Source organism: Notamacropus eugenii, chromosome 2 (genome assembly GCF_028372415.1).
Source record: "Notamacropus eugenii isolate mMacEug1 chromosome 2, mMacEug1.pri_v2, whole genome shotgun sequence".
Lineage (NCBI taxonomy): Eukaryota > Metazoa > Chordata > Mammalia > Diprotodontia > Macropodidae > Notamacropus > Notamacropus eugenii.
The window spans coordinates 261,159,328-261,231,416 of record NC_092873.1 but is presented as its reverse complement, the minus strand read 5'-3'; the positions used below and the strand labels follow the sequence as shown (position 1 = coordinate 261,231,416).

Below are 72,089 nucleotides of genomic sequence, written 5' to 3'. Positions count from 1 at the left end.
CAACATTTATGGATTTCTTGTTTAACTTTTGTAATATTTCTTTTGCTTGAAATGTCAAGTTTTGTGTTATCCTCTCTTTTTACCCTCTCCCCTCTCTACTTTGGCCTATGAAATATTGGGTCCAACTTTCTAGATTGATAAAAAACACGAGCAAAAACATCAGGGTGAGTTGAAAAATGATACTTTGTCATTTCAGTGTATGTGAACAAAAAAGTAACAAAATGAAAATAGTCTTGTGTGTGTATTACATTTGAATAAAAACATTTACGAAGCACATACTGTATGCCAATCATTGTGCTGAATTGTCTAAATTGTGCTAAATTGAGACATTGTTGTCTCATTTCAAATGGTTTTTGGAGGGTAGAATCAAGATGGCAGAAAGTCAGGGTTATTCTCTTTTGCAACAGCCCAGAAAACATTCCAGACTGAATTCAGATCAGGAAAACTAATAAAAAGTCACAAGAGAGTCATTTTTCTAGCTCAGAGAATTTTAGGAAGAGAGACAGAAAGGTCTTTAGATACTGGGTTGGGGCTGTCCAGGAGCATCGTGGTGGTGACAATAGCAGACAATAACCAATGGAGAGAGGGATACTAGGGGACCCTTGATTTAGCAGAAACAGGTGCTGTCTGGCAAATCTGTCACCCATTAACTAGTTAAAGGTCATAGATCTTGGGCAGAGAAGAACAGTAGTGATTGAGCAGATCCTAGCTGAGGACAGGGCCCAAAACACCTTCTGTAAACTTCACTCTGTGATTCCCCAGGAGGCGAGCAGCGACTCATTTCTAACCTGTGGCCCAGCACATAAGCCCCCAGTGGAAAAACGAGGGCCCAGACCAAAGGAGAGCCATCAGTTCAGTTGCTCCAAACCTGTAGAACTTCCCAGTGTGCTGACATTGCTGGAGTCCAGCAAAAGTCTACTGAAACTTAACTACACAAAAGCCAGTAGATCTAAACCTGAGTCAGGAACTCAGAGCTCGTACCATGAAGCCAGTAAACAGACTTTCCCCTAGGTCATACCACTTTGGAAGCATTGAAAAATTGTAGAGCCCCACCCCAGACTCTGAACTGTGAAAGCAGTAGAAGTTCAGGCTAGATATCCCCTGGAAATGAGCAGAGCTTAACACTAACATGAAGTCCAAAGCCAAGAAATAGGCAGGAAAAATGAGCAAACAAACAAACAAAAAAGAACCCAATTATAAAGAGCTTCTGTGGAGAATGGGGAAGCTGAAAACAGTAACTTGATAGCACCTACAAGCAAAGTCTCAAAAAAAAATGCAAATGGGACACAAGCCCAACAAGAATTTTTAGAAGAAAATAAAGAGACTTTTTAAAAAGAGCCAAAAAGAAAAGAAAAACCAAATGAGTATCAGAAGAAAAAATGGGAAAAAGAAATGAGAGCTGTGCAAGAAAGTTATGAAAAGAGAATTTAACAACATTACTGAAGAAAATAACTCCTTAAAAATTAAAACTGGCTAAATGATCAAAGAAGCACAAAATCTTTTAAAAAACATTTCTTTGTTGTTAAAAATATAATTAATTTATTTTTAGTTTTCAGTATTCACTTCCTCCTCCTGCCTCTCCTCCCCCTTCCCCACGCAGGCAATTTGATATAGGCTCTACTTATACATTCATATTAAACATATTTTTACTTTAGTCATGATATAAAGAAGAATTAGAACTCATGGGAGGAACCACAAGGAAGAAGAAACCAAACAAAACAACAACAAAAAAAGGAGAAGAAATAGTCTGCTGCCATCTGCCTTCAGACTCCAAAGTTCTTTCTCTGTATGTGGAGAGCATTTTCCATCATGAGTCTTTTGGAGTTGTCTTAGATCCTTACATTGCTGAGAAGAGCTAAGTCTATCAAAATCAGCCCTCACACACCCTGGCTGTTACTGTGTACAATGTTCTCCTCGTTCTTCTCTTTCACTCAGCATTAGTTCATGTAAGTCTTTCCAGGTTTTTCTGAAATTTAATTATTCATCATTTCTTATAGCACAATAGTATTACTTTATATACATATACCACAGTTTGTTCAGCCATTCCCCAATTGATGGGCATTCCCTCAATTTCTGATTCTTTGCCACCACAAAAAGAGCTGCTGTAGATGTTTTTGTACATTTGGGTCCTTATCTCTAGTTCTTATGATCCCTTTGGGATACAGACCTAGAAGTGGCATTTCTGGATCAAAAGATATGCACATTTTTATAACCCTTTGGGCATAGTTCCAAATTGCCCTCCAGAATGTTTGGATCAGTTTACACTTCCACCAACAATGCATAAGTGTACCAATTTTCCCACATCTTCTCCAACATTTATCATTTTCATGCTGTGTCATGTTAGCCAATCTGGTAGGTATGATGTGGTATCTCAGAGTTGTTTTTATTTGCATTTCTCTAATCAGTAGTGATTTAGAGCATTTTTATATGACTAGAACAAAATCTTTTAAAAATAAAATATACATAGAAAGTATTTTTTCCAATGACATGTAAGGGCAATTTTCAGCGTTCATTTTTTAAATGATTTTGAGTTCCAAATTTTTCTCCCACCATCCTCTCCCCAGTCCCCAAGGTGGCGAGCAATTTGATATAGGTTATACATGTACAATTCATGTAAAATACATTTCCATATTAGTCACATTGTGAAAGAAGAAACAGAACAAAAGGAAAAACCATGAAAAAAACAAAGTGAAAATAGAAGTACAAAATATTGTTGAAAAAAATTTCTTAAAAATGATTATTGGACATAATGATTCCAGGAGTTACTATTACCCTTTTTTAATGTTTAAATGTTCATTTATTTAATTCTGGATTAAGTCTTTTTATTGTACAGCATATATTTTTTTATTTTAAAAGCAATAACTGATGTTAGCTTTGATGAATTATTGATTTGACTGTATACAGATTTAGAAATAATGGCCACATCAATGATAAATTTTTAATGTCTGTCAAAATGTCTATTTAATTCTTTATGCTTTATGTGGGATTCACCATGTTCAGCAAATACTACTTTTTTTGAATTCGTGATATAGAGGCATTAGGATACAAAGAAAATGGAACAGTACCAGCCCCTCAAAGAACTTGCATTCTATTAAGAGAATATTTTTTTTTGGAATGGGGAGGCAGTTTTTGTTAGGTGGCTTGCCTAGGGTCACACAGCTAGTAAGTGTTGTGTTTGAGGCCACATTTGAACTCAGGTCTTCCTGACTCCAGGGCCCATGTTCCATCCCCTGGGCCATCTAGCTGCCCCATTAGAATTTTTAATAGAAATGATATACCCTTTTATCTCTGAAGAAATCTTCTAAGTGTACTAGTTAAACTGCCTTAAGAAACTTCTTTGGTAATGGACATTTTTGTATGTATAACTCATAACCTATGGGTTAGTAACTGACCTTGGAACTCTTAGTATTTTAGATATAGGAAATCCCCTCAAGGCCTGATTAAGTCAGTAACCTTATGGTTTTATTTCTAGTACCTTTTTTTTTAAAGGGCTTCTGTAACCCTGAGGTGGTATGGGGTTTTTTTTAGAAGTGAAGTAGAATACCCATATTTCTCAGTACTATGGAAGTGTGCATTTTAAAAATAGTAACTGTAGTATAGATAGGAAGAAGGCAAAGGGTGTGTGCATTGGAAAGAGGCTGTGCAAGGCAGTCTGCTCTTTTTCACATAGAAGCACCAATTTATACAAGACAGACTACAAGTAGTCTCCCCACAGAAGTGATATTATAGAGGGTACTTGGCTTTCCAGGCTTGCCTGCAGGTGACGCCAGTCAGTAATTGAAATATTTTGAACTATAACTACTATTTCATAAAGTTAGAGAAGGCTTTAGTAGTTCCTATGAATGGTTGTGGTTTAAAGGAGAACTCTGGATTTCCTGTGAATTTTTAGAGTAAGTGTAGGATTTGCCTTTTGCTATACAAAATGATTTCACTAATGGTAGGTATGATTGTATGGGGTGTTCAGGAAGGACTAGCACATGTGATGTGAGGACTTACTGAGTCCTTTTGAGGGATTCTTATCCACCTTTGGTGTCCAGCTTTCTACTAACTCTCACCTGGAGCGCCTAGAAATTGTAGTGGCCACACTGTGGTGAAACCATCTGGGCAGGTGGTCTAAACTAGGTTGAAGGTAATGGACAGACCTCAAACTCAGTGAGTTGGGGGATGTCTAGCCCAAGCATCTGAAGACTTCCTCTGGTGAAACAGGCAGATGAAAATAGTTTGTTCCAGTTGCCATGAAAGTAGTTAAAACAGGCATTGTGGAGTGCTTAGAGATCGATCAGTTCTCAAAGACACCATCATCCATTGCATCCCTGCCCACCACCAGTCCCCCTGACTTTGTGCAGCTCTTCCTCACTTAAATCCAATTCACTCATGACTCAGGATATCACCCCATGATGTCACTGGTCCTCTTCTAAACGAAGAACGAACAACTTTTGATTTATATTGACTAAACTTGTGGATGAAAGTACAGTCATTATCAGTGTAATTTTTTGTGTCCATTTCCCATTTTCAGTTGTTTGGAAAATATTATCCCTGCTCTTAAAGGTGATTACTTTCTAATGAGAGTGGCACTGTGGTCTGAAAATTCCTAGGATGGTGAATTGGGTTTTCGGGGAATAGATTAACAACCCCCATCAGGGAATTCTAGCCAGTTTGTTTTGACATTGGCTTGTGGGTTCAGAACTGGAAAGTAGAAGGAGGGGGAAAAAGGAGAGGGTATGCTATGGCAGGTATTTTAAGTGAATTAGAATTACCAGAGGAAGTGGCTAGTGAAGAAGGTATGAAAAGAGGAGATGATCGGAGAGCAAGGGAAGAAATAATGCATGATTGAGACTTTTCTGAAATACTATGCTTGGAGAGGCAGTCAGCTAATCTGGAGAATTGGTTCCCAAAGTGAAAGTTCCTCTACAGCATGGACTTACGGTGGTAAGGAGAATGGGGAGGCCATGGCCAAAGAGAATTTGTTGATTCACAGATTTACGGTGGCTACTTTCTTCTCAAATCTGTCATTACTATTATTGTATTCATGTAAAAAACCTTTCATATGAAATCAGCACTTATAAGGTAGATGAAAAATTAAAACAAAGTGAGCAGATATTTTATGCTATATTAAAAATTAATCTTGACTGGTTAATTGACAAAAATCTTTATTTAGTTATTCTTATCTACTTTTCATGCTACCTAAGGATTCGTGATGGATTTGATCAGGTAAGGAACACAACCATAGGATTTTTAGCTGGAGAATACTTTTTAAAGAAGTTCTAATTTTATTTCATTATTCCTAAAACATGCAATCTTACTTTGAAATGCACTTAATATGTTACACGTTCACACTTTAGAGAGGAAGTTATTCCTAATTCTACATGTTTAATTTCTTCAATTAGCTGTTAACAGATCTGTTCCAACTTTGGTGGTAAACCAGAATTAATTGTGGTATTTAGTAGTTGAGTGTGGTAACCTAGTACTGTATAAGAAACATTAATTCACATAATTTGATAAGGATTTACCTAATATGTAGGAGTTTGCTCATAAATTGTCAATTGAAAACATTTTAAATTTAATGTGTTTTGGTTCTTGTAATGACCTTGAACCTCTTTTAAAAATAGAATCTTTAGGTACTTAAATCATATGACCATATGTGAAATTAAGATATCTCTAAGAGATTTAAGCCATTGCCTCAATTTATCATGGAAAAAAATGTAAGGACTGGAGTGGCAATTTAAACATAGTTTTTAAATCTTTTTTTCTTCCTCCTCTTTAAGGTCCTGGATGCCTCAACACTTTCTTGGAATACTAGATTGAAGTGGTTTGCCATATGTTTCATAAGTGGCATTTTATGTTCTCTTATCGTAAGTCAGAATCTTATTTTTAAAAATAATTTGTATAAATAAGATTAATAACCAAAAATATTTACAACCATACCAGATGTAAGTACTTAAAGTTCATAGGTATTGTAGTTTTCTTAGGTTTGAAGTTATCACTTGAAATATGAGATTGAGCCCAGGAATGTAACTTCCCTTTGGTGTACTTTTTTTTAACTCTTTAAATCTATTTTGTATAAAACCTGAATTCAGCCCCTGATCCAATCTTTTAGTATTAGGCAATTCTATGATGTGCTTTTGGTGAGTGAAAATGCCACAATGCTGTGCAGATATATTAAAATCTGCTGGATTTTAGCTCTTAAAAACAATTCCTGAATCTACTGAATCTCTTGTTTCCTGGATTCCAAAAATTCTGCTTTTCAAATGCAGTGCATGGTAGTGAAACTAACATTCTGTGTAACAGTTGAGAAAAGAACATACACAAATAAGAGACAAAAAAGAGTGAGAAAAATAAATTACATCTTTATTTAAGTTAAGATATAAAAGCAATAAAATATACTGAAATATGATAATTTTCCTATATGTGTATATATATATATATATGTATATATATACATATGTGTATATATATATACACATATGTATATATATATTTCCCAAATAGTTTATTTTTGGGATATGGTCTGTATTTTTTGGTAACAAATATTAGAACAATACTAGATTTGAATGAGATTTTTTTAAAACATTTATTCTTTTTTTCTAAGAAAAACAATCACCAAGTTATCCAGGAGCAGTTTGTGTGTGGAGAAAGCTCCAGTAATTTAGATTTGTTGTTATTTTCTTAACCTGTCATTGAAAAAGAGTATTTCATAGAAATAAGAATTGGAAGGAAGTTTAGAGTTTATTTAATTCAGCCACTTCATTTTGTCATCTTGGCTCAGAGAAGTAGAGCTTTTTTGCTCAAGGTTCTACAGCTCATTAGTAGGAAAGGAATGACCAAAATTTGAGTCTCCTAATCCCTGATCCATTGAGCTCTATTTAAACAGCAAATGTCACAAAGAAATCTATTTAGTGCTAGTTGTTACTTGGAACTAGGTCTGAAAAAAATATTGTTTGTTTATAGATTCTTCGCTATAAATGAGCTATGTAACATCTTTAGTATTGACTTAGATTTTAAAATTATATTTAGTAGTAGGTGATCAGTCTTTTTTGGTTTAAAGGCATATTGAATTAACTCTAAAATATTATACAGGGAACAGCATTGCTATGGCTTCCAGGAGGGATAAAACTTTTTGCAGTTTTCTATACTTTGGGAAACTTTTCTGCATTAGCCAGGTATGTGTGTGTTAAATATTTTCCTTTTTATGTTGCTGCTTTTAAAATCATGTTAACTAGAAACATTTGGTTGCTTTTTTCTAAAAATATTCATCTTATTGACTTACATCGTACAAATCATAACTGCATAGTTTTTGCTGATATCCAAAGCATGAATTCTTAAACTTCATTTTTTTACAACCATTTTCTAAAGTTTCAATAGTAATGATAATAATTCAGATCTTAGTATCACTTTATATACATGTGGTCCTTTATAGTTTTCAAAATTCTTCATCTCAGTCCTCATAGCTAATAGCCTTGTGGTGTAGATAGAGAAAGTGTTAGCCCAATTTTACGGAAGAAGAAACTAAAGCTGAAAGGTTAATGGTATGTCTAAATGAAAGTTCAGGTAAATATATGTGGCACCTATTGCTTCTTGATACATAACATGCAAGACTTATCAAATACTCAAAGTTATAATTGACTAAGCACTTAGAGTCAAGGAATAGCTGGATCATGTGCTCCATGAAGGCAGTTCCTTGTCGTTATTTATCTTTGTATGTTCTGTAGTGCCTTACACAAAGTAGACATTGAGTGTCTTAAAATTAAATTAATATTGAATTACTAGTAGAAATGGAATCTACTATTTGCAAACTGTTTCTGATACTTATAAAGGCAAAAAAAAATTAGCAAATTCATAAACTTAGGAGTTTGCCGTTATCATGGTTCATAGAAATTATATGTTTTTAAGTAAGATTTTTTCTCTGGCTGAAGCTTTCCTATCCCTGTGAATCACTATTATGTTTGAATTGCTATCAGAGTGTTAGGTGTTTCCTACACCTTAGATTTTGCAGTAGGGAACTCTTGTTTAGTCAGTGACCCAGTGTGTGGACACCTGTGATTACAGTGTAGGGTGAATTTCAATTTCACAGATGGTTATCCTTTACAACAGAGACAGGCAGTGTATTTATAAGTTTGTTACTCATTTACTTCAGCTAAATTGTATTTTTAGTCTTTTTAGTCATAGAATTTTCATTATCAAATGCAGTAAACATAAGGATAGGTAAATAGTCAAATTAGGTACTACCTAAATGGGAAAAAAAATACCTTAGAAATGCAAGATAAATTGTCAGCCCGGTAGGTTAGCAATATAACTAATTTTGTTAATCAGAATATCGTGTCTCTGGTAACTGAAGTGTTTACATTTACTTTTTAGAATTTGAGATGTGAGAAATTTATTTAAGAGATGTCTCCATTTACACATAAAGTGACAGTATATGCAAAAACATAAACTGCATGTATGCATCTAAATATGATATGAATTTTATTCAAACTAGTTACCTATCTGATTTTTATTAACAACTTATTCCAGTTTTTAATTAGCAAAGATTTGATTGAATATGGCTAAATTCTTTTTTCTTTTGACCTTTTTCAAATAGTACTTGCTTCTTAATGGGACCTGTGAAACAACTGAAGAAGATGTTTGAATCAACAAGGTTGTTTGCTACAGTTATCATGTTGGTAAATAACATTTTATTATTTTTGAAGCATATTTTGCACAGTGGTTTAAATTGTATATATTATAACGAAAATACTTGTGTTATTCTGTTTTCCTTGAACAGTTTTAAAATCAGTTTAAAAATCTTCTCGAAGAATGTAGAGCATATGGTACCTACATTAAACTTTCTTGTGAGGGAAAAAATGTGCATCCTATTTAGATGTACCAAATTCAATTAAATTCAGTTTTTATAAGATTACTTAATCTAGATCTCTTGTAACTTGGACTATGCCTACTAAAAGTTTATGTTCACTTAGGAATTCAATTCAGCAAATAATTCTATTTATCATTATACTTAAGGTGTTTTTCTGTCAGACTTTTCAGTAGTTTAAATGAGCAGATGAAAGGACTAAAAAAACTTCAGAAATGTTGTATACTGGACAAAAAAGCTACACCAGTAATAGACTTGAAATTTATATCATAGACACTTAAAATGTTACTTAATTGCTTAAAATATGCAGAGGCAGAGTTGAAATAAAACTAATTAGATTCTGTGTCTGTCTTTTAATTTAGGTTCCTTTTAATTTTTCCTGTGCCATTAACCTTTCAAGTGTTCCAAAAGTAAATTGTCACCTTGTAGAATCATTTTCTCATACCGTTCACATTCATCTTTGGTTTATCAAAGATGATAATCATTTTTTCCATGTATAAGGGAACTATTGCTTTAAGCTCAGCATGTATATGAATAAAATCTGTTCTTATGTATGAATAAAATATGTTCTGTAAACACAAATTTTTAACATAAAGTTTTCAGTCTTAAACTTGTAAGTTCAGTATCATCAATTTCTAGTCAATCAACAGATGTTTGTGCAAAGCAATATTGCAAATAACATTGTGGGCAAGGCAGTATTAAACATGTTTTAAGAAGGTAATTAAGAAAACAGAATGTCAATAGAATGTTTGGTCTTGCAGAGGCATTTGTGCCTATTTTTAGAGATGATTTTTCAGTATGTTAATAAGAAAATATTTTCAAGGTCATTTGCTAACTTTTGAATAATACTCATTTATAAATAATGCATATTTTTAAACAATTTAACTCATGTCACATTATTACCTGTGAATAAATGCTGTCTTTCTTTTTTACTTAGCTTTGTTTGGTATTAACTCTATGTGCTGCTCTTTGGGTAAGTGTTAACAACTGTCTAGTTTTCTTTTAAATACTTTTAATTATATCATTACTGAGCTCAACAAACTGGAGCAGTGTTTGGGATAAAATTCAGGGAACTGACGAGTAACTTTGCTTTATGTTCCCCTTGAGTTCACCAAGAGAATAAAAGATGGTTATAAAATTGAGTATAATAATGCCACTGAGTATCTGCCGGTCATATTAGCACAACCTAGAATTTGGAAATGAGTGAGGGAAAATAACTCAATCGTGTTAAATTTAAAGCCCCTTCTATTTTGTGGAAAGTTCATTCCCCAGCCTACAACTTTTAATTTGACATAGAATCCTAATTTGTCTTGTCATACTTTGTAGCAAGGAAAGAGAATATAAGAGGAAAAGCATACGAACAGCAACAAAAAATGACAGCTAAAACCTGATGGGAGTTAGAAAAATCTACAAAAAGCTCCCCAATCCTCACTAGTCTAGGTCAAGACTACACACATTTCAGTAGCTTCCGGGCACTATCATTTAGAGAAGAGCAATTCATAATTAGTAAAAATATATTAATGAATTGAAATCATTAAGAAAATGTTAACTTATTCTTAAGAAAACAAAACATTGCATAATGCATTTTAGTTTCAGATAAGACTTCCCTGGAAATTGGTTATATTATTTTAAATAGTATCCAAAAAATATAAGTTTCTATTATTCAGGAAATTTACTTATGAGTTAATTGCATAAGAATGAGGGGTTACTATCCCATTGTCTTTAAATACACACATTTGTAATTCCAGAACAACCTGTGTTTCTGTCTGTTTCTCTCTCTCTCAGTGGCTGAGAAACAATTAAAAAAAATGTTGTGGCACCATGACATTCCCAAACAAACCTCTCCCTAAAAGTACATTAGACTGTTGTGGAAAACAGTGCAAAATAGCTTGATTGTGATGAAAGATTTGTCACTTTCCACGTTTTATGGTTTGTGAGGTATTAATAAAAAGGAATGATAGGATATATGCTTTAATTTTGAAATGTGGTACCAACATTGTCTTTAAATTTGACCTGGTTTTTGTTACCTCTTACTTTTTATGATTCAAAGTGTGTGTGTATGTGAGTAGTTATTTTGGCTTTGCATTTTTATTGATATCAATCTTCTCATGTTTCTCTTCTTCATTTTCACTATTCTTTATTCCACTGACACTCGTATACCAAAATTCATTCAACCATTCTTCAGTTTTGGTCATATATTTAGTTTATAGCTTTATGTTACAACCAGTAATGCTGCTGTGAATATTTTTTGCATATATAGGTCTTTTCTTGCTGTCTGTAACCTCCTTGGGACATAATCCTAGTTGTGGAATTGTTAGGTCAAAGGATATAAATAGTTAACTTTTCTTGCATAATTCCTTATTTTCCACATAATTGAACCAATTCACTGCCTCACTCTTCCTGCAGTTTTCCTAATAATGAGTTTTCTGGTTTTTGCTAATTTGAGGATGAGGTGATACCTCTGGATTGAGAAAAAAAAATAGCTTAAATTTCAAAGATTGAACTCAGAGTGTAAAGATTGATCATTTAAAATAATGTTTAAAAGATCAAGATAAAATGAAGACTTCCTCTTAAAAATACACCCAGCAAACCCAGAAAAACACAAGAGTTGCAAATGGAAGGAAGTGAAACTTATAGACTTTGGGACTCTTCTAACAACCATTGAAAGCTTATCTGCTAAAATTGACAACCGTGATTGAATTACTAAAGTATGAAGTTTTGGCAACTGAGATTTTAGTGTCAGATATGGGGGGAAAGTACAATTGTCCTGAAAAGTTTAACATATTGAAGAGTTTGTGTTCTTGCCCTTAAAGCAATGATTTAGAAGCTTTTTAAAAAAAACTATTGCATATTGAAGAGAAATAGTTAATAGATAAGTGAAGCCTAGGATGTGGAAAACACTTTATAAACAAGTAAGTTCCACATCTAATAAAAATGGAGGCAAGGTGACTGCTCTAGGTGTTTAAAAGTGGCCACAGTTGTGAATTGGACGTTGTGGACATTGGACAATATATTGTAAAATGTTCTTACTAATAGTATTTTTTGTTTTTCTGTTAGTGGCATAAAATAGGATTGGCTCTCCTGTTCTGCATATTGCAGTTTTTGGCAATGAGTTGGTAAGTTCTTCTTATGTTGATTTTAAAGCATATTATCACCTAGGAGCTGCTAATCACTTCCTCGTGAATTTATGAAGTATTTAAATGATAACATCCCAACACTTGATGAAAGCAGGGTAAATTTTAAAACAGCAAACTTTCTACTGTCCTATCTTAAACAGAACTGTGTAGTTCATCTTTAGAGAGGGGATTTCTGAGCTCATAACATGAGTGAGTATCTCTAGTGTATGTTGTGACTGGATATATTTTTTTAAGCCACTGACATTTTAAACAGTTGGAGTGTATTTTCACAATAAACAGTTTAGATATTGTATTGGTGAATACATTTACCTTACGAATTTTAAAGTTGAGAGGGATTTCAGTGGCCATGTAGCTTAGCCCATGAATGACAATGACCAGCAGTCATTTACCCTGTTGCTTAAAGACTGACTTGTTCATTGTAATTTTGAGATACCATTCATAGTAGGTCAGCATTCACATCCACCACTTCTTTTAGTATAAGAAGATAGAGTTTATTTGGCCTGGAGAATTAAACTCATCAGAGGCAGCTAGCTTTTTCTCATTATCTCCTTATTTACCTTAGATGTTAACTATTATTCGCATTTATTTTGTCTTCTGTGGTCCATGGTCATCTTTGGCAGAAAAAAGCAAAGTAAAAATTGAGCTACTTTACCTTCTCTCATTAATTTTTATCTGTGGCTGTCTCTTCTTTGATGCTCTTCCCAGTAGAGCTACCAAAAGTACATTGAGGAAAAAAGCCCTCCTTGTTGTTTGTATCTTTCCTTATCTGTTCTTACTTATTCTTGCAGTACCATATCACACTTTCATATTTTTCCTTTGCTTCTGACCCTTTTATCTTTTATATATCTTTTCAAAATTGAGGTTGGTTTTTGAGTTCCTTCTTGTGTTGAGAGCAGCATCCTAATCTTTTGTCTTCATGTAAGCTAGTTTTTGCTTAATTAGATATTGCATCTGTCCTTGAGGTTTGATTGGCTTAGGGGACCAAACTGGAGTGGGGTGGTTGACATTACTTCTTAGTTGCCTGAGGATAAGACAGTCACATAGAGCTTTAGCCTCTTTCTGAGATTTTACTGGCAGATCACAAATGATAATTCAAAGTAAGGAGAGTTTCAGTCAGGTGAATGAACTTGCAATATCCTTGATGAGTATCCTGGGTGAGTTATCCTTCCTCTGGTCTTACTGAGTATGCTTTTACCGAGGAGGGAACTGATCTGAGTCACATCTAGCCCAGAGCAGTTATTGTAGTAGACAGGAATACAACAAAAGAGAAAACGTCATGGGGGATGGGCCGTTCAAAGAAAGGTGAGCCCAGATTGAGGACATTAGAAATGGTGATAGCTTCACTTTACTGTGAAGTAGCCTCAACCCTGGGAATTAGAGAGCTCACTTTGTGATTATTCAGCAAGGAGATACTGACATGAACATGCTCTGTATCATTAAGAATGATATCCTGAAGATGACTGTATCAAACTATTGGTGGTTGAACTTAGACAACTTCTTGTACTTGGGGAGGATATTGGTCTTTAGGCCCACCAACTGTGTAGGCCTGGGCCCAGCTCAACTGTAATTTTGGGACAGTGGAAAACTGCTGAAGGAACTGCTTGTGACATTTTTATAGGGCATGTGAGAGGCCATTGGGACCAGTGCCACATGGACTTTGTTGAAAGGCATATAAGAAGAAATTGTAGTGAGTCTCCTCAGGAACCTAGAGACTTTTCTGGAACTGAGGATATAGACAAATGTGCCAGTCACAACCCCAGTTTATTTGCTAAGGTCTGTTGATGCAGTACCAGTTTCAGAGGTTTAAAAGGAGACAACTTCAACTTTCACTCCTGAATGCTAGAAGGAGACACCTGTAGGTCATTTAGTGGTTAATAAAAGGGGATGTATTTGGCCATAGTGGAGGAAAGTTGTGCTCAGAGGACACCATAAGATGATTGAGTGACAACTGTCCCTGTCTCTGTTTGCTCATTGTGGTCCGGCAGTCATATAAAGGGGTTGGAGCCCCTCAGGGCTGTTTTGTACTCCTATCGCCAGGAAGTGACATCAACCATCCAAACCTTGTAATCCTCTGAGCTAATCAAATCTCAAAGTATCTTCAAGGAAAACTAGCCTAGCCTGAATGGGGCACAGGGGTTAGGATACTGCTTTCACCATACCTCTGTAACTAAATATGTCTCTTCTCTTCTTTTCTTCCTCATCAGAATTGTTTGCTATTGCCATATCTCAACAGCTGATCTCCCCTGTAGAATTTTAGTCCATGACATCCCACATGTTCTGCCTTTGAGGTCTTTGAAATCGGTTCTTCCAAAATCTAGAGTTAATGTCAGATGTTGGCTTGCTTTCGTCTTCTCTTTTACAGACTCTAAGAGGAAGTGAGTATTTCCCTAGTAAGCAGTTCTTGTTGGTGACAATCTGATCTGGAAATGAATTGGTTCCTCCACCCTTTCAGAGATAAAATTACCATTAAAGCTAGTTAAGAAATAATGAGCTGTTTTTGGCAGAGACGGAGCTCCAGCTTATGCCCATTTCTAGCCCAGTGAATAGAGTCCCAGCCTTGGAGTCAGGAGGACTGATCTTTATTTATTCAAATCTGTCCTGAGACACTAACTGTGTTACCCTGGGCCTAACTTAGCCTAACTTTTAAAAAATTATTTTATTTGTTTTCAGTGTTCTACAATGACTTCCATGTATCTTAGATTTTTCCCCCTCCCTCTCCCTCCTTTCCCCATTCCCTCCCCACTCCTTTCCCAAGGTGGTGTACAATCTTATATAGGTTCTACACATACGTTCCAATTAAACACATTTTCACCTTAGTCAGTTGAATAGAAGAATTAAAATAAATGGGAGAAACCATAAAACAAAACAAAATATAATACAAAAGAAAATGATTTGCTTCATTCTGCAATCCAGTTCCATAGTTTTTTCTCTGGATGTGAAAGGCATTTTGCCTCAGAGTCCATTGGGAATTTTTTAGGTCCTTGCACTGCTATGAAGGACTAAGTCTGCCAGAAAAATTCCTCCCACACTGTGGTTGTTGCTGGGTACAAAGTTCTCCTGGTTCTGCTCCTTTCACTCAGCATCAGTTCATGTAAGTCCTTCCAGGCCTCTCTGAAGTCTTCCTGTTCATCATTTCTTATAGCACAATAGTATTCCATTACATTCATATACCGCAACTTGTTCAGCTATTCCCTAGTTGATGAGCATCCCCTTGATTTCCAGTTCTTGGCCACCACAGAAAGAGCTGCTATAAATATTTTTGTACATGTGGGACCGTTTCCCATTTTTATGCCCTCTCTGGGATATAGTCCTGGAAGCAATATTGCTGGGTCAAAGGGTATGCACATTTTTCAAAATTGCTCTCCAAAATGGTTGTGTCAGCTCACAGCTCCACCAACAATGAATCAGTGTTCCAACTCTCCCATTTTATCTCCAGCATTTATCATCTTCCTATTTTGTCATGTTAGCCAATCTGACAGGTGTGATGTGGTACCTCAGAGGTGTTTTGATTTGCATCTCTCTAATCAATAGTGATTTAGAGCATTTTTTCATGACTATAGATAGCTTTAATTTCTTCCTCTGAAAACTGCCTGTTCATATCCTTTGACCATTTATCATCTGGGGAAACTTAACCTTAACTTAACCCTGTTTGCCTCACTTTTGTTATCTGTAAAATGAGCTGGGGAAGAGAATGACAAGCCACTCCATTATCTTTGTCAAGAAAATTAAATGGGCTCATGAAAGAGTTGGGACAGACTTCAACAACTGAACTTTATTATCATCACTACTATAGTATACCTCTATTTTAGGCTTGCAATCTGTTTTCCAAATTTCTTGTTGTGCTTTTTTGGGCAAGGGGTTTCTGGGTAGACTGCAGAGGGGAGAGGTCTAGGTAGGCTGTATTTACATGACAAAATTGCTTCTGTTTCTACCTGCATTGGTCTTCACTCATTTTGCCCCACCCTACCCCTCACTCCTCCTGGCTCCCACCTATCTGTCTTTATCTTCTTAATACATAAACGCTAACTTCTTCCCCCTTTTACCTACCTTGTTTCTTTTGAATAAGACATATGTATCTAAAGCTTTATGCTAGTTTTAAATCCCATACTTGCCTTCTTGTGTTAGGGTCTTTAATCCACTGTGCTTGTTGACTATTCTTTCTGCACTTGTGTATAGACATCAGAATTTTACTACTCACTAATGTCTTGGATTTTTCGTTCTGTGAAGTTTTTATATATCAACTATTATCCTTCTTCATCCTTTATATTCTCTGTGGTATATGGGTTGGTGGCTGCTTTTCCCTCTTTGTTTCTTTTTAGTTTAAAGGAAGAAAGGAAACAAGCATTTATTAAGCACTGACTGTGTGTCAGGCACTGTGCTAAGCACGTTACAAACACTCTTTCATTTGGTTCTCATAACCATGGAAAGAAGATCCTGTTGCCATTGTCCTCATTTTACAGATGAGGAAGCTGAAGCAAACAGCAGTTGAGTGACTTGCTCAGAATTACACAGCCCTCTTTGCCTCCAAGATGCTTCTAAAAACTCTTTTGATTAGACTTTCCAGAATCTAGGCCAATAAGAAGGAAGGAAACAAGCATTTACTGGATTGTCTGCTATGTTCCAGGCCCTGTGTTAAGGGCTTTACCAGTATTGTCTCTTTTGGTCCTTAAAACAATCTTGGGAGTTAAGTGCTATTATTATCCACATTTTACAGTTGAGGAGACAGGAGTTCCATGGCTTGTCCAGGGTCATACAGAGAGTAAATACTTGAGGTCCAGTTTGACTCACGTTTTCCTCACTCCAGGCCCTGTATTCTATCCACTGCCTGAAAGTACTTTTTCCCCAAGTTCTTGTTAGATGTAGTTCATACCTCACCATTACTGTATTTTAAGCTGTAGTCTCGAAACCCAAATCCTACCCTTATGTACCATCTTCTTAACCAGCTATTTACTTCCCAAATCCATTCGTTATATCTGTGTCCCTTGCCTTCTTTGAGTGGTGGAAACAATTCCTGTTCACCTAATGTCTTTGATTTCTTGCCCAAGACTTTGTAAACTTTGACAGTGTTTCTCCTAGTTTCCTTTTATCATTATAACTTGTGCCTATGTGAATCACCTGAAATGAATAGTAGTTATGCATTCTGACAAGCCTTAGGAGAATCTTTACTATTTTGTTTTGTATACGTTCTTCAGCTGAAAAACGTTGTTTGAGTAATTAGAATATTTTCCTTTATTTTCTTCAAGTCTTATGATATCCTTAATAATTATGGCTCGTTTTCTCTACTTCTTCTTATCAGTCTCCTGTGTTTTTAAAAGATTTAATTCAAGGGCTATATTACTATCAACCTGGAAGGGAACAAAAGCATTCCTATTGTTTGAAGTTTGGGAGGAAATGTTTTTTCTGACTTGACGAATGATAAGTTCAACCAAGTCTTTTTTATTATTTTAATAATTATTTACTAAAATGAAATTGCTTAATAGTCTGAGTGTTAAATAGAAGACCAACTGTTGCATTACTTTTTTCCAAATTAAAGTAATGTTTGTATTAATTGGAAATGTGCAGCTAAGATATACTTCATAATGATTTTTTAATTACAGAATTTCTGATGTGAACCAGTGTTAACAATTTCTGTATAATTACAGAAAAATGATAAAGCTTTTCCTTGGATTACTAATAGTGGAAGTTCTAATAGATGAAATCCATAGTTAATTTTTTTCCCAATCCTTAGATGAAAGATACCAGAGTTGTCACTTTTATGTTCAAAAACGCTTTGTAATTGCTGTTTTACAGTAAAGGTGATAGGAAACCTTAATGAATATAATAATAGAGATAAATAAATTTGTTATCTTCCAAAATTAGATGGGATTACATAGTTTAAGACAGGCCATGGGATTATATAATTGACCCCCCCTCATTAAATAGTCAATAAAATTGAGCTCCATAGTAACTGAGGAACTTGCCTGAAGTTGCAGAGCTTAATTAGTGGCAGAGCTGGAACAAGAATCCAAATGTCTAGACTCCAAGGTCTCTGTTCTTTGCACTACACCATCCAGTTCGATTTTGTATAACCCTACTTGAAAGGCACTTGATTTGTCAGAAATAGCAAATGGTATATTTTCCATTTAATTATGGAAGCTAAAAGTGAACTTTCTGAATTTGGCACTTTAAAAATTTCATTTATTTTGTGTCTGAGTGGGAATTTTGAATGTCTTTTCCTTGAGAGACCTCTGCTTAATTTGAAAGTAGTATAATTAAACCAAGTCAACAAAACATTGAGTGCCAACATTTTAAAGGTTCTGTGGGCCTTTCTCAGGAAACCACTGATGGCCAGTCGAAGGCAGTTGAGCAAGCAAGCCTCATCTCAGGACAAAAGCTAGGAAGACTGCCATAAACAATTAAACTTTCCTCAGTAGCTCCCTGCAAGCATAACAGGCAGTTGACTGTACAAGGGCTTTGGACACTACAGCTGCCAAAAAAGAAGACCTGAAACAGTTTCTTCTCACAAGTACAAAGGACAAGGAGAAGTTCGTAGTATCTCACATAAAGTACATAGTGTTTGTCTTTCTGTCACAGACAAGCAGCTAAGCTCAGAATGTTACCTAAATTCTGTCCCAGAAGAGAAGGTAATAGAGTTTGAGAAATGCCTCTTCACTCTCCTAGTGAGCAGGAAGCATGAAGAGCTGCCTTTTATTTGTAATGGAAAAAAGAGCCTGACTTCCTTCCTTCCTTCCTTCCTTCCTTCCTTCCTTCCTTCCTTCCTTCCTTCCTTCCTTCCTTCCTTCCTTCCTTCCTTCCTTCCTTCCTTCCTTCCTTCCTTCTTTTTCCTTTCTTGAGTTTATTGCTGGATAGGAAGATATTGTTTAAGAACGGGATTTGAATTTCTGGATTATAGCTCAAAATATGAGAATGATGGGCTTTTTACCAGGGATAGAGCCCACCTAACAGGGATAGAGAAAATGTTTTTTGAGAAAAGGAAAGAGAAATTATTTCCGCGTGAAGAGGACAACAGTAGAGAAGTTCATTAATTTTCAGAAGACAACACTGAAGAAAGGAAAGAGGAGCAAAACTCCTGATCTCAGATGTATATATTTAAGGAGCAGAAAAAGTTTGGAGGAAGAATAGGATGACTTCTAAGGGTGGAAGGGTGATGACAACATGATGGGAGTAAAGCTGAGCGGCTCAACTTTGCTGATGGCTTTGATACTAGAAAAGACACAGCAAAAGAAGCTAATAATAGAGTTAGGGAATAAGATAAGAGAGCAGCCAGGTGCCTGCAGTGCAAGGCATCAAACCCAAATGAACTGCATCTCAGGAGAGTTGCAGACATGTTATTGCTAAACTACTGTCTTTCAAATTCAAGTTTCAATTTCAAAGGACTCTTTAAAAGATCATGGTGAATGTGAAAAGTGAAGGGCAGATATCCCCATTTTCAGAAAAGGGAAGTGTACAAACTACAGGTTGATGAATTGGACCTTACTTTCTGGCAAAATTGTAGTATATAATCATAGCTTTTATGTATTCTAGGACCTATGGTAAGCATTTTACAAATATGACATCTGATTCTCACAACAACCCTGGGAGGTGGGTTCTACTATTAACCCTTTTTACAGCTGAAGAAACTGAGGCAAAAGAGGCTAGTGATTTGCCCAGGGTTGCATCAGAGTTAGTATCAGACGTTGGACTTGAATTCAGGTCCCTCTGCCTCTAGGCCCATCATGGCAAAGTAACTTTATTTCCTTCTTTGAGAAAATAACTGGACTGAAATCAGGAAATACTTAGGTATTTGTAGTCCATTTAGCTATAGTTTACCTAGGTTTTCACATGCCCTTAACAAAATCTCATACCTATTCTTGTAGGAAAATTGGAAATATGTGCTCTAGAGGAGGTAACCTAATTAGGTAGATTCAGAACTCTTTGAGTGACTAGACTTACAATAGTACTTTAAAGGAAATTTAAATTTCCTTGAAAGGTAGTCTTCAGTGGACTGCACCAGCATCAGTGCTTGAACTTGTGATGTTTAATAAGATTATTACTGTAAAGAAGTTAAGTTGCACCTCTTGAGAATTGAAATTGGTATCTCATATCTTTATATTTTTCCTTGGCCAGTATTTGTGTTTAATGGGTAACAAATTCTTTAATCACTGAGAATATCTTAGCAGTATATTTAGTTCTTGCAGAGCTCTTTTATTTTTTAAGAGTATGTAACACAAGAGGGTGATCTTACTTTTTATAAAAAATCAGCTGCTTTTCTGGTTTTGGAATAGTAAAAATTGGTATCTTTAAAAAATCTGTATACTTGGAAATCTCAATCATTTTGTCTTTCTCTTACAGGTATAGTTTATCATATATCCCGTATGCAAGGTAAGTTTATTTTAATCTCTTTCTCCTTTTACTGCATAGTTACAGGAAGTGAATTAGTTTAAAAAAAAGAGATGTGACAAGTATCATATGTTACACGTTTTGACATAGAATTGGGTGGTGAGAGTGAATTATATGTATTTCACCTACACATCTTTGTAGTTACAAAGTTTTGAGTAATCTTGTTTTATTTGTGTCGTACTTATGCTTTCATTATTAGATGTAAAAGTCAGAGAAGGCCTACCCAGTGGAAGAGGGTGGGAGAAACACTTTGCAATAAGAGTGCAAGCTTCTGGAACATATATCTTACTTAAAAGTGAAAGTTAGTGGGGATGTAGAGAATGGAGTCTGTTGGCATTTTATTTTAAAGCCAATGTTGCTGGAATATCTTTATTCCATATGGCAAAGAGATTTATGCAGTTTAACTTCAGAGAAAAAATGGGATTCATTCCTCTTTTCCAACTTTTGAAATGTAACATATGCAAGGAACCAGGAAAAAAAAATCATGCTTTTTATTGCAGAAAATTGTTCAGTCTTTTATTCCATCATAAATGGGATATAAAATTTAAAGGAGAGATTTATGAGTCATTCACAGATGCAAAAGGAAACGTTCTACCAGTATATTGGAATCTACCAGTATATCCTGAAGCCTTGGTAGATCTCTATTTCCATTTCCATTTCCATTCTACTCTGTCCCCCCAGCTTCAACTCCCAACTTTTTACAAGGTTTTTGGTAGAGAGAACTGGTAGTAATCTCCTATGGACTTTGCTATTAGAACATCTCTTGCCCCACCTTTTTGTCCAGTCACCTCCAGTGATCTTATGGCTTCCTGGAAATAACAGGTACCTTTACAAAACCTTTACCTGTATAGAACAGCGTTCAAGATTTCTCTGTAATAAAGCATCATTAGTGACTTGATTCTAATACTATGCCAGAAATTTTTAACTTGTTTGAATTTTAATATGAAATGATAATCCAAAATAGAAATAATTATCTGCCAAAAATGTATTCAGTGTGACAAGTTAATATAGGTTTCATTCATTTTTTTTTTTAAATTGTAGCTTGTCTCCAAATTTTGAAAAGTAATTGGAGCTCTCATTCGTTATCCCTTATTGGTGTCACTTTTTTTGATAGCTAAATTATTTTGCTCAGGTAAGATCGCTTATATATAGCAATTATTGGAATAATTGCCATTTCAAAAAGATTCCCAAGATCTAGTAATGTCATACATATTTCAGGCACTATTAAGCTTGTATTATGTCAAAATATTACATGTAAGATACTTTAATGGTATTTGACTTTTAGTATCTATACAGGACTTCTTGGTAAGAAAAGTTTCTGGTAGGCATGTTTATGAGAAGGTTGTTATATTCTGACCATTTTCTCCCTCCTTCCTTCTCCCTAGGGATGCAGTGAAGAAATGCTGTTCCTCCCTAATAAGTTAAAACTAAGAAACTTTTTGAAGAGGAAATTTTTATATTGATGTCCAGTTTTCTTGGTGATGCATACTTCTTCATAATTAATTTTCACTCCAAAAACATGTTGTGGTAATTTAACATTTTTTGTATACTGAGTAAAAATCTTTTATGTTTAATTAAACTGTTAAATATTTTTGTCTTAAATTCACAATGTGCCATTATTGTGCCATTATAATGTGCCATTATTTTCCAAAGAACAGGAAATTTTAATCATAGAGCTTAGATTATTTTATAAATCACTTATTATAGCTTCCTTTAGACTGCTTTGAGATTTGTACTTGTTTGGAGAGAGCTTATTGTAAATCTACAACAAGATACATACAATTTTCTGGCTCTTTATAATTTTTCTAAGACATCATTGCTTTTATTTGAAATGTGAAGTCGTTTTTCTTTAGATTGAGTCACATATTATGTATAGCAGACAAATTAATATATAAATCATTATAATTTTGAAATAAAACAAAAATTTGAAAAAAGACTTTCTGTATTCACCTTATTAGAGGGAAGATGAGAGGTGGTGGACACTACTACAGCAAGTCAGGCCCCACCTACACTCCTCCATTTATGTCCCCTTCCCCCCAAAAAGGTGTTTTGGTTATGTAAGCAGTTTTGCCTTCCCTGTGATCTCATAACTTTTTCTACAGATTTGAGGAAAGAAATTGAAAAGAGGTTATTTAGAAAGTACAATATCAGAGAAAGCTGGTTGAAGTGTTTCTGTTCACATCTTCCTATGACTTTCTGGAGACTGCCTCCCAGCTCCTAAACACTCCTGGCTCTTTAGTTTTCTTTCTTTGAGAGAGACACTTTGTCTGCATCTGAATAAGATACCATTCATTACTATTAAAAAGCATTATTATATTTCATGAATCACCAGATTTCAGAGTACCAAGAGATGGCAGAGTCTATCTAGTCCAATGTGAAAAATAATGCTATTTGGTCTGCATACCTGACAAGTGGTCATTCAGAAGGGAACCAGCATTCCTTGCAAAGCAGGCCATTCAATTTTGTGATTACTCTAATTGTTAGGGAAGTTGTTCCTTCCCCCAAGCCTAAATTTGCAACTCTTCACCAACGGCTCCCTTCTGTTCTCTAGCACCAAGCAAAACAAGTCTCTTTCATAGAACAACTCCTATCAATACTTGAAGAAATCTAGCATGTCTTTTCCATTCCCCAAGTCTTTTCCAGGCTAAAAGCCTTCAGTTCTTTCAAATGGCATGAATTTGAGACCCTTCACTAAAATGATTTTCTTCCTCCAGACCTTTTCCTATAATGGGGTGCTTGGAAACAGAACACAATACTGCAGAGGTTTTTTTGACCAACACAAAATACAGCAGGACCATCACTTCCTCATTACCAAAAGTTATGCCCCTCTTAATGTGGCATTAGCTTTCCAGACTGCCACAACATCCTTTTGATTCATATTGAATGTGCATTCCACTAAAGGATCTCCAAATCTTTTCTTAGACAAACTCTTATCTATTCCTTCTGTATCATGCACTTGTGAAATTCAAATTTTTTAAAACCAAAATAAGATTTTACACTTATCTTTATTAAGTTTCATTTTATTAGTTTGGGCCCAACATAGTAGCTTGTTAAAATCTTTTTGAATCCTGACTTTGTCATCCACTACATTAGCTATCTCATCTAGCATTGTGTTGTCTGCAAATTTGGTGAGCATGTCATCTATTCTTTTACACAGATCCTTGATAAAAATATTGGCAAAAGACACATTGCAAAGCCCTAGGGTGCTCTATTATAGAGCTGCTGTGTAGCTGATTTCAGTGATGGTGATGATTGACCATCTTAAGAGTTAGCACAATGTTGTGGAGAGAATTCTGGGCTTGAAGAAAGAAAACTAAGTTTGAAACTGGCCTCAGATGCTTACTGTTTGAGTAGGCAAGTCACAATCTCTCGGCCTCAATGTCTATAAATAAGGGAATTAGGCTGAGACCTCTAAGGGCTCTATATCTATGAACCTCTGATCCTGAAATACCTGAGAATGCTAAAAATCAGTTTTAATACTATATAGAAACACTGGTATTCTAAATTTGAAATTTATCCACCAACAAGCGAGTTGATTGGAGGAACTGAGTTTGTCGGTATTGACATTCTTATTATAAATGAAACAAGAAAACAAAAGCTGCAGTTAAGTGAAAGAATAACTCATAAGTTTTACCCAGAGATTCAAATAAAGAAGTTGGTGGAGTTAATTTTGTCATGTATATGATACAAATGCAACAAGAACAATTTCATGGAATTCTTGGTTATCTCAACTTGTAGTACTCCTAATGAAAATAAGCCAAAAGACCATTCTGTAAATACATACAGCTTCTGTGCCAACATCTGTTTCAGAGGAAGAGTAGGCACAGAAATTTGTTGAGCTTAGTAAGACCCGCTAAATTAAATCAACATATATTTAATGGTTGATGACATCAATGCAAAGGCAAATCTAGAGAAAAGACAAAAAACATGTTGAAAAATATGTGCCTGCAGATCAAGAAATAAAGGAAGTGAAAGACTTGACTAAATCTACATAGGAATGTTCTCTTCCAGAAGAGCATTAGAAGGTTCTAGGTGTGACAAGCTCTGAAAAGCACAAAGATGAGAAAAGGGACTATAATAGTCAGGAAATTACCAGTTAGCAAGTTATCTATACAGTTACATTATCAATTTGTTAAAGCAAATCTCCAATCTGTTTTATTTAAATTTGTCCTTGAAGGCCTCATTTGAAAAATGGATAAAAAATTGCTCCTTTGGGCTGTCGCCTGAAGCTTAGCTGACATAAAGCAATCACCACCACAAGGAGACCAGAAGGCCTTGAAATTACTTCAGCTAATGGTTTCTTTGCTAAGGGGAGAGATACTAAACACCTGTTTAGAATTGAAGCTTATTTGTAAAATCCAATGAGGGAATACAGGGAAAGAATATGGCCTATCCTATCTTATAAACATTGAGGAAATGGTGGTGGGGAAAATGAGTTTACAGAAAGCTTGGCATGACTCCCAATTAAGCCACACCATCCTGAGAGCTTTTAAGGAAGAAACTGGAGCACTATAAACAGATGAAAAATAGGAAAAGAGCTGGAAGATTTGTATAACAAATTTTTCTCTTGTCACAGTGAACAGCACATTTGTTTACTTACATCACAGTTCCTGACATCCCTTCCGTTGTCCAGGGCAAAGCAAGGAAGGGGAACCAGGTAGAATGGGGGAAGTGAGTCTATAGATCTCTTCCTGACAACCCTACCCTCCAAGGAAGAGCCAAAGAATTATTGGGATGAAGATTGACCTGGAGATGGATAGCTTTCTTCATCCTCTTGGAATCATGTTTAGTCATTTCATTGATTGTAATTCTCATGTCTTTTAAGGTTGCTTTTGCAATATTATAGTATAAATTGCCCTGGCTTGGCTCCTTTCGCTCATTTCATGTCTTGCCAGTATTTTCCAAAACTGTGCTGTTTATTGTTTCCTACAGCATAGTAGTATTCCACTATGTTCATATCTCATGATTTGCTCAGCCATTCCCCTAAGTGATGGGTACCTCCTTCATTTTCAGTTCTTTTTCACCATCATAAGAGCTGTTAGAAATATTTTTGTACATACAGGTCCTCCTCTTTCTTTAATCTCTTTAGAGTATAGACCTATCTCTGAGTCAAAAGGCATTCACAGTTTAGTAAATTTTTCTCAGTTGCCTGCGTTCCTTCAAGTCCCAGCTAATATCCCCTTTTACAAGAAGCTTTGTTCTATAGATAGCTGCTTTGTATGTTTGTTTGCATTTTGCCTCCCCCATTAGATTATAAGCTCCTTGAGGACTGTTTTTTTGCCTCTTCTGTATCCCTAGCACTTATCACAGTGCCTGGCATGTGGTAGGCACTTAATAAATGTTTATTGATTGATATTGGTTAATGCCAGTGTCTTCCCTCTATGATTATCACCAATGTATTATCCTGTGTGTATCTTGTATGTAGTTATTTGCATGGTGTCTCCTCCATTAAACTGGAAGCTCCTTAAGAGCAGGGTCTGGTTTTGTTGGTTTTGCCTCCTTTGTAACCCCAGTTCTTAGCCTTTTACATAGTGGGTGCTTCATGAGTACTTGTTGATTTACTTAACTTGGACATAGGTCAAAATTGCTTTCTAGAGTGGCTGAACCAATTTGTATCAGTATCAGTGAAAACTTCCAGGAGAAAGCCAGGAAGAGACAAAAATTACCCGTCATCAGGAGGCTTTCTTTAAGGCAACTCTGCAGCTGCTTTCCTTTGATAGTGAGACTCTGTGCAGCAGTAGGAAACTGGAGGCTGCTGTCAGATAGGATCTCCCAGAGGAGGAATCATCTGGTCCAGATCACCATGGGCCTGGACCTGAGCTACTTCCAGAAGATTTGAATCTGAACATGGAGCTCTGTGCATTTGTATCCCTGTATTTTGGTCTTGCTCGCACACAAAAGGCAAGCTTGAATTTGAGCATCCAAATTGTGTTCCTGGATCTCTTGTTTTATTGTTGTTTGCTTCGGTTTTAATTACCTGTAGACCCAAAAAAGGAGTTCAGACTGCATTGTCTCAGAAGAAGCCACGGGAATGTAATCCTCCCGTTTAATGTATGTGGTATTATTTCTTTTCCTGTTGTGATAAAGATGTGACATATATGTGTCTGTGTGTATTTATATAGATATATAGTTTTTAAATGGTTAAACTCCATTGAGTTATAGCAGTAGAAAAAAAGAGTAGAGTTTTTTCATTAATGGATGGGGACTGAGCCAGAGTCTAATTGCACATATTCACAAATACCTTGAATCTCTTAGATCAGGAGTTCTCAACCTGTGTTCTGGGTTCTTGAGACCTTTTCAGGGGGTCAGCAAAATTAAAATTATTTTCATAATAATGTTAAGACATTTTCATTTGTAATACAATAAATTTTGATAAATTAACCCCTATAAACAAAAGCTCTTAGGGGTTCTCAACTTTTAAGAGTTCAAAGGAGTCCTGAGATAAAAAATTCTGAGATTTTTCTGATTTGTAGATTAATGAGATCAGCAGTGCTGTCAACTGACCATAAGGGCAGAGCAAGGGGAAAAAGGTAGCCAGACCTGAGAACAATGAGCATGTGCTTCAGAGTGCCCTCTGCTGTTAGATGAAACTCAGTAACCTCTGGGGTGAGTACTGATAGCATTTGGCCTCTTATCAAATAGGGCTATGGACGTGCTTAGCCTCACCCCCTGGTGGATAAATGTGGTCTCATCTTTCCGCTAGGTAGGAATTCGTGTGTGTTTGTGTCTATGTGTGATTGATCTTGGTAATTCTAGAAAAGCTTATAGACCCTTTCTTCGAAAATTTTTTTTTAATTAATTTGTTTTCAGTTTTCAACAATCATTTCCATAAGTCTTAAATTTTCTTCCCTCCCTCCCTGAGACAGCATGCAATCTTATATGGGTTCTACACATACATTTTTTTTCTTTTTTTTTAAAATTTATTTATTTAACTTTTAACATTCATTTTCACAAAATTTTGGGTTCCAAATTTTCTCCCCATTTGTCCCCTCCCCCCACCCCAAATCACCGAGCGTTCTGATTGCCTCTATCACCAATCTGCCCTCTCTTCTATCATCCCTCCCTTCCCTTGTCCCCATCTTCTCTTTTGTCCTGTAGGGCCAGATAACTTTCTATACCCCATTACCTGTATTTCTTATTTCCTAGTAGCAAGAACAGTACTTAACAGTTGTTCCTAAAACTTTGAGTTCCAACTTTTCTTCATCCCTCCCTCCCCACCCATTCCCTTTGGGAAGGCAAGCAATTCAATATAGGCCATATCTGTGTAATTTTGCAAATGACTTCCATGATAGTCGTGTTGTGTAAGACTGACTATATTACCCTCCATCCTATCCTGCCCCCCATTGCTTCTATTCTCTCTTTTGATCCTGTCCCTCCTCAAGAGTGTTGACTTCAAATTGCTCCCTGCTCCCATTGCCCTCCCTTCCATCATCCCCCCGCCCCGTGCTTATCCCCTTCTCCCCCACTTTCTTGTATTGTATGATAGGTTTTCATACCAAAATGAGTGTGCATTTTGTTCCTTCCTTCAATCGAATGTGATGAGAGTAAACTTCATGTTTTTATATCACCTCCCCTCTTTTTCCCTCCACCAAAAAGTCTTTTGCTTGCCTCTTTTATGAGAGATAATTTGCCCCATTCCATTTCTCCCTTTCTCCTCCCAATATATTTCCCTCTTACTGCTTAATTTCATTTTTTTAAGATATGATCCCATCCTATTCCATTCACTCTGTGCTCTCTGTCTCTGTCTGTGTGTGTGAGTGTGTGTGTGTGTGTATGTAATCCCACCAACTACCCAGATACTGAAAAGTTTCAAGAGTTACAAATATTGTCGTTCCATGTAGGAATGTGAACAGTTCAACTTTAGTAAAGTCCCTTATGACTTCTCTTTGCTGTTTACCTTTTCATGCTTCTCTTCATTCTTGTGTTTGAAAGTCAAATTTTCTTTTCAGCTCTGGTCTTTTCATCAAGAATGCTTGAAAGTCCTCTATTTCATTGAAAGACATTTTTTCCCCTGAAGTATTATACTCAGTTTTGCTGGGTAGGTGATTCTTGGTTTTAGTCCTAGTTCCTTTGACTTCTGGCATATCCTATTCCACGCCCTTCTATCCCTTAATGTAGAAGCTGCTAGATCTTGTGTTATCCTGATTGTATTTCCACAATACTTGAATTGTTTCTTTCTAGCTGCTTGCAATATTTTCTCCTTGACCAGGGAACTCTGGAATTTGGCCACAATGTTCCTAGGAGTTTCTCTTTTTGGATCTCTTTCAGGTGGTGATCTGTGGATTCCTTGAATTCTTATTTTGCCCTCTGGTTCTAGAATCTCAGGGCAGTTTTCCTTGATAATTTCATGAAAGATGATGTCTAGGCTCTTTTTTTGATCATGGCTTTCAGGTAGTCCCATAATTTTTAAATTGTCTCTCCTGGATCTATTTTCCAGGTCAGTTGTTTTTCCAATGAGATATTTCACATTAACTTCCATTTTTTCATTCTTTTGGTTTTGTTTTGTGATTTCTTGGTTTCTCATAAAGTCATTAGCCTCCATCTGTTCCATTCTAATTTTGAAAGAACTTTTTTCCTCAGTGAGCTTTTGAACCTCCTTTTCTATTTGGCTAATTCTGCTTTTGAAAGCATTCTTCTCCTCATTGGCTTTTTGAATCTCTTTTGCCAATTGAATTAGCCTATTTTTCAAGGTGTTATTTTCTTCAGCATTTTTTTGGGTCTCCTTTAGCAAGGTGTTGACCTGCTTTTCATGCTTTTCTTGCATCTCTCTCATTTCTCTTCCCAGTTTTTCCTCCACCTCTCTAACTTGATTTTCAAAATCCTTTTTTGAGCTCTTTCATGGCCTGAGCCCATGGAATATTTCTTTTGGATGTTTGGGATACAGAAGGCTTGAATTCTCTGTCTTTCCCTGATGATAAGCATTGTTCTTCCTCATCAGAAAGGAAGGGAGGAGATATCTGTTCACCAAGAAAGTAACCTTCTATGGTCTTATTTTTTTTTCCCCCTTTTCTGGGCATTTTCCCAGTCAGTGACTTGACTTCTGAGTATCCTTTCCACACCCACCTTGCCTCCAGATTCGCCCAGCTAGCGCTTGGGGGCAGAGATTCAAATGCTGCTTCCCAGCCATAGAGCTTGGGGGGGAAGAGGGGACAGGGCTGCTATTCAGTGTGAGATTAAGTTCAGGTGCTCAGGTGGGGGCAGGGCCTCCACATGGGGCTCAGTTCCCTCAGGGGGTTTATGTGGAGACCTTCAACAATGGATCCGGGCTCCTGCTTGCCCCAGGAGACCCGGTCTGCTGCTGCCTCCGCTGCTGCCTCCCAAGGGGGCCTGAGTCATGGGGACACCCTGCTCCCCATTTGGCAAGCCAAAAAGACTCTCTCACCAACCTTTGTGTCTGTGGGTGAAGGGACCTGCGTGGTCACTGGAGATTGTGTCCCTGAAGCCTGCTCAGATCTGCTCCTCTCGGTGCCGCGTGGCCAAGGCAGGGCTGGGCTCTGCTTCAGGTCCCGTGCTTGATGGACCTTTCGAGTCAGGTTTTCAGGTCTCTCTGGAACAGAAATCTCCTCCACTCCGTTGTTCTGTGGCTTCTGCTGCTCCAGAATTTGTTAGGAGTTCTTTACAAGTGTTTTATGGACTGTGGGTTTGGAACTAGCATATATGTATCTTTCAACTCCTCCATCTTGGCTCCTCCCCCGATACATTCTTATTAAACACATTTTCACATTAGTCATGTTGCATAGAAGAATTAAAATGAATGGGAAAAACCATGAGAAAAACCAAAACAAAACATAACACAGGAGAAAATAGTCTGCTTCATTCTGCATTCTGATTCCATAGTTCTTTCTCTGGATGTGGATGACATTGTGACTCGAGTCCTTTGGGAATGTTTTAGGTCCTTGCATTGCCGTGAAGGGCTAAGTCTATCAGAAGCAGTCCTCACACACTGTGGCTGTTACTGTGTACAATGTTCTTCTGTTTCTGCTCATTTCACTCAGCATCAGTTCATATAAGTCCTTCCAGGCCTCTCTGAAGTCCTGTTTTTCACCATTTCTTATAGCACAATAGTTAGATGCATAAAACAAAATACATTGTAGGCAGCTAAGTGGAACATTGATTAGATTGTTGGACTTGGGGTCAGAAAGACCTGAATTCAAATATGGCCTCAGACACTAACTGTGTGACTTTGGGCAAGTCACTTAACCTCTGACTCAGTTTCCTCATCTGTAAAATGGGAATAATTGTACCTCCCTCCCCAGGTTGTTGTGAGTATTGAATGAAATAATGTTTGTCAATCTTAAAGTGCTACATAGATACTTGCTATTTAAAGTATATATTACTGAATAGGATTACAAAGAAAATCAATTATATTGAAACACTGTTAAAGTATTTTTGAAAGTTCACTCAGGTCAAGAACCACAGTAGTTCTTGGAGGACAAAGAGCTATTTTGTTTTTCATATTTATTTCCCCAGTCTACAGCACAGGGCTTTGTATCTAATAAAAGTTTAATAAGTACTCTTGCTGTTAAAAGGGTTTCATAATTATAAAGACCTCTGTACAAGTATAAATTGTAATTTACATGTAATAATATGTTCATGTATTATATAATGATATATAGTATCTAAGCAATAATATATAATTAACATATTAATATACTTCTCTGGAAGGATCCTCTGAGAACATTTTTCAGAAGAAATTGGGGAAACCTAGCAACTTGTGACAGATTCCACCACCACATTTAGACTGACCATTTTACGCAATGGTTATAAAAAGTTGAAGGAAGTAAGGTAAATGTTACACCACTTTCAGTAACCTCCAGGCCCCTTCTGATTCCTAAACCAGAAGGCTAGACAAGTTCTGCAAAAAGTTAAAAGCAGTCAGTCACCATGTGGAAGTGAGTAGAGCTCATTTCTGAGGATAGAATGAAAATGTCACTTCTTTGGACTACAGGATACTGGTCAAGAACTTTCGAGATGAAACAGAAGAATCTGCCTTTGCATGTACTTATGATTTAGCCGGGCTTTACTCCGAGTTCTGATACTAACTTGCTGTATGAGCTTGGGCAAGGTGCTTCATTTCTATAAATCTTCAGTTTCCTTATCTCTAGAATGAGAGAATCAGAGCTGATACTCTCAAAGGTTTCTTCTAGCTTTCTGATTCTCTATATTCACAGCCATATGTGGAGTCCCATCTGGAACTGTCCCCAGACCAGAGAGGCATCGGGGTGTATAGTGTAGTCATTCCCAGAGTGTTTTTATTCCTCCAGCCCCTTTCAACAACAACACAAAATGGGTTGTGAACCCTCAAGGTAATGTAATAGGCTACTCATAATATTTTCTACAGTTTTATTTATTTTTTGTTTACTGTACCATTAATGAATTTTCAGCTCAAATCCCTTGGACCATCATATGAACTTTTAAGGAATTTGTGAACCACTAAATGGGAACCAACCAATGTAGCAGACGCAGGGCTAACCTCAAAGCCAGGGAGCCCTGAGCTCTAGTCACTCTCTTTGGCACAGACTGACTGTGGGGCCTTGGGCACGTCACTTAACCTCTGGCTGCTTTAGGTGACTCTCCAAGACTATAATTTTCAGAGAAGGTACTGACTTGTCTTCACGAGTGTGCTGGTAAATGTTTAAGAACTGGCTCCTCCAAATCATGAAGCACTTTAAAGTTTAATCTATATCATTAACATTTTCTCTGTCACTTTCTTAAGTCTAGACCAGGAGTGGGGAATCTCTGAAGTTTGGCTTCAGTTGAAGGGCCACCCCTAAGGAACTAGAGGGCTGCATTGGGCCTCAGGGCTGCAGGTTCCCCATCCCTGGTCTAGACTTGTCAATAAAACAAGAAACATGTGTTGATTTGTAGCTCCCCGGAGGAAGAAATACTTCACATTGAAAATTTAACAATCAAAGCTGGTATGAATTAGATCACAGAGGGGGCTTCCTTGTGCAGAAGTTTCCTGTGCCAGTCAAATCACAGCTGCTTTCTCTATCCCTGTTTCTGAAAGCAATTTAAGAAACTAAGTCGACCACAAAAGTACTTCAGAGACTGAGAATGATGAGGGGGTGGGGACGCCTTGTTTAGAGACAAAGTGAAGGATGTGCAGTGACAGATTTCCCAAACAAGAAGAATGAATGGGCATCTTTAAAATTAGATGAATATGACTGTGGGTACGTTCCATAATGTGGAAATTCGGACTCTTCTTAACTCCCTGTCTATTAATTATCACATTTATGAGACATTTTGTCAAAGTCATTGTGCTACGCTCTGAAGTTACAAAGAAAAACAACAGTCCCATACTTTCTAATGGCAGAGATGACATGTTTAGAAGTAAGCATTATATATGATACATGGAGCAGATGACAGGTGACCTGAGGGGAGAAGGCATCAGCAGCTGGTGGGGGTACATGTGGTGTCACAGGCAGGAAAGGCCCCCTAGTGTTGGTAGCATTTGGGTTTCTTCTTGAAAGAAAACATGAATTCTGAGACAACTATTTATGAGGGAGAATATTCAAAGCATAAAGGACAGCCAGTACAAAGGTAGGGCATTGGGAGATGAGCTTTGAGTGTGAAGAGTAGTAACTAAATCAGTATGACTGAACTATAGAGTACATAGAGTTTTGTATGAGAAGCCTGAAAACATGGGAAAGAACCAGGTTGTGAAGAGCCCTTAGTGCTAGAGTTTATATTTGATTTTAGAGCCAGTTGGAAGCCACTGGAATTTACTGAGTAGGGAATGACTTGGTCAGATCTGTACTGTAGGAAAAGTGACTTGGGTGATTATGTGGAGAATGGATTGGAGTGATGAAAGACTTGTGCTGAGAAGTTAAAGGTGATAAGTTTCTGAACTGTGATGGTGGCTATGTGAATAGAGAAAGGGATATGTGAGGCATACTATGGATATAGAAATGTCAAGATTCGCAGCTGACTGGATTTGTAGGATAAACAAAGAGTTGAGGTTTCAAGCCAGTTCTACTCAAAGGATGGCTCTTGATAATAATAGTGAAGTTCAAAGGAGGAGTGTGTTTTGGGGAAACTGATTTCTGATTTGGACATGTTGATTTTGAGATGCCTACAAAACGTCGAGTTCAAAGTATCCAATTTTCAGGAGAGAAACTAAGGCTAGCTATGTAAATTTGAAATTCTTTTGTGTAGTGACAATGATTGAACCCATGGGACCTGATTACCTCAAGTGAGAGAGCTGAGAAAGAAAAAAGAGGAGGGTCTTGGACAGAGCCTTAGGTGAAACTCAGTTAGTGGGCATAACATCTCCTAGGAAGGAAGACTGAGAAGCAAAAGTTAGGTCAAACAAAACAAAACAAAACAAAAAAAACAAGTGTTGGAGAGAATAGAGATTTCAGAAGTTGGTTAAAACTGTCAAATGCTTTAAAGGGAAGTCAGGAAGAATGAGGATTTGGAAAAAAGTTTCTTAGATTTGGCAATAAAGGAATCATGGGTAACTGGAGAAAACAATTTAAGTTGAATTATGAGGTTAGAAGTCAGATTGCAGTCAGTTTAGAAATGGAGGCACCAGGTGTAAGAAGTTTAGCTGAGAAGGGTGGGAGGGAGATGTAAAACAAAAAAAGTTGGTTCTAGTGAGAGATTTTTTTTTTTTAACAAAAGGGGACACTTAGGCATGTTTGTATCTACAGGGCAGGAACTAGTAGGTTGGGATGACTGGATGAGAGAATGAATGAGTGAATGAGCATTTATTAAATGCATAGTATGTGGAGGATAATTCAGAGATGCAAAGGGGAGAAGAGGGAGATTTCAGAGAATGGTCTTATTTTTTTCTTGAAATATGGGTTGAAGTCCCCAGCTAAGAAGGTGAGGGTTAGGGGATGCTATGGGACAGAAGAGGTTTGTAACAATCTCCATGGTGTGTGATAGAGAACTGAATAAGGAATAAGAGGATTGCTTTGCTGCAGTGAGGGCCCAGTTACAATTATTTAACATAAATTTGTTGTGAACCCAATAAACACAATTCCATGACTTATTCCTGCTTATTTCAGCAGCATGTGAGCAGAAGTAGAAGAGGTAGAAGGTGTTAATAAGCCAGGGCTAGGATTTGTCAAGGCATGATTGGAGAGAGGACAAAAGGACGAGAAATTTAAGAGTAGATGATAGAGCAGAGTTGAATTGGTTCACCAAAGGGTGGAAATCGAGAGTCAAGGGTGGGGTGGGGTATAGCCAGAGCAGAGGTGATATCCTAGGAACGTACAAAGAAGTAGAGGGACTGGTGTCATGGTGAGTACAAAAAAGAGAATTGGGGTTGATAGAGTGAAGTGAGAGATGGAATAATAAAATATGATTGGGAAAAAAGAATTTTGAAGTTCTTAAACATGAGATTAGAACCCCTGTCAGTGATGAGAAGATCAAAGGAATGACCATTCCTATGTTTGGCTGGAGTAGATTGAAGGAGTGTCTCATGGGAATTGAGAAGATTGAGAAAGTGGGAAGTTAGGGCATTTGAGGGGATATCTTGTATGTTGAAGTCCTGATTATTAGTGCATACAAAGGTGAATCCTTTCATTCCATTTAGCAGGTTACTGTTTTGTCACTAATACAAGGGAATGAGTTGGGATGGAGAGGCAACCAGAATCTGGTTTTGGTAATAAATTTAGACAGAGTGGACTTCAAAGGAGGAAAGGTTGCTAAATGATGATAGTAGAGAAAGAGTGAGGAATCTCATAGCTCCCCAACCAGGACAAGTGACTAGTGGGGTATGAGAGAAAGTGCAGCCAGTTCCTGGAAGGTCACCAGTGAGTGCCAGGTAGTAGAGGTCTAAAATGAAAGACAGCTTGTTAATTATGCAACAGTACTGTCAGAGAGCACAGTGGAACAGCTGGGCAGATGTGAAGTGGGATACTGTCAGGGTAAAGCTGAAGTGGAGAGGGATGAGGATTTGGGCAGAGGGGTTTCTTAGCAGTCAGAAATTCAGAAAGGTTTGGGAGTATGCCTAAATCAAGTTAGTTCAGATAGCCTGAAAGTCCCAAGAGCCACAGGGCCTTTGACCAATTAAAATCTTTTCCCCTAAGAGACATTGTTTTGGATTTTCCCAGATTATAATGAAAATAGTTCTTATGGTTACAGATCCACGTTCCAGTAGAATTAGGGCTCTCTTCAAGTAGGTGAAAGGAGAGCATTCATTCCTGCAAAGAACATGAATACCCTGTGAATGCCAATAAATACTGATTCAAAAGGAGTGCTAAATGACAGTCTGGACTCTGAGGAAACTTAAAAATTGTGCCCTGGGAACAGTTTTTCACATTCACTGAAAAAAACAAGGGTAGCTAGGTGGTGCTGAGCCTGGAGTCAAGAAGACCTGAGCTCAGTCTAACCTCAGACACTTACTAGCTGTGTGACCCTGGGCAAGTCACTTGACCCTGTTTGCCTCAATTTCCCCCTTCATAAAATGAACCTGAGAAGGAACTGACAAACCACTCCAGTATCTTTGCCAAGAAAACCCCAAATGGGGTCTTGAAGAGTCCAACACGACTGACCAACGACAACAAAATAATAATCTTGAGGATAATAATTTAAGAGGTATCATTAGGTGAAAATATCCGTATTCAGATCCTGATTCTGCCACTAGCCTTGTGATTGGAGATAAGTCACAAGTCCCTGAACCTGTTTCCTCATCTGCAAAATGTGGTCATATTTGTAAGGAAGGCGCTTTGTAAATGGTAAAGCACTCTATAAATGTGAGTTCTCTTTATTATTTTCTGAAGTTTAAAATCTGTTGTTAGGCTCTTCAACTGTCATGAATCAAAGGAGTGTGTGTGTGTGTGTGTGTGTGTGTGTGTGTGTGTGTGTGTGTGTGTGTGTAGGCAACCAAGGTATGTAGCCTTTGCAAAGACATATTTAAAATATGCCTTGCTTAAAAAGTGAAGAACCAACTCTAAAGCAATTGTGCACAAGCAATTACTAATTACTTGTTAATTGCTAAATTCTTCAAATGTTTGTTGAATTAAAATAGCTATAAATATTTAATGAATTGAATAGTGATAAATCCCTACAGTATCAAGTCACTCTAAATTTGGGTTGGAAGGCCTGGATTGTTAATCATCTCTGTTGCTTAAAACTTGTATGACTTGGGCAAACAGTCACTTAATTTCTCTAGGTCTCTGTTTCCTCATCTGTAAAGCAATTGGATCCAGTTTATCCAACCTGGAGTCAGGAAGGCTCATCTTTTTGAGTTCAAATCTAGCCTCAGACACTTACTAGCTGTGTGACCGTGGACAAGTCCCATAATCCTGTTTGCCTCCATTTCCTCATCTGTAAAATGAGCTGAAGAAGAAGATGGCTAATCACTCCAATGTCTTTGCTAAGAAAACCCCAAACGGGGTCACCAAGAGTTGGACACTATTGAAAACTATGTAAGAACAAGGTACCTTGGAACTACAAAATTCTATGGTGCTGTTATTTGTGGAGTTGTTGCTCGGTCACGTCCAGCTCTTCCTGAGTTCATGGACCATGCTATCTTCAAGGTTTTCTTGGTCAAGATGCTGGAGTGGTTTGCCATTTCCTTCTCCACTGGATTAAGGTAAACAGTAGTTAAGTGATTTCCCTGGGTTGCACAGTGTGTGGGCCAGGTTTGAACTTGGGTCTTCCAGACTCCAGGCCTAGCACTCTATGCATTGAACCACCTAACTGCCTCTCCATGAAATAAGTTGGTGAAAATAAGGTGAGAGATCTTCTCTCATAATCAAGTGACTAGATAGAGTGCTGGCCTTGGAGTCAGATTAGACCTGAATTCACATCCAGCTATAGACACCAGCTACAAGTCATTTAACCTCTGTTTGCCTCAGTTTCCTCACCTATAAAATGGGCATGTGGGCATAATAACAGCACTTACCTCCTACGATTGTTGTGAGGATCAATGAGATAATATTTGTAATTTTTGTAATATTAAATGCTTAGCATAGTGCCTAGCACATAGTAGATGTTATGTAATTGTTAGTTATTTTTATTATTATAGGAGGAAGGGAAAGGATTATACCGGAATATGTAAAAACAAAAAGTATTAATAAAAAATTTAAATAAAGTTTTAAATACTATGAATGGTTATTTTTAATAAAATAAGTACTCTTTTTCTGCCGCACTACATAACCAATTCTCTTTTTTCCTAGACAACTTTAAAGATGACTCATCTATAAATTAAAAATCTTTTTGGTCAGGTATGTCCAAACTCATAACTCATAGAAAAAAGTTTGACCTTTTAATTTAGAAACAATGTTCAAATTCTAATCTCTACGTATCTACTGTCTAAACAATGTGTAAAATTGGTTAATCCAGAACATCCAGAAAACTGTTTAATTTAGGATTCATGGACCTGAAAGGATCCTTAGAAATCCCCTACTCCCACCTGTCTTGTTTTATAGAAAACAAGACCCAAGAGAGCTTGTAACTAACTTATGCAAAGTCACACAGGTGAAAATAACAGTGCCTTCTTTCTATAAAATTGCATCGCCTCCCATTATAAGAAATTTCATATATTTTTAGCTAAGCTTCTTGTTGAGTCATTTCAGTAATGTCTGACTTCATGACTTCATTTATGGTTTTCTTGGCAAAGATGCTGTAGCGATTTGCCGTTTCCTTCTCCAGCTCATTTTATAGATGGGAAACTGAGGCTGTTTGCCTGTTTGGGTTTAGTGACTTGCCCAGGGTCACACAGCTAAGAAGTGTCTGAGGCCAGATTTGAACTTGTGAAGATGAATCTTCCTGATTCCAAGCCCAGTGCTCTATCTGCTGCACCACCTAACCATATAGTTCCAAATTATAAACTGGGAATTATATAATAAAGAGGTTGTACACAGGTATTTCTGTAGGTCCAGGTGTGAAATTCTCTACTTAAAAAGCCCCAGTAGGCCATTTATGAGGGCTTTGTTCTTAATAGTGATGATGTCTCCTTAATAAGATGTCAAATACTTTGAGGATGAAGGTCTATGGATGCTTAATTCCCAATTGAAACCTCATTGCTTCTAAAGCTCCCTCCTGAATTTCTTCCTTGGATTTGACCTTTAATGAAGGACAAGATTGTAATGTGGAAGAGCAAAATCCATTTTCTTCATGAGTTCCATGAGTTGGGTGGCCTGTAGAGATCTAGGCCAGGGTGAAGTTTAACTTGGAGTGCGTGAACTTTTTTTAATTATGAGAACTATGCAATATAATTGGATTCCTTTCTAATTCTCTGTACTTTATTTTGTGCATTTAAAAAACGATATTCTGAGAAGGGGTCCATTGGCTTCACCAGACTGCTGAAGAGGGATCCATGGCACAAAATGGTGATGAACCTCATGTCTAGGGGTAGAAGGTTTGTATCTTCCTTCCTACTCCTTGGCTTTGTCTTTATCTTGGTCTCTGACCTTCTCTACTTAAGCTGGGAACTCCCCTGTCATACTATTGTGGCTATTAAGTGCTGTGGCCAGGGCTCTATGGAAATTTAATAATAACAGATTTAACAACAAAATTGTTTCCTTTAGCATCACAGTTTTATTTTGTGTGATAGGTAATAAAAATTCAGGCACCTTATCATTAGATATATAGCCCTTTAAAAAAAAAAGGATCATTGTTCTAGAAGCTTGGATAGCTTGTAATTCCAGCAATTACAGTTTATAGTCACTGTTCTTCTTTAGTTTCAGTTGAATAGGGAGATAGTTTACCTAAATTCCAAATCTTCAATGTGCTTTTGTTATTGGGGAGTGAAATGCTTTCTGAATGTAGTTATCTTTTTATATTAGAATTCTTCTGGAAAATCTTAAAAAAAAAACCCTTTTATTTGTAAACTTACTTTAGCATTATTAGAGGGGTAACTCAAACCTGCCAGTGAGTTAGGGGGATGTCCACCCCAAGCATGTGAAGGGGCAGATGAGAATAACTTGTTCCAAGCTGTGGTATGTGCAACATACTACAGTAAACAATTTTGGCAGACATGCTAAACCAAATTGAAGGTAACTGACAGGTCTCAAACCTGTTGGTATGTTAGGGGATGTCTACCCTAAGTATGTAAAGACTTCCCCCAGAGGAAAGGGCCCATGAGAACATTTTGTTCCAATGGCTCTGTGGAGAGCTTAGAGCTTGGTCCGACATCAAAGACACCAAGGTCATCCACTGAAAGCCAGGTCATCCTGACTTTTGTCTTGCCACTGACTCTGGAAGAGAAAGAGGTACTGACTGTGCCAATTCTGCCTCACTTAAATCCAGTTCATGAGCAAGTCAAGGCATTCATTGTCATTGGCCCTATTCAAAAATGAAGGATGAACAACAGCTGCAGATAGGCAGTACAATAGATAGATACACGCCTATCTCCTATGTTTGTTGGGAGGATCCAATGAGATAAAAATTGTAGCACTTGGCACAGTGCTATATTCATGTTAACTTATTATTATAAACTTCACTTAATTTGTGATAGAATGCAAACTTATTCTGAATAACTTGTAGTGATTTTAAAAAATAGTTCTATTAAAGAAGGGAGATTTGAAACCTATATCATGTCAAAAAACAGTAGAGGACAAAATGAAAAATAAATTTATTTTCCAAATGATACCTTTTAGATGAGAGGGAGGGTGGTGTAATGGATAGATAGGCAGACCTTGGAGTTATAAAGAGTTGAATTCAAGTCCTCCCACTGAAATTACTAGTTGTCTAACTGTGGGCAAATTTACAGTACTCTTGGTGTCCCTAGGCTACTCTATAAGATTATAAATTACCGAAGAATTTCAGGTATATCCATTAGGTGGAATTTCCACATTGGGATTTTCCTGAAAAGTTGGTAGATCTGGGCAGAAACCAAGTCCTTTTATTTCGATATTTAATTTACTGATCTCAGGATGAAAATAAATAGCATATTTTATGAGTCAGTTTTTGCCCTAGACAGTTACACAAGAAATGTGCCTCTAAAACTCAGGCTAATTTATAAAGTAATCTAGTATCAGCTATTTACTTCCTCCCTTTCAATGAAAGAAATGGTTACCACTTTTCTGGTTGCTTCTTGGATATAGTACTTGTTCTGCTTCACAATCTTGCAGAATAATAGTTAAATTCAGCCATCTTTCTTGTTTCCGGTTCATTTAAATTCTCCTCTTAGCCTCTGCAAGAAGGAAATTTTATTATCTGAACATTCTTTTAGTGAGTCTCTGTAATGGGGCTTGTCACAAGTTGCATTCAAATGCAGTTACAAAGAGGAAGAAACTCAACTCCTATGGTTTGCTCCTAACTTTAAACCCTGGTCTTTTTGTCTTTTTTTTTTTCCCTACGTGCTATCTATCGTTTGTAGTTTAGATCTGACCCTGGATGAAGGGTTCTGAGTATCAGCATCAGTGGTCAATGGTTTATACTGCCACCTCTAGGAAACCTTTTGCACAGACAGGCCAGTGAAGAGACCCACTGTCACCTCTGCTCAGACTCCTAAACCCTCCTAACAGCTGGAGATGCTAGAAACCCTTTGTAGTGGCTGTCTCTTTTCTGAGTGCAAGAGGAAGGAAAGATTCTTCTAGATTCTGGGGGATGAGGAGAAGGATGAGGGGGAGGTTGATGCATATGAGTGTACTTCTCAGCAGACCCCGGTAGCTCCTCAGAGACCATACCCTTAATTCTTTCTTCCTCCTATTGTGTTCCAATCTTTATAATCCCCTGCTACTGCCCCTACCTGAACCATCATATTTGTTCAGCCCCTACAAAGAAATATAAGGTAGAGGAAGAAAATATATTGATGGAAGGGAACCCGTTATCCATTATTGTAAGAATTTTCCCTGCCTCCAATTTTCCAGGCCTTCCCTATTCAGAATGAATACTAAGTAAGGGAATGTGACTTCTGTACTTAAGTAGTTTATAATTTACTTTTTTAGACAAGACATTTATTATGTGTGTGTGCATGCACATATGCATCTATTAACGAGTTCTCTCTTGTTCTACCTCTGTTACATCTCCTTGATGACTCCCCCCTTCTCCTCTATTGCCCCCACCCCATTTCATTTTTCCCTTTGTCTTAAACCTGTTTCTAAATTCTCTCTGCCTCCTTGCTCCAGCAGATACCACTGCCATGCAGTCTTTCCCCCACCTTGAAAGTAACACTTGCTAACCTTCATGGAAAGGGAGGGAGTGGCAGTGGAGGGGGTGCCCTGGGTTCTCTCCACTGTCATTTTCAGTCTATTAAGCCACCAATCTCAGCATCTTCTCAGCTGAAGCCTTTGTCATCCATTTCCTTCTGTCTTAATCACTCTCACTGTTGGCTATTGAGCAGCTACATGGTGCAGTGGATAGAGCACCAGCCTGGAGTCAGGAAGGCTTAAGTTCAAACTTGGCCTCAGACGCTTGCTAGCTGTAGGACCCTGTACAAGTCCCTTTAACCCTGTTTGCCTCAGTTTCTCACTGTAAAATGGGGATAATAATAGCAGCTACCTGGCAGGGTTATCGTGGGGATCAAATGAGATAATAGCTGTAAAGTGCTTAGCACAGTGTCTCCCACATAGCACTATGTAAATGTTAGCTATTACTATGATATGGCCCAGAGATTCGTTGCCTGTTACGCAGAATGGTTCGTCTGTTGTCTGGGCATTTGCACTAGCTGTCTGTCATGCCGAAGCTCTTATCTTATGCAGAAAGTCATTCCAGATCCTCCCTAGCTGCCTTCGCTTCTCAAATTATCTTGAATCTACCTTGTAGGTATCTTCGATGTATGTGTGCACACATAGAAATGCATATGTGTATATACATCTACGTGTAGATGCATGTATACATGCGTACATATATGCATATACATGTATATACATACACACATACATTTCCTTCCCTGTAAACCCCTTGAAAGTTGGGACTTTCATTTTTATCTCTCCATTCCCAACATTTAGCACAGTGCTTGGCACATAGTAGGTACTTTTAAATATATATTGAATGCTTTAAACCACCTGGTTCAACAATCCAAAAATCATTTATTAAGCTCTTATGATGTGCCAGGTGCTGTTCTAGGCACTGGGGATACAAATACATGAGTGAAACATCGTGCCTCTTTTTTTCCATAATACCATCCTATGTGACTTCAACATGTTCATGGATGACTTGACTTCAGCTCCTAAAAATTTCCAGCTTCTCTCAATAATACCTCCCCTCACCTAAAATCAACTCCACAGTATTTGTTTAACAAATATTGAGACCTTCTGATGTGCCAGGCACTGGGCCAGTCATAGCCACACCTTTTATGTCTTTAACACAAGGCATGGCTGCACTCCATATATAGATTTCTATCTCCATGTTCTCTCCAATGGCTGCCTCCTAACCCATGGCCTAATTACATGGTTTTACCTTGCCTATCATTTTGAAGTCATTAATGCAAGGTTGAGTAATCGTTCTGTTTTCTCACATAACTTGCGTTCCTACAACTTCATTGTAAACTCCAAGCAAGATTTTATCTCATAACATAATAATGATGAGGGACAGAGTAGTATAGACTGTAGAGGACAGATGATGAGCTTTGGCGTTGGGAAGTCCTAGGTTCAAATCCTAGTTCTTTTTAGTCACGTGACCAGGGGCAAAGCATTCAACTTCCCAGTGCTCCCTCAAGACACAATCTAGCCCTCTAAGATTTTAAGTCACATAGGAGCTGTTCATTTGTATTGGTGGAGGGAATTTCCATATTGGGAAATCCCCCAAACTGGTGAAATCACAGACTCAGGTCACTTAAAAAAAAAAAACAAACCCAAGAAGCCTATAATGCCTTTTCTCTTCAGTCAGTCATTATCTTATAGCACGCCCTTCCCCCAATATTGCACTAAATTGTAACAAAGAAATAATGAAACTAAACCTTCGGACATTCTGTCTGCCCACATATGCAGTGTTCTGAACCCATAGTCTCTGACCTCTGTACAGAGATAAGGGAAGTGAACAACTCTCTTTTTTACAATCTGCTTTCCTTATAGTGGTCCTGTGGGCTCCATTACCCTCACTATTCAGTCTACTTCATTTTGCACATTGTAGGTATTCAATACAAGTATGATGCTGAACAGTCATATGGATAAGAGTATGTAGGATTCCAGATTAGAGGTCATCAAGTCCAACCCCTCATTTTACAGATGAAGAAACTCGAGGTCCAGAGAGGATAAGAGACTTGCCCAAGGTCCCTCAATCAGTCAACATTTATTAATGAACTACTATGTGCCAGGCACTGTGCTAAGTTCACACAGACAGCAAGTGGCAAAGTCAGGATTTGAACCTAGATCTCTGACTCCAATTCAGTGCTTTCCCTTCAGCCTGATTGGTACTCGGTGATTAATAAATGCTTTATCTTTAATTACAGCAACAGAAAGAACTAGACTATTTTTTGCCATGCATTGATGCTGATGCATTGAAATAATGAAATGATTTGAATATAAAAGTGGATTCAAAAGGTTAATTACTCAGATTGAATATTTCCTCCCACGTTATTACTCCAATAAAGCGCAAACCATATAAAACTTCCTTTATTTTTTTCTCCAATGGCACCACACTCTGATGCAGTAGCAGCTTATTTGGCAGTACCTCCCCTCCCACCTTTTTCAAGATCTTGGGTAATTAGGGAGGAAAACACGCAAGGACTCATTAGAGAACCCAGGAACAGAGCCCGGCCTTTCTAAGGGTCCCTCCCACCCTTCTCTGTCATGGCTTCGTCATTAGCTTTGGCTGTGAAGAGCAGTGGCCTTACTCTCCCAATATTTTCTCCTTGGGGCTTTTGGCTTGTATTTTATCCTACTCCTGCACGCCTTCTCCCACCATCCGGGTGGCTGGTATGCATTCAACAGTTCTGTTCATGTGAGCGGCCAAATACAACACCAGGACTTCTGGGTGCTTAATCCTTTTCCCAACACTCGTATTCGGGGCTCCTCCTCCTTCTTCCCCTCCCCTCCTTTCCCCCTTTCCCTCCTCCCTTTTCCCCTCCTCTCCCTCTCTCCTCCTCCCCCTCTTTTCTCCTCCCTCCTCCTCTTCCTCTTGCCAGCCCATCTCAGTGCGTCTCATTCAGCCTGAGCTAGGCAGAGAGAGGTGACACTTTCTCCCTGCCAGCCGGGTGCCCTGGTTGAGCTTTCCCACGGGAATCGAAGCCTCTGCCACCAATGAGGCTCCGGAACCACGGATTTGCCTGGGAGGGCTGCTCCCCCTCTTGCTTGCAGTACCTGGGCTCGCCCCTGGGCAACTGAGGATCTAAAGAGCTGCTGTTGGATAGAGAGGGAGGGAAGGGAAGGAAAGACAGGCAGGAAGTCTCAGCAACAGATGGAGAGGACTGCGATGCTCTTCAGGAATCCGCCTGGAGAGACCTTTCTTCCTCCTTTGCACTACTGACTAAGAAAGGGACCCCTCCTTTGCATATTGCAGCAGCCCAGCAGCAAACATGCCTTTTCCACCGATGCAGCAGCAGCAGCAGCAGCAGCAGCAGCAGCAGCAGCAGCAGCAGCAGCAGCAGCAGCAGCAGCAGCAGCAGCAGCAGCAGGTCCCCGGGGTTCCGACACCTTCCACTGTCAGTGCTACTGCTCCCCGGGAGCTGCCAAAGAAGCCCGCGACCCAGAGGAAGACCGCTGTGCATGCCCCTCCGGTCCCAGGTTCCCTTGCACCCACAGCTGGAGGGGAAAAGAAGAAACGGCCCTCTGAAAAGCCAGAGATGCTCCTCTCTAGCTCTTGGCCATCGGCAACACTGAAGAGACAACTGGCTAGGAGAACTCCAGGCCCACCAGCCAGCAGAACTCAGCCACAGCCCTCACTACGCCCCACTCAGCAACCCTTAGCTCCTGCCACTGCGACCACCTCCCCACCAACCCGCCCGCTTCTCCCTGCCACCTGCACTGTGCCTGGGCTAGCCCACTCCTGTGAGAGCCTGGCAGCTGGTGGGTCCTCTGTGCCAGGGCCAGGGGCTGGCACCGGCAGTGGGGAGGAGGAGGCTGTGAGATTCTCTTTGAGCCTGACCCCAGAGGCAATTTTGGTGATCCAGAGGCGCAACCTGGAGAAGCAGTTGCTAGCACGGCAACGTAGACCCTTCCCTTCACCAGCTGCAGACACCAAACGCCTCTTAGCCTCTTGCCCCCGAGGCAAAGCAGGAGCCGTGGGTACCACCTCAGGCCAACGTAAAGGCATTGCCATTAGCGGCGCTGGTAGCAACCCGGTTGGTGGCTTTGGGAGCACTAGTCGCCGCCCCACACAGTCCCAACCCCAACTTCTTTCTGGTGCCACGCAACCCCTATCCACCACCTCCAGAGGAGGGCACCTGGGGAGTGGAGACTTACGGACCTTGCTGAAGATATCTCTCCTGAATGAGCACCATAAGTATGATGACGTAGAATATGAGGAGGAAGCAGAGGCAGTGGATGAGGGCCTGGTGAGAAAATGTACTGAATGGTTACGGGGTGTGGAGAATGCTGCAGCCACCAGAGACAGGGCTGAGAAGTTGGAGACCCTGCCCCACCTGGGCACCCTCTGAGGCACTAGCAAGAGACAGATGCTCCCCTCAGGCCTTGTTTCCCTGTTTTTGAATAAGTGTGGGGTTTGAGGGTTAAAGCCCACAGGTATGCCTCACAGGGACTAAAACTTCTTTATCCCAGTGTTCTTCCTAATCCTGCAACCCCGTTACCAGGCCTCTTACTATTCATACACCATGTACACATAACCCCCAACCCAAGGTGGCAGCAGTAGCAATCCTCTGCCCACTTATTTTTCCAGACATAGATTCATTCCCTTTCCTTCATCTTTTGAATAGCTGGCTCTTGGCATTAGCCTTCTACACCAGTCTTCCTGCGCTGTGGAGCTCATTATTCCTTTTTTTTTGCTATTCCTGGGGTTAAAAATCAGCAGGGTCCACAAAATGCCTTGAAACCCCACCACAAAGCTTCATTTACACATCCCAGTGCTTCTTGCCTAGAGACCAGAAACTAGAAGGATTGAAAAGAAACATGCAACCTCTCCGAAACTAACCCTTGGAGTCCGGTTTGTGATTCCAGTTTATGTTTCATATAGAGCATTTAAATAAAGCCCTGTGCTGAAGCCAGATTTTAAGAGTCAGTAGTTTCTGGGAGAGATCTGGGAGCAGTCTGCATGTGAGAGGTACTTAGGTAACTGAAAGCTGGCTCTGAATGACATTTTTATTTCTTCCTCTTCCGAGAAGCCTGTTGCTGGACTTGGGTGAATCGGATAGGATAGCTGGTGCTGAATCTCTTTACATCTGATGCATCTAGATTTTGTTTTTCACCAAAAACTGGAAAGATGAAGGTGGGGAGGCATTAGAGATCCTGGAAATTCAAAGGCAAATCCACCTCTGATGGGAACAAGGATATAACCCCGGGAAATAGTAGATAGACTATGGTAAACGAGTGCTTTAACGGATGTGTTACTTTGTTGACATACAACAGGTGATTCATCATCTGCTTTGTTCTCTCCTCTTAGCTGTCTTTTTTGTATGCTGTGCACACACACGTCTTTCCTGAAACACAGTTACTGGAATTGTTTTCAAGCACTGGACTCAGGAGGGAGGGGGAAGAGGGGTCAGCTTTTGTTAAGACCATAGTCTCTATTGGAAGTACTCACAAAATATCTTTTGTATTAGGGGGAAAGGGTAACCAAATGGGGTAGGAAAAAATGCACTCAGCTGTACCAGGACACAGGACAAAATGTTCTGGTCTGGTGGAGCAGTTTATTTGGAGAATGAATTAGGGGTGGGAGGGAGGGAAGCATTGTGTATGTGTTTTTAGTATTTTTAAGGACTGTGTAAATATCATAGTGGCTTTGTACATTTGTATATAACATTCAAAAAGAACATTTCTATTTATTATTTGAATAAATGGTTAAATAGTTTTGTGTTTCAATGACCATATAGTCTCAGTTTCCAACTGGAGATTTATGTGTAATATATACCTGTATATATGCATATACATGTGTATGTATGCATATATATGTATATATATACATACATTTTTTGGAGCATTTTAGTACACAACTTCAAAATTGAAAGGGCAATAAAATGTGGATTCTCAGATAAAGCCTGAATAATATAAGCCTAACAGAATGTTTTTCTTCAACATCTGACTCATTTATAAAACTTCAAAAGTAACTAGTTTCATATCCTTTTTAAAAATAATGTTTGTAAGCCTTCTCTGTGTTTTAAATTAGAGTTAAAGATTTTTTATTTTTTTGAACTTAAAAAATATTGCTGGAGGGATCTTTCCTTTGGTCTTTCAAGATAGGAGATCAGATCCAAATAGTATTAGACATAAAATATGAAAAATTAAATTAACAGTGAATTAGATCAACCACCTGCTAGGTTCTGTAGGTCCATTGCCTGTGAAAATGAGGTCCAGGCCTGTTGAAAATAAAACCATTCTCAATTGGACAGTTTCAGGTTATGTTGCAAATACAATGTGAAGGATATCTAGCTTGGGTAAGAGAGAAGACACAAGAAGTTTCTTTTCTAAAATGCCTGTTTCAATAGACCTGGAGCAAATTCAGCATTCAAATCAAGATCTTTAACTATTAAAAGCAATGGTAGCTCAAACAAACAAATATATATTTTCACAACTACTGTACTTGAGGAGGAAAACAGCCTAGAGCCTAAGGGCCATGTTAGGAAGGAGTGGATCATATCGTTTTGGGATACGAAACCTCTGTGCTGTGGTTCAGATCCAGGATCGCCTTCATTTTATACAAAAGTTCAGCAGGTGTCAGTAGGTAATGTTCCATTAATGCTGATAGTTGTAAAAATGTAATAGTAAAAGGTACAAACAGCAGTCTCCTGACTTACTTTTGTGAGGTTGATTTTCTGTGTGAGTCTGTGTCTCTTTACCTCTTCTGTCTGTCTGTTTCTGTATCTTCCTCTGTGTGTATTCTTGCATGTTATGGTGGTTTTTTTCTGTTTCTTTCTCTTTCCTGTTCTTCCCACATACACATTATTTCCCCTTTTCTTCTCTTTCACCCCCTGAACAATTCAAGATATCAAATTCAAATGTGGGCATATATTCTCCTTGTTGAACAATAACAGTGACACATCTGTATAGCAAAGCATAGTTACAAAGCGTTTGTTTACATTATCTCATTGATTCTCTACAACAACCTGCTGAGGCAGGAAGTGAAATTTTTATATCATTCTCATTTTACAAATGTGTAAAATGAGAATCAGGGAGATTAAATTAGTTTTATCCATGGTTATACTGCTAAAAAGTTGTGGACCTGAGACTCAAGCCTATGTTTTCTGCTTTTCCATCCAATGATCTTTGTTCTTTACCATTTTTATTTTTAGAAGCAAGTATTTAGAAAGTTTTATACTGTAGTCCTGTCTTTTAAAAAAGACAACAGTAAACTAATTAAATCGGATTACTTTTTACTTAAGTGATGCTTTAGAAATAATGTGGTATAAAGAGAATTTTGGCATTCTGGGATTCAGGAGACCTGGCTTTTAGTGTTGTAACTGGATGTGTAACTTTGTAAATTTGTTACTTTGTAACTTTACCAATATCCTCATTGGTAAACTAAGGGTATTTGGACTAGACTAGATGACCTTTCTGTATTTATTTTTACCCTTTGTGGTTCAGTGGGTCACAATAGGAAAAAAAAGTGTCTATCACTAAGAGTCTACTTCTAGACATTCCTGGACTATTGAGAGATTTTTAGATCCCTCCTTCTGAATCATAGGCTCATTTCTAAATAAAAATTTCTAGGTTAATTTCCAAAAAATGTTGAAAATTAAGAGGAGGGATATCTCTAAGGTGCTTTGATTTCTGCAGTGGACATTTTCTATGTACAAAATAGTAATGTCATTCTACTGAAACTTTTTTAAGCATACTATTGTCAGGAGATGAGACTAGCACCTACATTTAGACTAGTTGCTCACTGGGTTAAAAAAAAAGTACAGTGTGGGGAGGAGTGTTTGCTGTATTTGAAACCAAGAAGACCAGGGTTGGAATCCTACCTTTGATATTTCCTGGCTGTGGGACTATGGGTAAGACACCATGAGAGCCTAGGATCATAGATCCAGATCTGAGAGGCACCTCTCAGGCTATTTTGTTCAAGCTTTTCATTTTACAGATAAGGAAACTGAGACCAAAGGTCAAGTAGTAGAGCAGAGATTTGCAGCCCAGTTCTTTGATGCCCAATTTAGTGTTATTTCCCTGGCGTTATACTGCTACTCTGTTTTCCCATCTGTAAAATGGATACAACCCTCAATTTTTTTTACTGTCTGTATCTTGTTTGTACGTAGTTGCTTGAGTTTTGTCTTTCCCTATTAAGCTGTAAGTTCCTGAAAAGAAGGAATAGTGTTTCCCCCTTTCTTTGTATCCTGAGCAATTAGCACAGTGCCTAGTATATAGTAGGCACTTAATAAAGGAACTTAGAAGCAGTTAGGTGGTACAGTGGATAGAGTGCTGGCTCCAAGTCAGGAAAAACTGACTTCAAATCCTGCGGTAGACACTTATTAGCAGTGTGACCCTAGGCAAGTCATTTAATTTCCTTTTGCTTCAGTTACCTCAACTGTAAAATGCGGTTAATAAAAGCATCTACCTCACAGGAAAGTTGTGAAGGTCAAATGAGATAATATTTGTAAAACACTTAGCACCATACCTAGCACACAGTAAGTACTTAAATGCTTATTCCATTTCCTTTTCCTTAATATAGACAGGTTAATTGCTTACTGTTTGCTACTGATAGTAAGCATAATACTGCTTTAAGCATTGCAAAGCACTTTCCAAATATCTTCTCATGTGATCCTTAAAATAACCCTGGGGATTCTATGCTATTATCCTCATTTTACAAATGAGGGAAATTGAGCCTGAGAGAGGTTAAGTGACTTGTCCAGGATCACACAGCTAATAAATGAGGCAGGATTCAAACATAGGTCTTCCTAATTCTAAATCCAGCTCCCTATCCATTATGCCACTTGTTCAATTGTTTCAGTCATGTCTGACTCTTCATGACCTCATTTGGAGTTTTCTTAGCCAAGGTACTGGAGTAGTTTGCCATTTCCTTCTCCAGCTCATTTTTAAGATAAGGAAACTGAGGCGAACAGGGTCAAATGTCTTGCTCAGGGCCACACATCTACTAAGTGTCTGAGACTGAATTTGAATTCACAAAGATGAGGGTCGGTGCTCCATCCTCTTCATCACACAGCTGTCCATTATGCCACCTAATTGGTTACTGGAAGGTAAATGAGACTGAGAAATTTATATTTGTTGTATCTGTCTCGGGGAGATTATCAGGATCAAATAAAATAATGTAAAGTGTTTTGTAAACCTTAAAATATGATAGCAAAATCAGCTCTTAGTACAATTTTAAAAAGTGACATAGTTATAGTTGATAAGCATCTATCTCCAGTCATCCTGATAAATATCTGGTCACTGGATTCAGATGGCTCTGGAGGATAAGTGAGGCTGGTGACCTGCACAGCCCTCCCTCACTCAAAACAAAGTCAAGTGCAAGTCATGTCATCATGTCTCTGATGGCATGGTCTTCTTCAGCAACGAAGGATGAACGCAATGTATTCTGTATACACGGGAAGCATGATTTGGCCTAGAGTATAACTGAATCTGAGATATGACAAGTTATATAATGATGGGATCTCTCTTCCATGTAAAGTCATTAACAGAAAACTGGATGCACAGAAGTCAGCATATAGGCTGCTGTATCACTCTTTCCTGCTCCCAAAGCTACATTTAACATTTCAGATTCAGTTTCAGCCATGTTGTATGGTCAGGGAATTTACAGGATTGTTTAGTACCTGACTTTGACTATCACAATGCCTAACTATAAAAGTCTTTGAATATGCTGTTGGCATTTATTGTACACAGGGATTATTTTCCCATTAAAATGAACATGTAATATGGTCTCATTTCTTTGAGAAATATGATATTTCCTATGATTGTTATATATGACTTTGCAGCCTCAAAAATTTAAATATAACCCTCCAGTCTGGCCCTAGGCATTTTGTAGAACAAATGGAAGCCAACAGAAGGATTTTAAAAGACTGTGAATTTCTTTGGTTGCCATTTCAAAGAAAGGAAGGTTAGTTCCTTTGACCTTTAAGATTTCAAGATGAGCTCAGACTCCCATCTGTTTTCAAATGACTAAAAGGTGTCCTAGGATATTGTTGGGATTTTTGGTCTATATTTGTGATTTCATCAGAGTAGAGAACTCCCATTGTGGAAATATCCTTCACTGATGCAGATCAACAGCCTTTCTCTAATTTATAGTCTTCTAAAGATGCCTCTTTAAGGCAGAAACCAGGGAGATAATGGCTAAAAATAAAAATTTTCCCCTCTTTTTTTTATGCCATCTATGAGTGCATTTTTCCATTATTTTGTCTCTAAGGCCACCAACTCCCTTCCAAAAAAACCGGCATCTGCATTATTGAATAAACATTGCCGTGGATACTGGAGACAGTATTATAGTAGTAGGTGATACTCTCCTGCCCTTGTGAATGTTTTCATCTAATGGAGGATAGATACAGCAAAACCCAAAGGGCAGAAACAGCAACTGGCCAGCTATACTCAAGCTCAGTAGTCTGGTGGTAGTATAACTTTGTGAATCATAGACCACCACAGTCTCTTAAGAATCAAAACTGTAAATGAGACAAGAAGATAGTGAAGAGATGTGTGCTGGGCAAGAGAAGGCTGAAGTATATTATCACTAATGATTTGCACACAAAAAATGTTTAAAAAACTGTCAGTGAAATGTATGATCAGAAAAAGAGTTGAGTCAGCTGCAAAGCAACATTCGAGGGATTTTCTATGGAAAACCTGGGTACTACACAGGTAACCTGGAAATTTTAGTATATGGAGAGCACATTAGAAACTCTGGAGCACATTGGGTCAATTGTCTAGAAAAGATTTATGGAAGGACATTCACAAGAACTGCACAAAATGAGAAGGTGCATCATTAATGGGGATTTCTTTCTATGAGATCACAGATCATAGATCTATCAAAGTGATGAAATAAGGGTCCTCCAAGTTCTCCAGTTCTCCAATCAATCGGTAAGTATCTATTGAGTTCTCTAATTCTCAGACATGTGCTAGATATGTAAATCACAGAATAAGACATGGTCCTTGCTCTCAAGTTGCTTACCATTTTGTTGGAAAATTGGATTTCCTCAGTATGGGACTGACTCAACATACTCTTCTTTTCTCATATTTCCAATAAGCCTGGAGATCTTTACAGATCTGACATGTTCTAAAAACCAAATAAATAATTATATTTCATATTTAACATCAACAAAATAGAATGATAAACCTTTTGCATTTTGAAAAGGTTTTGCAAGTTTAAGACAAATTTTTAGTATGAATTAAAAAAACATTACAAGCTATGAGAAAAGGACCCCATCTTGGTGCCTACTCTTTCTAATCAGTCCTCCACACAGCTGCCACCATAATCCTTTCTCCACAAAGCTTCCGAAAAAGTCTAACACACAGCTCTGACCATGTGCCTCCCCATTGCTTATAGAATAAAAGCAAGTTCCTTAACCCTCCACAACTTGGTTCCCATCTACTTTTCCAGCTTTATTTCTTATGATTCTTCACAGACTCAACTGAATTACTATGCTGTTTTCCACACTTCATGCTTAATCTACTGCCTCCATTGACTCACAAAGAGAATCATAGAATCTCATAATCTTTATCCTGGAATCCTCCTTTTGCTTTAAGGTGCAAGGCAGGTGTGATCTCACCTTTTCCTGACTCCTTCTCTCACTGCAAACTAATATTTGTTCTCTCTCCTCCCTCAATTTTCCTTCCGCTACTTATTTGTGAATGTGTCATATCATCCCAGTAGAATGTAAGTACCTGGAAGGTAGGGATTTTTTTCTGTTTGTGTGTCTGTGTTACCAAGGCCTTGCACATAGTATTTAATGAGTGTTTATTGAATTGACATTTATAATTTTAATTTTTACATACGAATTTTAATGGCTAGAAGTTATTAATAAAATAATGAAAACAATCTTTTCATCTAAAATGTCTGGCAGTATTAAGGGGAAAATTAATGTGGATCCACCCAGAGTTTTTCAGAGTTTTAGAAACTAATATTTCCTTGACTGAAAATTAAACCTAGTGTACAACAGTGAAAGGGATTACCAAGATTAGACCAAGATTAGATACCTAGATTACCAAGGATGACTCTAGGATCTCCTTCTAAGATGTTGATCATGATCTAGACCTACTTGGGTATTTCTTCATTAAGCTTGGCAGAGCATTATGCATGCTTGTGAAATACCACTAAAAATACCAGATACTAGCTATTGGTACTGCCAAAAGCAACTGGCTTGCCTGTGTGGTGTTTTACCATTGGCATAGCGCATCCTATATTTTAACGAGACCTAACTTTTTTATTTTTTAATTAAATCAATTTTTTGATCTAAAGATAATTTTTAGTATTCATTTTTACAAAATTTTGAGTTCCATATCTTTCCCTCTCACTTTCCTTCCCTCCTCTTAAAATAGTAAGCAATTTTATACAGGTTATATATGTACAATCATGTAAAATATATTTCCATATTAGTCACAGTTGTAAAAGAAGAAACAGACGAAAAGGAAAAAAAAACCATGAAAAAATTTAAAGTAAATGAAAACAGTATGACTCCATCATCAGGTCTTTATCTGGAGGTAGATAGCATTTTCCATCATAAGTCCTTTATAATTGTTTTAGATCATTGTATTGCTGAGAATAGTTAAGTCATTCACAGTTGATCACTGTACAATATTTCTGTCACTGTGTACAGTGTTCTCCTGGTTCTGCTCATTTCACTTTGCATCTGTTCATGTAATTCTTTCCAGATTTTTCTGAGAGCATCTTGCTCATCGTTTCTTGTAGCACCATAGTATTCCCTCACAATCATATACCACAACTTGTTCAGCCATTCCCCAACTGATAGACATCCCCTCAATTTCCAATTTTTTTGCCACTACAAAAAGAGCTGTTTAAAACATTTTTGTGCATGTAAGTCCTTTTTGTGATGTCTTTGAGATAAAGACCTGGTTGGGATACCTGACATTTATATTGTGCTTTAAGGTTTTGAATGCTTATATGGGAACTGAAGACCCTGTTACCCACATTTAAGAGAACCTAGACAAAAGCTATCTTTGGAAATTTCCCTGGAGTAAACTTGACATGGGGGCAATGAGCAAAAAAATTTTTTACCTTTTTGAATCAGCCCCCAGGGTCAGATATGTCCTATGGAAGCCCTGCCTGAATTTTAGAAGGCTGTAAGACACAGGTACTAAGGCTGACCAATGGTCTCAAGATGTAGTTTGTTTGAGAGATGTGAAGAAATTAATTAAGGACACATAGAGAGAAGACAGTGATAGTGACCTACAAAAACACTTACAATCTAAAAGTCAAGTGTACTGGATCTAGAGTCTGAGATCAAATCTGGGGAGCTGTTTTCTAGCTACAGGACTTCGAGCAAGTAAATTCACCTCCTGGTTACAGTTTTCTTATCTAGAAAATGCAAGACTTGGTCCAGATGATAGTTGTCCTAAGAATCTGTGTTACCTTATGACTTACATGCATGGGAGGGACCTTGTACTGGCTTTTCCTTCATCTTTCTTTCATTTGTAGGATTATCAATAGTAACTGTTGCTGTTTCCCTACCAGCCTTTTTCTTTGTCTCATTAAAGGGGCCACCCCCTGGTTACTTCTTAAACAGATCTATTCAATGAATGCACACTCTAAGTGAGTACCTGCATTAGAACTTGCCCTAAACGGACCAAGGTCTCCCAGTGCATCCTGGGTCATCTCCAGTCATCCTGATGAATATCTGGTCATTGGACCCAGATGCCTCAAGAGGAGAAAGTGAGGCTGGTGACCTGCACAGCCCTCCCTCACTCAAAACAAAGTCAAGTGCAAGTCATGTCATCATGTCTCTGATGGCATGGTCTTCTTGGACAACGAAGGACGAACACAGCAACAACAATAACAGTATTAAAAAGTGTGATGCCTATGATTCTGTTTGGTTTTCTCTTCTCAATTACTCTCTTGATTTATTCTCCCACCCCCACTCTTGGTATTCTTTGTATTTGGCCTCTTTCTCCATCTTTGTGATAGTTTGGGGCCTTTTTTTTTTTTTTGGTCAGTGTGTTGTACTGATTCTTCCTTTGCTTTATCTCAGTATTCTATGAAGTTTCTCTTTCCCGCTGTCTACTATTTACCATCATTTAGAATTCTTGTGGCTTTCACTGGTCTTTTTTATGTTATTTGTTATCCTTTCCTATTTTTCATTTCCCTTAGCTCTCCTGTGTATTTGGGTCATGTTCTCCCTTCTGTTATCTGTACCTAGGTGGTACAAGGAGTGCCAGGCCTGAAGTCAGGAAGACATCTTGCTGAGTTCAAATCTGGCTTTAGACACTAGCTGTGTGACCCTGGACAAGCACTTAACTCTGCCTCAGTTTCCTAATTTGTGAAATGAATCAAAGAAAAATGGCAAGAAAACCCCAAATGGAGTCAGACATGACTGAAAAACAACTCAACAATATATTCTAACAATGTGCCAAGGTCTCCCAGGGTCCCAAATTTCTCAATTCCAACACTTATTTTTCCCCAGGAGACAAAATCTTTTTCCTTCCTTTTTAAAGATCTGTTCTTAGCATTCAGAGGCATTTGTGGCCAGCAAACCTTTTGAGGCTTTGAGCTTTCTCTACCCATTCATTCAGCCTTTTTCTTTGTGCCTCAGAGTACTGGGCTAGGTACACTAGTGCTTGTGCAGGGTGATCAATGTGAGGGGATGTCAGATAGATGACAGAAGAGGGGAAGATGAAAGAAGACATTGCTGGCAATTTTGAAGACTGAGAGTCTGGGCACACAAATTGTTTTGGCTAGCACTTATCATTCTGGTTAGCTGGAAACTTTCCATCAATATGAAAGAACATGTTGGAATCTACAATTCAGTTTGGCAAAAAATTAGGTAGAGAGGCACTGAAAATATGTTTAGCAACTTTGCCTAACACTGTTAGCTATAAATCAATGATCATAAGGCATAAGGGCTTAGACATACCCCCTGTAGGTATTAGCATCATCCTTTTGCATGTACAGGGTTTTTAAACAAGTAGTTGCCATTATCAATGAAAGAATACCCAGATAGATAGACTAATTCAACTGTTTAGATCACTAGGGATCTGCGAAGATATAGATAACCTTAGCATCTAAATAATTCAGCCCTCCAATGTCTCCCCAGGATGATATTGAGGTATGCACATAACTACCCCTGAAGATAATTAGGAGCCTCAAAATGAGGGCTATGTGCCTGGAAGTCCAGGATTTGGATTTATACCACTAGAAGAAACATCAAATTAGAAGGTTCTAAACTATGGTTGGCCAACTTTTTGGTGGTGGAATGATACATTATTTTTTCACTCTTCCAAATAGAGGAAGAGTAGTTTTGAAGGATGGTGTCATGGACAGTCACCCATAGGTCACCTCAATAAGGTACTGTGGAATGAAACAACAACAGCAGAAGAGCATTTGGAGGCACCCTTGGGAGTACTATCTTGAGACATGGATAAGACAGCTATATGCAGTTAAGAGGAGGGAGAAAGACAGAAGTCTAACATTTACCCCTCCCATATTTATACCTCTCTCCAAGAGCCTGGCACTAGAATGAGGACCAGCCTCTACAGGAAATGGTGGCTCTATACCTCCAAATTGTCAGTCCTTTCACCTTTTACTCCACCTTTTTAGCTTTATTCCTTTGGGTCTAGAGATTGTTGAGGAAGAGGGAAGGGGCAGGAGGGAAGGGAGGAAAGGGAAAGGAATAAACATTTCTTCTTTTCTTTTCCTTCCTTCCTTTCTTTTTCTTGATTTCTTTCTTTCTTTCTTTCTCTTTCTTTCTTTCTGTTATACATGTGGAGTCATGCAAAACACTTCCATAACAGAGATGTTGTGAAAGGCTAACTATATTTCCCTCAATTCTAGCCCATCCCTCATTTATTCTATTCTCTCCTTTGACCCTGTCCTTCCTCAAAAGTGTTTTCTTCTGATTACCCCCCACCCCCCATTTGCCCTCTCTTCTATCATCACTCCGTCTCTTATCCTTTTCCTCCCCGCTTTCCTATAGGGTAAGATAGATTTCCACATCCAACTGAGTGTGTGTGTTACTCCTTCCTTAAGCCAAATCCAGTGAGAATAAGGTTCATTCATTTCCTCTCACTACCTTCCTCTTCCCCTCCATTGTAAAAGCTTTTTCTTGCCTCTTTCATATGAGATAACTGATCCAATTCTACCTCTCCCTTTCTCAGTCTCCCAGTTCATTCCTCTCTCACCCCTTAATTTTATTTTTTAGATATAATCTCTTCATATTCAACTCACCCTGTGCTCGCTCTATCTATCTATCTATCTATCTATCTATCTATCTATCTATCTATCTATCTATCTATCTATCTATCTATCTATATTCCCTCCAACTACACTAATATTGAGAAAGGTCTCATGAGTTACAAATATCATCTTTCCATGTAGGAATGTAAACAGTTCAACTTTACTAAGTCCTTTATGATTTCTCTTTGTTGTTACCTTTTCATGTTTCTCTTGATTTTTGTATTTGAAAGTCAAGTGTTCTAGGAATAAGCATTTCTGTACTATCTATTATGTATCAGGCACTGTGCTTAGAGTACAGATATCATTAAGCCAGTCGTCAGGTGGTATTTTAAGATGGATTAATTTTATATAAAATATTTTTATTGATCTTATATTTAAATCATGTTTGTATCTGAGAATATTGTAGATCTTTTATTTATTTTTAATAAAGATATGTCTACCTCTGAATCACTATTATCCTCTTGGATAATAAGGGTCCTCAAAATAAAGGACCAAGGACTCATGGGAGCTCTAAATTTGAACTAATAACACCAGAATCTAGTTAAAAGTATCAAGGTAGAGTTCACTCTCCAGCCCCAAACCCAGCAACCATCTCCTGTAATAGAAAAAAAAAGAAGAAATAAAAAGCAGTTCAGCAAAAATCAGTCATACCAATTGTACCTAACAGTGAATACAACATTTCACATACACAGTCTCTCATCTTGACAAAGAAGGTCTGGAGGTACATTTTCAAATCTTTTTTTTCCAAAGAATTAATTCTAGTCATTGTAAATGCACAATTTTCAGGGGTTTTTTTTTGTTTTGTTCTTTCTATTTGCATTGCTATTGCGTGTATTTTCTAGTTTCTGCTTGTTTTACTATACATCAGTTCATTTAAGTATTCATAGGCTTCTTTGGATGACTAGGTAGCACAGTAGAGAGTGCTGGGCCTGGAGTCAGAAAGATTCCTTTTCCTGAGTTCAAATCTGTTTTCAGACACTTACTAGCTATGTGACCCTGGGCAAGTCACTTAACCTTGTTTGCCTCAGTCTCCTCATCTATAAAATGAGCTTGAGAAGGAAATGGCAAGTCCCTTCAGTATCTTCACCAAGAAAACCCCAAATGGGGTCACAAAGAGTCAGACACAACTGAAAAATGACTAAACAACAACAGGCTTCTGTGAATTCTTCATATTTACTATTTCTTATGAACCAATAAAGCATTTATTAAGCACTTACTGTGTGCAAAACACTGATGATACAAATAGAAGAATAAAACTGTCCCTGCTTTTAAGGAGCTCTTTCTAATGGGGGATATTGCACATATAGGTTTCAGCTGCAAGTCAGATGGTTCAGCACTTAATAGTTCTTAGGAAACAGCAGCAGAGTGGGTGCTAAAACCCATTCTTTAATGTCATTTCCACTGATAAAAATTGTATCAGTTGCTGAAATTAAAGCATTTGACAGTGACAAGGACTTTGGTGATAAACCTTTCTAGTCAAATGATTCATTTAGTCATTCCCCAGTCAATGGGCATCTACTTTGGTTAAAACTCATTACTATCATACAAAGTGCTGCCATGAGTATTTTGGTGAATTGGGATCTTTCTGTCTTTGACTTTCTTCGGAATTAAGGATTGTTTTATAACTAACTGAAAGCAAGGTTGGGACATAATGGTCATGGCGAATCAGTCAGAAGGGTGAGTAGAAGAGGAGTAGGGATCCAGGATGGAGGAAAGGGGCCTGATTAAGGATAAATTTCATCACTTTTATATCTTTCCTAGAACAAACCCTAAATCATCATTTACCACCACTGGTATATTTCACAATCTCATCTGGACTCAGGTTTTTACATGTGTTGCAGTTATGGCAATACTTTGTGATCTAAGGATCATTCACTGTAGAACCTGAAAAGGCAGATTTTGAACTCAAATCCTATGACTAAAATCAATGGTTTTGTCACTGTGCCAAGATCATCTGTTAGTCTGACCCTTTTATTTTGCAGTTAAGGAAACTGATTCCCAGAAAAGACAGGGAAGCATCCAGAAAGGAGAGAAATAAGGAAAGACAGATGGCAATGATTGACTATAAGTGACTTGATGAAGGTCTGAAGGTGGAAAATAGTTACTAATCAGAGATATAAGAAGACTTCATGAAAGATGGCATTATAAAGCAAGCTTTTTAGAAGAAGTAGAAATTCATCAGGGATGGAGGAATGATGTTCTAGTTAAAGGGAACAGGGCAAACTCAGGTATGGAGGAAAAATAGTGAGGATATTTAGGGGACAGAGAATAATTCAGTTTATCTGAAACAAATATTATATGGAGGAGAATAGCATGAGATAGGACTGAATGGGTGGAAAAGCCTTAAATCTTAGGTAGATAAATCTGAATTTTGCTGGGTGGGCAGTAGGTGTGTACTGAGGACTACTGAGGGTGACTAGATATGTAAGGAAGCAATACATATCTGGCAGCAGCATAGAGGTGGAAAAACCCATTATAATGTAATTGGCAAGCCACTAGGTGGCACAGTGGATAGAACATTGGACCTGGAGTTAGGAAAGCATGAGTTCAAATCCAGCCTCAGAAATGGGCAAGCCACTTAATATCCATTTGTCTCAGTTTCTTCAACTATAAAATGAAGATAATAATAGAGCCTACCTTCCAGGGTTGTTGGGAGAATCAAATGAGAGCAAATATTTGTAAAATGCCTAGCACACTGCCTGGCATATAGTAGACACTATATTAAATGGAAGCTATTATTATTATTGAAATACTCCAGGCTGGTGGTAATTAGAACCTATTTGTATTAAGGTGGTAGCAGCAAGATGTTCTATTTTTTCAAAATTATTTATTTATTTGTTTTCAGTTTTCGACAATCACTTCCATAAGTTTTACACTTTCTCCCTCTTTCTCTCCCTTCCTCCCCAAGATGGTAGCAATCTTATATGGGCTTTACAGTTACATTCTTAGTAAATACATTTTCACATTAGTCATGTTGCATAGAAGAATTATAACGAATGAGAGAAAGCATGAGTAAAACTAAACAAAAGCAAACATAACAAAAGAGAAAACAGTCCGCTTCATTCTATGTTCTGACTCCATAGCTCTTTCGCTGGATGTGGATGGCATTTTGCATCATGAGTCCTTTGGAAGTATTTTAGGTCCAGCAAGATGTTTTATGAAGGTAGGATCAACAAAAAATGGTGACAGCTTAGATTTGAGAGGTGACAGAGGAAAGAATCAATAATAGCAACACATTTTAAAACATGAGAGTCTGAGTCATAGTGGTGCTAACGGAAGAAATAACAAAGTTGAAGATACTGAACTTAGTTTTAGACATGTAGACTTCAAGGTGACAACGGCTCATCTGGAAGAACATCTCCTAGATGCAACTGCAACTGTGTGTACAGAACTTAGATAATAGATCAAGGCTGAAGTAATAGTTCTATGAGTCATCTGTATTGAGAAAGTTGTTGAAATCATGAGAATGGATGATATTACCAAGGAAGAAAATAGAGGGGGCTCAAGGACAGAATCTGATGGATTCAGGACGAGGATGATAAATTATTAAAGGAGACAGAGCATGACCTTTGGCAAGTCAGATTTCTTCCCTGGTACTCATTTTCCTCTTCTGTAAAATGAGGTGGTTGGGTAAGAGGAACACTGAGATCTCTTCCATCTATACTCTGAAGAAGAAGGAAACTAGGATAGCACGGATGGGTTGGATTAAATGCCTTTGGCTCTAAATCGGTGTCCAGCTGATAACCATAAATGGGTGCTTTCCTTTACCATCCTATAAAATCACAGATGAGGTTTCTAATCATGGGACTCAGCCAGATGAATGAGAACACTGAGGACATTATAACATTATAGTGAGGAGCTGAACAATTGAGTTAAAGATTTCAGAAACAATCACTTTTCTGTGACTTGATTCATTTGCAATTAGTATTATAGAGAACATGACCTTACATTCAAGAATGAGTTCCATAACTGATTGCATTTATTCATCTATCTATTAAAATGAAATAATTAAAACCCAATTCAATATTTTTTTCTGGAATCTGGGAAATGGGAAAGAAGAAGAATGTGGAAGGCAATGGAAAAAGATAAGTTGAGGAATAATAGTGATTAATGTAGCATAGTGGAAAGATTGCTGTACTTGTCATCAGAAGAATGGGATTTGTGTTCCAAATATGTCATTTTTTGCGTGGCAATAAAAAAATGTTTTGTTGATTTCCTTTTGTTTTCATATTGTGATCATTTTCCAATATAGCATCTTCCCTTCCCTAATCGAACCCTCCCTTATTAAATAACAACAAATCAAACAGCTAAGCAAAACCAAGCGATGGTATTTGACAGTGTGTACAACATTCTTGACTTACCTCCTATTTCTCCACAGAAAAGAGGTATTCTTTGGGACAAAGATTAGTCAATCAAATTAATCTGAGTTTAACTGACTTTTATGTATATTGTGTATATTTTGTGTACATTGTTTTAGTCATTATGACTATGGTCCTCCTGGGTCTGCTCTTTCTGATCTGTATCAGGTCATACAAGCCTTCTTATGTATCTTTGAGTTTCTCATGTGTCAAAAGTGGAACTTGATCCCAGCTCTTACTGATTCCAAGGCTGGCTCTCAATTCACTATCAAGATGCCTCTCCATTGTTTCTTACAATGACATAGTATTACATTACATTAACACACAATAATTTGTTCAGCCACTCACAATTTAATGGTACCTACTTTGTTTCCAGATTTTTAACTACCACAAGCATTCCTATTACATATAGAGGGCCTTTCAATCTGTCCTTGGGGTATGTGCCCAACATAGGAATTGCTAGATCAAAAGGCATGAACTATTTAGTGACTTTTCTTGCAAAATTCAAATTTTTTCAGAATAGTTGTACCAATTAATCATCCCATCAATAGTGTATTAGTGTGCCTGTCTTCTTGTAGACCCTCCAAAATTGACTATTTCCATCTTTTACTGTTTTCTAATTTGAGGGGAATGAAATAAGGTCTCAGAGTTATTTTAATGTATATTTAATTATAATTGATGATTTTTAAGGCTTTTTTTACACAGTTGTTAATGGTTTGAAATGTTTCTTTTGAAAACTATTATTATCCTTTGACCACTTATCTACTGGACAACGATACTCGATCTTATATTTCTGTTAATTCTCTGTAAAAGTTTGATATCAGACTTCTAGCAGATATATTTGATGCAGCTATTTTCCCTAAATGAATGATTTATCTTTTTATTTGACCTGCCTTGCTTTTGAGTAAAAGCTTTTTAATTTTATGTGATTGAAATTGTCTGTTTTAACTTTTATGATCACTGCTATCTCTTGCTTATTTCACAAATTTCTCCTTAACCATAGTTTCAAGAGTTATTTCCTTCCACAAGCAAGGGTTCACAAAGCTGTAAAGGTTCTATTATAGGCCTAACAAAAGACTTCATGTCCATAGCAAGGCAAGCCTGACTAAGTTTAGATTTATTTGCTGCCAGAATTTTTCTTGGCCGTAGCACAGGCTCTCATTAAAACCATCAAAGTGTAAATGGAGTCTTACTCTGTGTCAGATAAGAGAGTATGAATGTATTTAATAACAGTTAATATTAGTAGTAGTAGGATTATAAAGTGCTTTCCTCACAGAAATCCTAAGATTACTAACACAAGTCTAACACAAGTATCGCTATTCCTGGAAATGAAGAAACAGACTCAAAGTAGGAAAGCAATCTCTGAGAGAAACACAGTAAACTGACATCTGAACCCAATCATTATGATGGTAAGCCTTCAGCATTCTTTATAATCTTACTGCCTCTACTGAAATGACATCATAGATCCTTAAAGCAAAAAAACTAAGGTATTGCCCATTACATTTTAACATTGATAGCAGTAAGGATACATAAGTATTAAGGAAAATAAATTTCCCATAGTTGGAACTTAATTATGAGGTAATTAATAATAATATTATTTATTAAGGTTAGTTATTAGTAGCTAACTTTATATCTCTCTTTAAGGTTTTTAAAGTGTTTTACGTATATTATATCATTGGATCCTCTCAACAACTCTGTGAGGGTAATGTTTTTATTGCCCCTTTCACAAGGAAGGAAATTGAGGCTGATAGAATTTCATTGGTTTACACAGGATAACAAAGCTAGGAAGTGTCCGAAGCAAGATTCAAACCTGAGTTCCCAACACCGAGTCCAGCCCTTGGTCTACTGTCTTGGGATGCCTACGATAATTAGATTAATTAGGTACAGTGGAAAAAGCATTGAAGTTGGAATGAGGAGGCATAGGTTTGAGTCCCAGTTCTGACATCTGCTAGCTATATGCCCACAAGCCTCTTTAAATCTCAGTTTCTTCCTGTACGTAATAAGGATAATCATGTTTATACTCTCTACATAATAGTGCTATAAGGAAAGTGTTTGTAAGCCTTAAGGATTATCATTGTATCCTCCATGTGAACTTGTACATTATGCCAAAAGTTGCCTTTCAAGTTATTCATTACTTATTAACATAGCAGCACAGTGTATAGAATGCTGGACCTGAAGTCAGGAGGACCTGAATTCAAATCTGGCCTCAGACACTTACACAAAAGGTGCTCAAAAAATGTTTATTGATTGATTGTCCCTTAGGAAATAGGCATTACTGAAATGTCTCTCATTGTGTTAAAACAATAAGTTCCTCTATTATATTTTGTCAATATTTTTTAACTGTGAAGTGATTCATTACTGAAACCAAACTTCAAAGTGGTTAGTATCTCGACAAGTTATATGTCAATCTTCCAGTTTTCTTCAGCACCTAAATAAAGACTGTTAGGTAGAGTTTTTTTGTGCACTTTTGTGGAGACTTTTAAAATGACCTGAATTAACTATGTGTTACTGCCATAGCTCTGTAATTCTTTGGAGGACAGAAAGGTGCCATGAAATGAGAAAGTGTTGCCTGGGTCCTGAGTATGTGGAAGTAGGATCTACCTCAAAAAAATCAATCATGTTCATCCATCCATTCTTGTCAATATTTTTAAATGATTTCAATGTTGAAATGCCTAAAAGGTCTCAGAAACTAATCCCATGTGGTTTTAGTACTGCAATGACAACACGAATGATGATAACTGACATTGCTTTTATAAAGTGCTTTAAAGTTTGAGAAATGCTTTCCCTAAATAATCTTTGGATTGCCTTGCATGGTTGGCTGTATACAGTGAAAAGAAAGGAAAACATTCTACTCTCTCATGGTCTGCTCCTTCCCTTGGAATATGGCCAGGCTGCACTTTCTCTGATACTCCATTTTTTCCACCCTCTGGGCCAGATTTGTTCCCTAGTTATTGTCCTTAATATATCCCATGAGAAAGTATGTCCTCTGAGCTTGGGAGAAAACAGTGGGGAGGACAGTAGAGAAAACTCCACAGTATCAATGTCCCCTTATCAAATATCAGTGGCTACAGGTGGGAAGGGAAAGAAAAAATCCTGGGACCAAAATGCTGTGGTACATTACATTAAAAATTAAAATTTGGTAAAAATTGATACATAAAAACATCACTTATGTTTTATTGTGGGCAACTTGATGGTACCTGGAATGAGGAAGACTCCTCTTCATGAGTTCAAATCTGGCCTCACACACTAGCTGTGTGACTCTGGGCAAGTCACTTAACTCCAGTTTCCTCAGTTTCTTCAACTGTAAAATGAGCTACAGAAGGAAATGGCTAACCACTCTAGTATCTTTGCCAAGAAAACATCAAATGGTGTCACAATTTGGATGCAACTGAACAATAACCACTAATATTTTATTGTATTTTTATCTTGTTAAATATTTCCCAATTACATTTTTATCTGGTTCACATCACTCATACTCATGAGTGTTGTGAGCTAAGTGTCAGGCTGGAATGTGTTTGACACATCTGATCTTGACCAATCCCTTCATTTTCTAGATAAAGAAATTGGGAACAGAGAGGTTAAATTGCTTGCCCATGCCAAGATTTAAATTGCGCCATGTGACTCCAAATCCATCACATTTTTACCCTTTTACACTCTGCTTTTCAAATCTCAAACTCACTTTCCATTCTCTTGCTTTGCTACTAAGATATGCTTAGAGTAATTTAAAAATCTAGGATAAATTGATATATAAAACTCAATGGCCTGGTTTGTTGCTTTGAAGTTTTCCACTTTGCATTCGTTCAAGATTTATTTGTTTTCTCTTTAGAAAAATACACTTGTTAATGGCCCCAGAGAGGTCGGTATTTAAATAGGCACCCATAATCCAAAATGACGTCACAAATGAGTCTTTGTTCAGTTGGCCCATGGTCAGGATGTTGATTGTTCTTTGGAGAGCAAAGAGTAAGGCTTGCAGTAAAGATCAGTGGGGCACTTAAGAAGATATCCTTGACTTTCCTAAGGCGAGGGAAGAAATGTCCAGGGTCAGAGAGGTTTTCATTCATTCAGCATGTTAATCACCTGTGGGGGTAGGATGGGGTTAGTTTTCCTCAGTGACAAAAGGAAGGTCAGGGATGGGGATAGTGAGGAAAAACACTAACAGAGACTGAAATTCTGCTCTCCTTCCAGGCCTAAGCCAATCTGGAGGGGTAGACATCCAGGAGAGAAGGAACAGTCTAGACCTAGGCTGCTCTAACAGGAGAAACTTTGGGAAGCCTTGCAGGCAGGCAGGGCTTTCTCCCAGTTCAACACCATATTTCCATCTGCCAGGTCCTAGCTCTGGCATTTATTCTGTTGTGATCCAAGGGAAATTATTTCCTTCCCCTTCAGTTACCTTATCTGAAAAACAAGAGGATCTTTCAGGCAACGATGATCTTTAGTGTGGCAACGTCCCGTTCTTACCTGTATCCCATGACACTTTTTGGTAATTGTTTTTTAAAAAGTTTTCTTTACGATTAGACAAAATTAATCTCTTTGCTACTTCCATCCATTACACATCTAATCTCTGTCTACAATACAGACCTTTACTTGAAGATAGCTTTCATGTCTCTTCTCCTTTCTCCCCTTTTCTTTCCTAGGATATCATACCCAGTTTCTTCAACTAATCTCGATATGGCATGAACTTGAGACCTTGTTTGCCCTACTCTGGACACTCTCCAGTTTGTTAATATGCCTCCTAAAATGTGTCACTCAGAAATAATTACAATGATCTAGATGTGATCTACCAGGGCAGAGTACAACAGGGCTATTACCTTCTTAATTCTGGAAGTGTGCTGGCCCTAGAGTCAGGAAGACTCATCTTCCTGAGCTCAAATCTAGCCTCAGACACTTACTAGCGATATGCCCCTGGGCAAGTCACTTAACCCTGTTGCCTCAGTTCCTAATCTATAAAGAGAGCTGGAGAAGGAAATGGTAAACAACTCCAGTATCTTTACCGTGAAAATCCCAAGTGGGATCTCAAAGAACTGGACATGACTGAAACCAATGAGCAACAAATATGCCTATTAATGCAGCCCAAGATAATATTAGGCTTTTTGACTATTAAAACACATTTTTGACTCTTGAGGCCCACTAAAACCCTCAGATCTTTATCCTGCCTAGTCATACTTTCCTTTTTCACCCGCCTTCCACTAACTGTGAGGGCTTCAAAAATTTCTTCACATGTCTAATAGTAGGCTGCTTCAATCTTATGCTGTGAAAGAGTAAAGATGTTTGTTTTAGAGGAATAAAATGTCCACAAAAGCATAATAAAATCAAGTGGAAGAATATTTTGACCAGATGCTTTATACATTATCTTTAAATTAATTAAAAAATGGTTCCAAGATCAGAATCTACCTTTTTTTCTCAGTATCTTAAAATAATTAAATGACTTGGAAAAAACAACCTGAAACAGGGTACAAAATGTATTTTCTTGTTTTAACTCACTACCAAAAAAAAACCTCATAGGAAAGCTGTAAGTATAATAAAGAAATCACAGATGGTATTCCTCAAAATACATGCAACAGTATCTTTCTGACTTCATTTAAAAACCTATTTTCTTTGCAGTTTGGCTTCAAAGTCAATATTTTGGTCATTTAGCAAATTTTGCTGTCTTAAATGTTTTTATGTCTTGACAAAGTCTGTAAAGAAATAGTTTATTATTATTAAACAATGTCTAATGCATAGAAAAATGGCTCCCAAAGTTTTTTTAAAGGTTTTGAAAAGTTTTTAAATGAAAATGTTTATTTGAAAATAAGAAAGGACTTCGTACCTATATTAGCGGTATAATTTATCATGGCAAAATTATGGATGATTTCTCTCTTTTTTTTTAACTTCTTCAAGTGGGTAGTGAAATTATATCTAATCTGAAGTATTTCATGCTTGGGATGACATGTTGAACTAAACCTGAAGACTGATGTTTGATGATGTTCAAACTTAAACTGGTATTTAATTACAAGAATGAGATACTGTGGATTAGATGTAATTCTACTGTTTTTTAAAAAGTGGAAAGATTTGGTTAATGACTTCCTCTCCCCTTTCCTCCCCATTTAAGATATGAGTTTACTCATTTGTTTTTATTATTCATAGTACACCTCAAAATGCTCAAATGAATCTGTGATTTCAACTATTTGAATGTTCTCTCTGATGATACAGATTGGGACACATTTATGACTGTCTTATGTAACTCTTGTCCAAATTTGCCATAGAGGATCTACCCAACATTCTGGAGGTCTTCTTTGCTTTCTCTTGAGTATTGAAATTATGATTGGAGAACTCAGGCCATAGGACTAGACCTTCTTCTTTTTTTTCCCATCATACTGATGACAACTTTTATTCCTACTTTTAGGAGTAGTTTTTTTGAGTGTTGTTCACTGATTTTTTGGTCATATCTGACCCTTCTTGACTCCATATGTGGTTTTCTTGGAAAAGATAATGGAATGGTTTGATATTTCCTTCTCCAGGTCATTTTATAGATGAGGAAAGTGAGGCAAACAGGGGTAAGTGACTTACTCAGGGTCACACGGTTAGTATTTGAAGCTGAATTTGAACTCACAAAGATGATTTTTTCCTGACTCCAGGCCTGGCATTCTATCCACTCTGCTACCTAACTTGTTATATCTTGTAGACAGCTCACCTATACCCTGTACCTTTATCTTACCCTCTGTGTGATAATTCATCTTCAATTCTTTGGATATTTTTGTGTTTGACCATGTCACTCCCTTTCTCAATGTACTATCATGACTTCCTGTTACTAGCATCAAATATAAACTTTGGTTTGGCCTTTAGAGTTCTTCCCAACTTGTTCTCATCCTACTTTTCCAGCCTTATTATATATTATTCCTCTCCCTGCACTTGCTTCATTGCTGTTCCTTACACGATACTCTATTATTTCTTTCTCTGCCTTTGCATTAGCTGTTCCCTGTACTTGGAATGACCTCACTTAGCTCTCCCACTTGGAATCTTTGGTCTCCTTCAAGACTTAGCTCAAGTGTCACCTACTAAAGCGGCTGGTCCCACAGCCATTAGTGTCATCTTCTCTGACGAGATTGCCTTATATCAACTCTGTGTTTTGGGCATGCTCATGTAAAGTGTCCTTTGATTACCTTACCCCACTTAAAAATAATTATTTTTGTTCATTGAGAACACTTCTGCATTGACCCAATCAACCATTCAATCAGTTTGTTGTGAACAAGGTTTGGGCACCTCCTTGAGTCAATCAAAGACATTTCAACTTGGTGCAGTAGGTGGTCTGTTCCAAGTGGTTGAGGTGATTTGATTTTACCTTGTGAGGCTTGGATATAACAAAATACTCTCCTAGTTTGGAACTGAAGACTCTAAATGGACTTAATAAATGCTTACTGATGGGTTGATTTCCTAGTAAGGCAAGGGCTTTTAGTTTTAGACTACCATCGCTTCTCATTATGCATTGGTTAAACTTCTTTGCATTGGTGAAACTTCTGTATGAAATTATAAGTAATTTCTTCCACCTATTCTTCCACTTATTACTCATTTTTCATTATCAGGATTTTTTTTTAATAGCTCAGGATTGAGTTCTTTCAACTGCATATTGTATTTTTTCCCTCCTTTCTCTTAGCTTTGTACTCATTTTAATTTTTGTTCTAATAAAGTGGCATAGTGCCAGGAAGTGCCAAGAGTGCCAGGAAGGCATCATCGTGAGTTCAAATCTGGCCTCAGAAACTTACCAACTGTGTGACTCTGTGCAAGTCACTTAACTCTGTTGGCCTTAATTCTCATTTGTAAAATGAGCAGGAGGAGGAAATGGCAAACCACTCCAGTATCTTTGCCAAGAAAATCTAAATGGGGTCATGGAGAACTGGACATGACTAAAAAACAATTGAATGACACAATAAGGTGGCAGGCTGACTGACCATACAAGTATTTGATTCATGAATGAATTAGCAATGAATCACTTCCTCTCTGTTCGATTTAATCACTGTTATTATTCAGTGCCTATCATGTCCATTGTTTTCTTTTCTATGGCTTATTTTAAAAATTCTGAATTTAAACACAAAAAGAGCATTCTAGAAAACCATGAGTCTCCATTTTGTAATGTCTGCTTTTTAAGATTTTTTAAAAAAATGGTGTACATTTTACACGTTTATTTTAGAACTGACCTGAACCATGTGAACTTTAAGGCTACATAGGGCCTTGGCGCATTTTGGATTGAGTTGAGAAGATACCCTGTGCCAGTGGCCCCCTTTCCTAATGCCTTTGGGCTTCCGAGTCACCTCTTGAGTAGTTGTGGAGTGGACAAAGTCCCTTACTATGGTTTATCATTGGATTTCTTGGGTCTGGTGCAAACTTTGAGGTTTTGATGGAGTAGGTATATGGGAAACCTATTTCCCACTCAGAGAGCCATCTTATACTCATTCTTTTCTCAAATAAATAAACTCAATAATGTAGAGGTATGAGACTTCTGTGTAGTCTACAAGTCTTTGTGCTGTCTTATTCCCTTATGCTTAACCCATGCTTTCCAATACATCTTTCACCATCCTCACCTTCTTTCAGCTGGTTTCATTTACAGTAAGATTGACAAGACTGATATGATCCAGGTACTTAAGTGCTACGTTCATATGTTGGTCACTGGATAATTTTACCTGTAGAGTAACAACAACACATCAAAGTTTATAAATGATTTAAAAATTGTGCTATCCTTAGCACCACCTTTCCCTTTTTCTAACACTGTGTCACCATCAATGTAGAACTGCAAGGTTTCTACATGAGCCCTGGGCCTATCTTGTATTTTTGTTTGTTTCAAGTATTGCCACAGTGGAAGAATTTAAAGAGAAAGGAGAAAATCAACACTATATGCAAGGCAACTAGACTAAGATTTGTTGCTTGCCTTGAGGGGCATATGGCCATAATGGTATTTATAGTCCAGTTGAGATCACACACACACACATACACATATATACATGCGTGTATATACATATACATGCATGTAGCAGGTGAATGGGAGTAGAAGTCTCTTGCTTGGCCTCTTGTCTTTTAGAGGAAGAGGAGAAACTCCCTTCTATTGCCTTACTACAATGAAGACTCAATTGAGATTACGTAGCATAGATTTGTAGTAGACCCATCAGCATAGTTGCATGATTTTTTTCGGCACCATGTTTGAAGCCTGTAAACTCATCACAATAGTGTCTTAAGGTGCATAAAATAAAATACATGTTTAAATAAAAAAAGATAAGTTCATGGACTATAAGTTAGAAATCCCTTCTCTAGAGACTTTGGTACACTTCAATTTTACCTGCTCCATGTTTGTAGAATAAGAAAAGTGATGTTTAAAGCCAGCAGAGTGACAAATCTAAAGGTATAATGTGAGAGGGAAGGAGAACTGGTTTCCTGGTAATTCTGCTCTGTTTATTGGTTCAAATTGTACCGCCGGTCCTGTTAGAATTATAAACCCTGATAGGGCGGGTTTGATCACCATAGTTAGACTTCAGCATTATAATTGACAACATAGTCTGCTTTGTTGACTTTTCTATTACCTTGTACTCATAATCTTACCTACTCAAAGTACAACCTGGTCAAAGAAGATAAGGATCTAAAGATCACTGGAGAGTTGGTGTTCCCTTTCCCAGCAACAGGAAGGGTGTGGGCAAAGACAACTTTATTACTACATTCAAATAGCAACCCAACAAAGACAGACAAGGTTGTTGTTGTTTTCTCTGTCCTGTCTGACTTTTCGTGACCCCGCTTGGGGTTTGGTTTAGCCACTTCCTTCTCTAGCCTATTTATTGTTTTTCGGTTATGCCCAACTCTTGGTGACCTCAGTTAGGGTTTTCTCAGCAAAGATCCTGGAGTGGTTTACCATTTCCTTTTCCAGCTCATTTTACATATGAGGAAACAGATCAACTGGATTAAGTGACTTTCCCAGGGTGACACAGCTAGTGTCTGAGACCAGATTTGAACTCATGAAGATGAGTCTTCCTGACTCCAGGCCCAGCAAGCTTGGTCTACTGTACCACCTAGTTGTCCTTGGACAAGATAACATCCTTACCATAAGCATGGTTGCTA

The 72,089-nt window shown here is 37.7% G+C and overlaps 2 protein-coding genes across 2 annotated transcripts in view; both read left to right on the top strand.

Moving 5' to 3' along the window:
• SFT2D1 (SFT2 domain containing 1) overlaps positions 1-21,966 on the top strand; it is a 33,855-nt gene extending 11,889 nt beyond the window's left edge. The window contains exons 2-8 of the mRNA XM_072643855.1: positions 5,766-5,852; positions 7,078-7,160; positions 8,579-8,660; positions 9,786-9,821; positions 11,906-11,964; positions 20,317-20,346; positions 21,750-21,966. Coding sequence (XP_072499956.1) covers positions 5,766-5,852; positions 7,078-7,160; positions 8,579-8,660; positions 9,786-9,821; positions 11,906-11,964; positions 20,317-20,346; positions 21,750-21,789 — 417 coding nt within the window. The 3' untranslated portion in view covers positions 21,790-21,966. The remainder of the gene's footprint in view (positions 1-5,765; positions 5,853-7,077; positions 7,161-8,578; positions 8,661-9,785; positions 9,822-11,905; positions 11,965-20,316; positions 20,347-21,749) is intronic.
• A 22,347-nt stretch (positions 21,967-44,313) lies between these two features.
• On the top strand, positions 44,314-51,180 carry PRR18 (proline rich 18). The gene has a single exon (XM_072643854.1). The coding sequence runs from the start codon at positions 44,726-44,728 to the stop codon at positions 45,803-45,805; it is 1,080 nt and encodes a 359-aa protein (XP_072499955.1). The 5' UTR covers positions 44,314-44,725; the 3' UTR covers positions 45,806-51,180.
• The last annotated feature ends 20,909 nt before the right edge of the window (positions 51,181-72,089 follow it).

Bases quoted from the DNA above. Each gene is read 5' to 3' on its own strand.
- PRR18 (XM_072643854.1), top strand. From the start codon at position 44,726: ATGCCTTTTCCACCGATGCAGCAGCAGCAGCAGCAGCAGCAGCAGCAG.